This window comes from Eucalyptus grandis, chromosome 9 (assembly GCF_016545825.1).
Source record: "Eucalyptus grandis isolate ANBG69807.140 chromosome 9, ASM1654582v1, whole genome shotgun sequence".
Taxonomy (NCBI): domain Eukaryota; kingdom Viridiplantae; phylum Streptophyta; class Magnoliopsida; order Myrtales; family Myrtaceae; genus Eucalyptus; species Eucalyptus grandis.
Genome location: NC_052620.1, coordinates 26,982,473 through 27,041,371, shown reverse-complemented (window position 1 = coordinate 27,041,371; position 58,899 = coordinate 26,982,473). Strand labels below are relative to the sequence as shown.

The 58,899-nt window shown below is 41.4% G+C and overlaps 6 protein-coding genes, 2 long non-coding RNA genes and 1 pseudogene across 12 annotated transcripts; 3 read left to right on the top strand and 6 right to left on the bottom strand.

Annotated features, from left to right (window-relative positions):
* Positions 1-251: 251 nt before the first annotated feature.
* LOC104431136 (eukaryotic translation initiation factor 3 subunit C-like) lies at positions 252-3,170 on the top strand. The gene is given in 2 exon segments (XM_039302497.1): positions 252-2,340; positions 2,343-3,170. Coding segments are annotated over 2 exon segments (2,658 nt in total). The 3' UTR covers positions 2,912-3,170.
* A 3,909-nt stretch (positions 3,171-7,079) lies between these two features.
* On the top strand, positions 7,080-9,013 carry LOC120288059. Of its 2 annotated transcripts, none has more exons than XR_005546303.1 (4): positions 7,080-7,319; positions 7,416-7,579; positions 7,934-8,025; positions 8,969-9,013. It is a non-coding gene; the product is annotated as an uncharacterized LOC120288059 (long non-coding RNA). The 2 variants fall into 2 exon arrangements; XR_005546304.1 differs by lacking the exon at positions 8,969-9,013 and adding an exon at positions 8,739-8,862.
* Positions 9,014-10,036: 1,023 nt separating this feature from the next.
* Positions 10,037-11,260, top strand: LOC104428861. Of its 3 annotated transcripts, XR_005546301.1 has the most exons (5): positions 10,037-10,064; positions 10,148-10,234; positions 10,327-10,379; positions 10,513-10,598; positions 10,672-10,748. It is a non-coding gene; the product is annotated as an uncharacterized LOC104428861 (long non-coding RNA). The 3 variants fall into 3 exon arrangements; XR_005546302.1 differs by lacking the exon at positions 10,672-10,748 and adding an exon at positions 11,041-11,260 and having other exon boundaries at positions 10,045-10,234; XR_005546300.1 differs by having other exon boundaries at positions 10,045-10,234.
* Positions 11,261-13,626: 2,366 nt separating this feature from the next.
* Positions 13,627-16,884, bottom strand: LOC104420567 (annotated as a pseudogene).
* Positions 16,885-18,822: 1,938 nt separating this feature from the next.
* LOC104418918 (probable amidase At4g34880) lies at positions 18,823-21,506 on the bottom strand. Its single transcript, XM_018863101.2, has 5 exons — positions 20,847-21,506; positions 20,294-20,508; positions 19,968-20,207; positions 19,683-19,872; positions 18,823-19,433 (listed from the first exon to the last, which is right to left on the bottom strand). Exons 1-5 carry the CDS (start codon positions 21,399-21,401, stop codon positions 19,077-19,079), a joined length of 1,557 nt encoding a protein of 518 aa, XP_018718646.2. The 5' UTR covers positions 21,402-21,506; the 3' UTR covers positions 18,823-19,076.
* Positions 21,507-26,332: 4,826 nt separating this feature from the next.
* Positions 26,333-32,072, bottom strand: LOC104431569 (probable amidase At4g34880). Its single transcript, XM_039302010.1, has 7 exons — positions 31,868-32,072; positions 31,152-31,724; positions 30,621-30,835; positions 30,295-30,534; positions 30,001-30,193; positions 29,549-29,704; positions 26,333-26,672 (listed from the first exon to the last, which is right to left on the bottom strand). The coding sequence occupies exons 2-7, from the start codon at positions 31,698-31,700 to the stop codon at positions 26,463-26,465; spliced, it is 1,563 nt and encodes a 520-aa protein (XP_039157944.1). The 5' UTR covers positions 31,701-31,724; positions 31,868-32,072; the 3' UTR covers positions 26,333-26,462.
* Positions 32,073-33,163: 1,091 nt separating this feature from the next.
* On the bottom strand, positions 33,164-37,747 carry LOC108953906 (probable amidase At4g34880). Its single transcript, XM_018862943.2, has 6 exons — positions 37,644-37,747; positions 36,220-36,807; positions 34,750-34,964; positions 34,338-34,574; positions 33,979-34,177; positions 33,164-33,844 (listed from the first exon to the last, which is right to left on the bottom strand). Exons 2-6 carry the CDS (start codon positions 36,745-36,747, stop codon positions 33,443-33,445), a joined length of 1,581 nt encoding a protein of 526 aa, XP_018718488.2. The 5' UTR covers positions 36,748-36,807; positions 37,644-37,747; the 3' UTR covers positions 33,164-33,442.
* On the bottom strand, positions 37,644-42,018 carry LOC104420566 (probable amidase At4g34880). Of its 2 annotated transcripts, XR_005546590.1 has the most exons (6): positions 41,246-42,018; positions 39,606-39,820; positions 39,238-39,477; positions 38,880-39,078; positions 38,246-38,704; positions 37,644-37,747 (listed from the first exon to the last, which is right to left on the bottom strand). XR_005546590.1 is itself a non-coding variant. In XM_018862944.2 (5 exons), exons 1-5 carry the CDS (start codon positions 41,765-41,767, stop codon positions 38,321-38,323), a joined length of 1,560 nt encoding a protein of 519 aa, XP_018718489.2. In that variant the 5' UTR covers positions 41,768-42,018; the 3' UTR covers positions 38,091-38,320. The 2 variants fall into 2 exon arrangements, 1 of the variants encoding a protein (XP_018718489.2); XM_018862944.2 differs by lacking the exon at positions 37,644-37,747 and having other exon boundaries at positions 38,091-38,704.
* A 775-nt stretch (positions 42,019-42,793) lies between these two features.
* On the bottom strand, positions 42,794-45,998 carry LOC104420565 (eukaryotic translation initiation factor 4B3). The gene is made up of 2 exons (XM_018862946.2): positions 44,604-45,998; positions 42,794-43,225 (listed from the first exon to the last, which is right to left on the bottom strand). The coding sequence occupies exons 1-2, from the start codon at positions 45,899-45,901 to the stop codon at positions 43,165-43,167; spliced, it is 1,359 nt and encodes a 452-aa protein (XP_018718491.2). The 5' UTR covers positions 45,902-45,998; the 3' UTR covers positions 42,794-43,164.
* Between the last annotated feature and the right edge of the window lie 12,901 nt (positions 45,999-58,899).

The following is a 58,899-nucleotide window of genomic DNA, read 5'->3' as shown; positions in this document are numbered from 1 at the left end:
CACTATGACAATTACAACAGGGGTTATCACTCTAAGTGCAATTACAAGTGCAAATGCCCGAAGTTTCCGGCATGCTATTTGTATGTTGGCAATTGTCATCGACAAGAAGTTACATCTTCCAACATCATTGGATGCTTAACCGTCACTCGATATTTTTGCTTCTCTTCGACATCCAGATCTATGCGTTCTCCTCTTTTGCCCCCAACACTTGGTCAAATTTTAATATAGCTAACTCTTTATATGCTATGTCGATGAGTCATGATGATTGCTGCACATATTCCGATGGTCAGCATCGGGTTGTTAAGTCTGCGAAGGACAAGCGTTTTGAGGAAATGTCTGCCACTGTTGACCAGATGAAGAATGGTATGAAGATTAATGATTGGGTCAGTTTGCAGGAGAGCTTCGACAAGATTAATAAGCAGCTCGAGAAAGTCATGAGGGTCACTGAGTCTCAGAAGGTTCCCGCTCTTTACATTAAAGCCCTTGTGATGTTGGAAGACTTCTTGAGTCAGGCTTTGGCCAATAAGGATGCTAAGAAGAAGATGAGTAGCAGCAATGCCAAGGCCTTGAATTCAATGAAGCAGAAGCTCAAGAAGAATAATAAGCAGTATGAGGAGTTGATTAATAAGTACAGAGAGCATCCTGAAAGTGAGGAAGAGGTGGAAGTGGATGAGGAATCAGAGGAAGAAGAATCAGAAAATTCAGAAATTGAGGACCCTACCAAGATTGAAGCTTCTGATGAGGATGATGATGATGAGGATGATGCAGCTGGGGATAGTCTCGATGATGGTTGGGAGAAGAAGATGAGCCGAAAAGACAAGCTAATGGATAAGCAATTTAGGAATCCTAGTGAGATTACATGGGAAACTGTTAACAAGAAGTTTAAAGAGGTTGTGGCTGCTCGTGGGAGGAAGGGGACTGGTCGGTTTGAGCAGGTTGAACAGCTCACTTTTTTGACTAAGGTAGCTAAGACCCCTGCCCAGAAGCTTGAGATTCTTTTCAGTGTTGTATCTGCTCAGTTTGATGTTAATCCGGGTCTCACTGGTCATATGCCAATCAATGTGTGGAAGAAGTGTGTGCAGAATATGCTTGTTATCCTTGACATTCTTGTGCAGTATCCCAACATAGTAGTTAGTGACTCAGTGGAGCCTGATGAGAATGAGTCTGAGAAAGGTCCGGACTATAACGGGACAATTAGGATTTGGGGAAATTTGGTAGCCTTCCTAGAGAGGATAGATTCCGAGTTTTTCAAGAGCTTGCAGTGCATTGACCCCCACACACGTGAATATGTCGAAAGGCTTAGGGATGAGCCCATGTTTTTAGTCCTTGCTCAAAATGTTCAAGACTACTTGGAACGTGTTGGAGATTTTAAAGCTGCTTCAAAGGTGGCTTTACGGCGGGTGGAGCTTGTATATTATAAGCCTCAGGGTGTCTATGATGCTATGAGGAAATTGGCTGAACAGACTGAAGATGATGGTGATGAGACAGGGGAAGAGCCTAAGGTTGAGGAGAGCAGGGGCCCAACTGCATTTGTTGTTACTCCTGAGCTTGTGCAGAGGAAACCAACTTTTCCCGAGAATAGCAGGACACTGATGGATATTCTGGTATCCCTTATATACAAGTATGGAGATGAGCGAACTAAGGCCCGGGCAATGCTTTGTGACATCTATCACCATGCTCTCTTGGACGAGTTCTCAACTTCCCGTGACCTGTTGTTGATGAGTCACCTGCAGGATAGCATCCAGCATATGGACATTTCGACCCAGATACTTTTTAACAGGGCTATGGCACAGCTTGGTCTGTGTGCATTTCGTGTCGGCCTTATAGCTGAAGCACATGGTTGCCTTTCTGAATTATATTCAGGTGGAAGGGTAAAGGAATTACTCGCACAAGGTGTTTCTCAAAGTAGGTACCATGAGAAGACCCCAGAGCAGGAGAGAATGGAAAGGAGACGTCAAATGCCTTATCACATGCACATAAACCTTGAGCTTCTGGAAGCTGTTCATCTAATTTGTGCCATGCTTTTAGAAGTCCCCAATATGGCTGCAAACACCCTCGATGTTAAGCGCAAAGTCATAAGTAAGAACTTCCGGCGGTTGCTCGAGGTGAGTGAGAGGCACACATTCACTGGACCCCCGGAAAATGTGAGGGACCATGTAATGGCAGCCACAAGGGCCCTAAACAAGGGAGACTATCAGAAGGCCTTTGATGTTCTCCAGTCTCTTGACATCTGGAAACTCCTCAGGAACAAGGACTCTGTCCTGGAGATGCTCAAGGCTAAGATTAAGGAAGAGGCTCTGAGGACCTATCTCTTTACCTATTCATCATCCTATCATTCATTGAGCTTAATCATCTGACAAAAATGTTTGACCTCTCGGAGGCACAGATCCACAGCATTGTCAGCAATATGATGATCAATGAGGAGCTCCATGCTAGCTGGGACCAGCCAACCCAGTCGGTTATCTTCCATGACATTGAGCACACGAGGCTCCAGGCCCTAGCTTTCCATCTCACAGAGAAACTGGCAATTCTGGCAGAAAGTAATGAGAGGGCTGCAGAGGCTAGAATTGGTGGTGGCGGTTTGGATTTGCCAGTGAGAAGGAGAGATGGCCAGGACTATGCTTCGGGCTCAGCTGTTGGTGGTGGTAGGTGGCATGATGGCTCATCTTTTACACAGGGAAGGCAAGGAAGTGCTGGTGGTGGGAGGCAACAGACAACCGGCCAAGGCGGTGGAAGTGGCTATTCCAGGCAGTTCCGTGGCACAGGTGGATATTCTGGCGGCAACCGGTATCAGGATTCTGCTCATGGTGGATCGGGGAGGTCTGCTTTTCAGACTGGTTCTTCAGCAAGGGCATCTCATCTGGATGGTTCGGCTCGCATGGTAAGTCTTAACCGGGGACTTCGTGCATAAGAGGAGCTTACGTTTTTTTTTTTTTTTTTTTTGGTAGAAAGGGTAATATAGAGGAGCTTCCGTTGGTCACTGAAGACAAGGATATATTGGCAATTTGCGTTGATTGATACGTGCCCCTCTCGAGTGGAAATCACTTTTTTCTGCTTAAATGAGTTTTGACTCTGAAGACAGATTGTCTGAGTTTTTTGTGGGCGTATCCTCAGTGTGGAATGTTGTATCATTAATGTTATTACTTTATTTAGTACCCAAAAAAAAAAAACTTTGTCCCCTATAAATAGGGGCTCTTGCCCCCTTGAGTGCGTGTGTGTGTGTGGAGTGTGTACGTAAAGTGTGAGGGGTGTTGTGTACGTGAGTTGTGTGAGTGGGTGGGAGTAGGTGGCGTGAAGTGTAGAGTGAGAAAGAGTGAGTGGGTGTGTGCAAGAATTGTGTTTGTGTGAGGTGTGAGAGGTGTATGAGAGTGGTGTGTGTAAAGAGTTTACAATATTGCTTATATAAAATAAAGTGATTATTTTACTTGCACATCCACTTGATTTCTCAACAAGTGGTATCAGAGCAGGTCGTCGGAGGCCGTGCGAAGACAGTGGTCGGGGACCATTGTAAGTGAGCAAGGCGATCGGGGATCGTCGAGCCAAGGAGCAAAGAAGTGAAGGACGTCGGAGTTCCGCCAGTGCACAATCTGGGATTGTGAAGTCGGTTGGTCCGGGACCAGGCTTACTTGGTATAGTGCGGGGCATTATACTCAAGTCACCATGGTGGATTTCTCGAGTTCGGTGAACGGCATGGAGAAGCTCAACAACTTCAATTATAATAATTGGAGTACCCACATGCAGTATTATTTGCTTGGACAAGATTTATGGGATATTGTTGGCGGCAACAACACCACACCACCCACAAATGATAGTGATTTTAGAAAGTGGAACGTCAAGTCAGGTAAGGCTCTTTACGTTCTTGCCGTGACTGTTTATGATGAATTATTGCAACACATAAAAAGTGCGAAGACCCCGAAGGAGGCCTGGGATAACTTGGCAACGCTGTTTGCAAGGACAAACGATGCCAAGTTACAATGCCTGGAGAACGAGCTCCTCTCAATCTCACAACAAAGTATGACGGTAAGTCGATACTTTTCTAAAGTTAAATCTATCTGCGAAGAAATTTCAAAATTAGATCCTGAGAATGCCATCTCTGAGACAAGAATGAGAAGAATAATAATCCATGGGTTAAGACCGGAGTATAACGGTATTGTTATGGCCACTCGTGGATGGGCAAATGAGCCAACTCTAACAGAGTTGGAAAATATATTGGCCAATCAAGAGGCCTTAGATAAAAAAATCCCTAAGGTAGGATGAAAGTGCCCTCTTTAGTAATAAAAGAGGGTTCAAGGGCCAGAATAGAAATAGAGCAGGTGCAAGAGATGGCAAACCATGGAAAGATCATGGAGATTGGTGGAGGCAACCCAAAAAGAAGGGTTATCAGCCAGGGGGAGCTCGTCAAGATCGTGATGGTGACAACGACGAAGATAAGAGCAACAAAAGGCCTAGCAAACAGTGCTACGTTTGTGGCAAGGTAGGACATATTGCTAGATTCTATTGGTACAGGCGAGAAGAAGGAAATGTCGTCACTTCTTGCAAGAAGGAGATTGAAAGCGAAGAAGAATGGGACTTTCAAGTGCCTGTTGCAATGAAGGAACGAGAAGAGCTTGCAACAGCTTGTATAGTTGAGTTGGATAATTCGACAGGTTTCATCACAACCCCGAATAAGAGCAAGCCAAGGGAGAACTCGAAGAAGCAACTAACAATGCCAACAAGCAGTCGGGAAAAGAAATTGCATGAGATGCAAGATATGATAAAGAAGCTGAAAGTTGAGAAGACAAAGATGGAGAATATGTTGAAGAAAAGGGATGAGATGATAAGGCAGAAGGATGGAGAGCTCAAGGCAAAAGAAAGGGAGCTAGAGAAGTTCCGATGTGAATTCAAGAAGCTGCAGAAGTTTCAGGATCTCAAGCCCGCTATGATGTTCCCAATTGGTCATACTGAGAGAGATATCAAACACATGAAGGAGAAGAAGAAAGGTTTCTTTGAGGAAAGGAGGCCATCTAAACCCTACATCCCATGGTGCAAGGATAGGTGGAATAAGATCGAAGAGAAGAAGGATCAAGAGGTCTACATTGAAGTGCTTCGGATGGGATTGAATCGGTTGAAGCATGAAATGAAAGTCACAAATGAGAGGCTTGATCGAATGAGTTCTAGTCTCAAAATTCTTAGAGGAGATATGCTAAATATGAAGACTGAATTGAGTAAGAAGAAGGAAAAAGAGACTAAAGGGCAGAATGAATTGGTATTGCAAAAGTTCAGGGATGACAAAACTCCGTGGAAAGTTGTAGCAAGAGAAGCAATTGGAGATAAAGCCATAAAGCCATCCACATCTGAGGAAGCTTTACAATATGCTGAATGGAGGGAGACAGTTGAAGAGTCCAAAAGCAATATCAATACGGCTGCTATATCTAAATTAAGAGAGAGTAGTCGGTGAGGGGGAGTGTTGAGAAGATCACCGCCTCTCTCTCCTAGAACTCTCCAGATCTCTCTCTGTCTTTACTCGTCCGGATCTCTCTCCACTTTTCCAGATTTTTCTCTCTAGATAATGAGAAGAAATCGAATACAGAACAAGATCTTCAAGCAATCAATGAAAATACCTCGACTTCGTTATATTTCTTCTTCAGAACTTCGAGTTCTTCTTTACACAATCTTTCATCAACTCCAAAATACAGAGAACGAAGAAAAGGCTTCGATGAAGAATTGAGAGAGCTCAAGCAACTCGTAACTAACAATGAATTCAACCTACTCTCTCTCGTTCTCTATTTTCCTTTTATACTAACTCACTAGCTCAATGTTTTCGTTATCAAATTGTTACAACAGAAGATAAGCAAAGTACACGTGTATTTCTTCCGACGTGTAGCTTCTTTCGATTCACTTGACTCGCTTCGTGATTCGTTTTAATCTCATGGATCACCAGCTCCTGTTGCCACGGATTGCCAGCTCATGGATCAACTCCCGTTGTCACGGATCGCAGCTCATTAACTCTATTGGATCGCCAACTCACGACTTTCCTCTGTTTCAGCTTCCTCTGTTTCGATTTGCTTCTTCGAGTTTGGCTTTTCTACCGATGCTGACTTCTATGCACTTCCGATCTTGCAAAACTTGTTTAATTCTTCTAACATTCCCCTCAAATTGGGAATGGAGAGTGCACAAATTCCCAATTTGTTTCGCATATAAGAATGTGCTCGCTGGTCAATGGTTTGGTAAAGATATCTCGCTAATTGATAAGAACTGGGAATGTAGCTAACATGCAATGAACCCGAGGAAACTTTTTCCGAACGAAGTGGAAATCTATTTCAATATGTTTGGTTCGAGCGTGTAAGATAGGATTTAGAGTAAGAGATATTGCAGACTTATTGTCACAAGTACAAATGAATAGGAGGCTTAAGAAAGCAGCCTATATCACGTAATACAAAACTGACCCAAGTAAGATCGGCAGTGGCTGAAGCAAGAGCACGGTATTCAGCTTCAGTAGATGATCTGCTCACAGTAGGTTGTTTCTTGGCTGCCCAGGATATAAGATTGGATCCAATATATATACATAACCCGGTAGTTGATCTTCCGGTTTCGAGGCAACCAGCCCAATCGAATCGAGTACCCATACAGATGCATTGTACTGTGAGAGTGAAGAAATAAGCCAAGCTTTATAGTACCTTTTATATACCGTAAGACTCTTTTCAATTTATTGAAGTCAGCAATTGTAGGTTGCTGCATTCGTTGGCAGAGTATGTTTGTGGCATAAGCAATGTCTGGTCTAGTTAAGGTGAGATATTGCAAACCTCCAACTAGACTTCTGTACTCAGTAGGATTATGGAAAGGTAGAGAATCATTGATTAAAATGGGTGGTTTTAGTGAAAGAGGTGTTGAAAACGGTTTGGAGTGTAGCATATGAGCTCGAGTGAGAAGATCTAGAGCATATTTGGTTTGGCAAAGGAATAGATAATCGAGTTTCGTGTAGCTTCTATACCAAGAAAATAGTGAAGAGAACCTAGATCCTTCATATGAAAATGAGTATTCGGTGAAGTAATAAGACTCGAAATCATGTGAGGTGAGCTTCAAAGTGAGAATAATATCATCTACATACAGTAATAGGAGAATAGTGGCTGTATCAGTATGCAGGATGAATAGAGAAGGATCAGTAGAGCTACAGAAAAAACCATATTCAAGCAGAAAGCTGCTGAACCTATCAAACCAGGCTCGAGGAGCTTGTCGAAGTCCATAAAGAGATCTTCGAAGAAGACAAACATGATGAGGCTTTTGTGAATCTTTAAATCCTGGAGGTTGCTCCATGAACACTGTTTCACTTAAGTGTCCATGTAAGAAAGCATTTTTGACATCTAATTGATGGATGTTCCATTGTTTCATCATAGCTACTGATAGGATTATTCGAATTGTTGCCTGTTTTACTACAGGACTGAAGGTTTCTGTGAAATCAAGACCTTCTTCTTGATGAAAGCCTTTGGCAACCAGCCTAGCTTTGAGTCTATCCAAGCTTCCATCGGGTGCAAGTTTTGTCTTGAACACCCATTTGCACCCGATTACATTCATGTGATTAATGCGAGGAACTAATTCCCAGGTCTGATTCTGATGTAAGGCATCCATTTCTTCTAGCATAGCTTGGTACCAGCCTTGTCCGCTAAAGCAGACTTTATTGATTTTGGTTCAACAGAATCTTATACTCAACCCAGAGACAAGCATATTTAGGATTTGCTTTAATAATTCCAGATCGTAGTCTAGTTTGCATAGGATGTGTTGAAGATGTACCTTGTATATTTCCAAAGTGTCTATACCGATTTGAGATTGTCCCGTGATATCGTTGATGTTGAAACAGGTTCTCGATTTGTAGATATTTGTTCCTCTAAGGGTGGAGGCAACCGCTGTGATTCAATATTACTTTTGGAGATATTATTAACAGTACTCTGTATCTCAGGATCAAGTGACATTTGTATGTGGAATCGACCTTCAGAACTACTTGAAGTGAGCTCACCATTCTGTATTTCTGGAGCTACTTGGTTAAGTCTGGTATGCTGTAAATATACCTTTGATAGATTGTCTTGTGATTGAGGCTTCTTAGTAGAGTTGGAACTAGAAGGTAGGACTCCTTTTATCCACTGTCTGTATAGATCGATCCTTCGATATTCGGTACTAAGTGTATGAATAAAGGGAAAGACATTTTCATCAAAAATTACATGTCCGCGATGTAGATTCTTCCATTTGTAGGTAAGAGACATCTATATCCTTTGTGCTTCTCACTATAGCCAAGAAAGATACACGTGAGAGATCTTGGATCAAATTTATGCTTTGTATAGTGCCTGAGGCATGGATAACAAGCTGATCCAAAAACACGAAGATAATAGTAATCTGGTGTCTTATTGTAGAGCTGGTAATGAGGTGAATGCATATGTAGTTTTGCTGTGGGAAGAAGATTGATAACATAAACTGCTGTTTTGAATGCATCGACCCAATATTTCAGTGGTACTTTAGCATGATACATCATTGCTAATCCTAATTCGACCACATGTCTATGTTTTCTTTCGAGACACCATTTTGCTCAAGGCGTGTGAGGACAGGAGATGAATTGCTGAATTCCACACACGTAGATGAAGTTGGAGTTTATCACTAGTGAACTCACCACCTCCATCACTCTGGAAGATTTTTATCTTGTGACTAAGCTGATTTTCTACAAGTCTTTGAAACATAACGAATATCTCATATACTTCGATTTTGTCTCATAGGATATATCCAGCTGCACCGAGAAAAATCATCCACAAAAATGACATAGTAGGAGAATTTCTGAACAGATTGAATTGGTGAAGGTCCCCATACATCACAATGTATTCTTTCTAATGGAACTTTAGAAATATGGTCCGAGGAATGAAACGATAAAGCTGAACTTTTAGCAATTTGACAATCGCCACATATATTCGACTTTTGGAACTAAGCCGAATGAGATTTTGTTTTGCAGAATCTTCATTGTTTTAAGATTGGTGTGAGCAAGCCTTTGATGCCGATATCTTCGCTACTTCTGTTGAGTTTGTATGAAGAAAGCTTCGCAGCTTTAGGTTTCACCGGTAAAGTCCCTTGACTTTCCTTCCTAGCTTCACCGTTGTATGATTGTGATTGTCCTTTAGATATACCCCATGTTTGTCAAAAATAAAAGAACAAGGATAGTCATCGTCGGTTTCGATACGATAGAAGATTCTTGGTGATTGCGGGGACTATCAATACATCATTTAGAGGTAATTTGCTATTTCGTATTTAGTATTCCATTACCAATGCATGAGATTGATAAGTGAGATCCATCTCCTATCATGACAGTGTCATTACCACTATATGTATTGAAGTTTTGAATCATACCGGGTTCCGAGATAATGTGTGCCGTAGCCCCGTATCCGGATACCATTCGAGCCATAGGGTTCTTCAATGTGAACTGCTGCTAATGCAGTTGGTATTTCATCCACCTGGTATGAATTGTCGAATCTATACCAACATCTGAGTGCTGTGTGACCTGATTTCTTACAGATCTGGCATTGCAGAGGGCCATTATTGGTAGGCTTTGTATTCTGTGTTTGTCTATCACCATTTGAGCTTTGTGGTGGGTACGACCTAACACTTTGATACCTTTGTGTAGGATTTGAATAGGGTCGAAATCCTTGACCATAGCTGGACCAATTATCCTTATTAACCCGACCTTCTTGAGTTGAATACAGGTTATTCATTCTATGTTGTTGATTTCTTCCAGCTTCGCAGAATTATTTCCATATTCCCTTCTAATAAAAGGCTGACCTCTTCCATAGCTCACTTCTCCTCGAAAATTTTCTTTTTGATTTTCGGGATTGATTCTTTCGACTTGTTCCAGCTTTTCTTTGCCCATAATAGGCCAAGTTAGAATTATACTCATTCATAGAGTATGTTTGTAATCGGGTTTCAAACCTTTCAAGTTGGGAGATAACCTCATCATACTGGCCGAGGCTTAAGACAATACATGGTTGTTCGAAAGTTTCATATTCGGACCTAGCCCTTCCAAAGTATTCCAAACATTCTTGTAATATCATCAACAGGTTTTCCAATTGCATTCAATTGGTCACAAATGTTTTTGAACTCTCGAAGATATTCGCTTAGTGATCTGTTTCTTTTCTTGCAGACTTGAAGTTTTCCCCTTAACTCAAACTCCTTTGCAATAGATTTCTGTGTAAATCTATTTATGAGAGCCTGCCAAACTTCAAGTGAGGTATCTAAGCCAATTATTAGACTTAGAATATTTTCGATACCGCACCGCTTATCCGAGGATGATATAAGCTGATCGGTTTTTATCCAATCCAGATGATCAGGATTCATTATCTCTCCTGCCTCAGTTTGTATCATTCGACTTGGAGGTAATGTTTCACCATTAATAAAGCCAATTAGATCTTGGCTTTTCAGAAATCTATTAAAGGCGAGCTTGCCACAACAGAAAGTTTTCTTCATTCAACTTGATAGTAACGAAGTTACCTATATTCACATGAACAGGAAAAGTATACTTCTGCACTCTAGTGGCCATTCTTCTATGTTTCAAAGACTTTGAAGATTTGAAGATAATCCAGTAAACTTTGAAGGTAAGCTATCTAAGAACTACTAAGATCTTTATCAAATCATGCAGTAAGAACTCATCAGAACTATCATACCCAGGTGATGGGCTCTGATACCATGAGAAGAAATCGAATACAGAACAAGATCTTCAAGCAATCAATGAAAATACCTCGGACTTCGTTATATTTCTTCTTGAACTTCGAGTTCTTCTTTACACAATCTTTCATCAACTCCAAAATACAGAGAACGAAGAAAAAGGCTTCTGATGAAGAATTGAGAGAGCTCAGCAACTCAGAACTAACAATGAATTCAACCTACTCTCTCTCGTTCTCTATTTTCCTTTTATACTAACTCACTAGCTCAACTGTTTTCTGTTATCAAATTGTTACAACAGAAGATAAGCGGTACACGTGTATTTCTTCGACCGTGTAGCTTCTTTCGATTCACTTGACTCGCTTCGTGATTCAGTTTTAATCTCATGGATCACCAGCTCCTGTTGCCACGGATTGCCAGCTCATGGATCAACTCCTGTTGTCACGGATCGCCAGCTCATTAACTCTATTGGATCGCCAACTCACGACTTTCCTCTGTTTCAGCTTCCTCTGTTTCAGTTGCTTCTTCAGGTTTGGCTTTTCTACTGATGCTGACTTCTATGCACTTCTGATCTTGCAAAACTTGTTTAATTCTTCTAACAGATAATTCTTCAGCTTCAGCCGCAATTGTTGACCCAACAAGTTGCAATAAAATAATAATAAGTAGAAGAGATATTGGGAGAGGAGAGTCGGTGGACTTTGTCCCCTATAAATAGGGGCTCTTGCCCCCTTGAGTGTGTGTGTGTGTGTGGAGTGTGTACATAAAGTGTGAGGGGTGTTGTGTACGTGAGTTGTGTGAGTGGGTGGGAGTAGGTGGCGTGAAGTGTAGAGTGAGAAAGAGTGAGTGGGTGTGTGCAAGAATTGTGTTTGTGTGAGGTGTGAGAGGTGTATGAGAGTGGTGTGTGTAAAGAGTTTACAATATTACTTATATAAAATAAAGTGATTATTTTACTTGCACATCCACTTGATTTCTCAACACTTTCGATGTCTTGTATATTGCTTGGCCATCGATGTCAACGTTGCATAATTGTCAATGTTTCCATAACTTGAATTATTTTCATTAACCTACCTCACAATATCGATCAAAATTCCATTGTTTGTCATAGACAAAGAGTCGGCTATTTTTTAGTGTAAACACCAGCAGAACGAACTTAATTAAGGATAAAAAGGAAAAAACCGAGATCCGCTCATCAGAATTAGGAGGGGATATGTCATTCCTCATTTAGGGAGGGAAAAAGCTAACTTACACGAAGAAAGAGGTGGCTGTGATTATGGTGACCCGCATGAATTCATTGGTTATCAGCATAAACCTTGCGACTTCTAATGGTGTCTTTCCCAATGGGCGTTGCTAAATGATGACATGGTTCGGTCACACTACTCAAGACCCTCCTGCCAAAGGCAACGGTCCTCCTTCTGCGTGCACGTCAAGATGCAAGAATATGGCTGAATAATGGAGGTAAGAAAAGCAACAAAATGTGAAACACGCGTGCCCTTTCAATAAGAAAGGGAAAAGAAGCAAGATACTCAGACACATCATGGATTGGGAAAAGTGAGACAAGCACAAGTGCCTTGTAACTGTTGAAAATCATCAAAACTTGGTTGACTTGTCACTGGGACATGGATGCAGACATAACATATTTTGAGACATTCCCCGGATATTTGCAGAAGGGCCTTGTTTTACACTGTCCCTGCCTAGGTCATCTGTAGCTAATGTATCCAGCATACTAGAATAATTAACCGTTAATATATCCAGAGTACCACTATATTGAAATAACGACTATAATTCCCCTCGTTACACTGAGATAAAGATCCACTTCTTCACATTCTAATCTCAATTGTCTCCCAAGTCAATTTACCATCGTTCTCTCAAAGATAAGAGATTTCTAGGACAAGAACTTATCTTAAAACCACAGTTCTCAATAAAGAATACACCAATTAAAAGATCATCGCTTAATATTGAATGCACATAACTTCCTAGATCACCAATATAAGAACTTATCCGGTTTCCATTAAATTCAATGGATCCCATATTCTCAACTTAAAGGATCATCACTTAAACTTTTCGCTTCTTAGATCAATGACTTAGTGACTTTCCTCGCATCATATCATTTCAAAGAAAACTATAACTAAAATTGACCATATCTACTAGTTCCACAAAATTTTTAAGTAAGATCATATGTTTTTATTTAGAAGTTCACAAGCTGCGATTATGAAATTCACACATATTACTTCAATCTATGAAAAGTAAATTATGTCTCGCTTAACAATTTGATTTTACAATCTTAACATACCGAGATCGCCACGAAATGTATTAATATATTAATATGAAATTCCCGACCAAAAATTCTTCTGTTCTTTCACGACTTCCCCGCAGAAAGGAGGAGCTGATTTTGTCACTCTTATATTAAATTAAAATGGGCTTAGGCTTTTCATTCTTTTCTTTGGCCCAATTGTTACACGTTTGATGTAGTTGAATTTACATTCAATAAACTCCAATCTGAAAGTTAATTTTCCAATTAAAAAACATATTTTATCCTAAGAATTAAAAAAACAAACGCGATGATAATTGCGAGATCCTAAGTCCATTATATGTTACGACGTTAGTCTGCAGTGAAGAATCATCCTCTGTCGAAGTGTTCTCAGATCGCAAGTGTATAGACAAGACACTCTTGCTTATCCAACTCTGAGATTTGGATACACGGCCTGCGATTTCTCCAGCGACGATAGAGGATTTCAAAGTTGAAATATGAGCGAACTTTGGCAGATGATGGAACCATCAGTTTCAGTGGCTAAAGACGCAGCAAACATTTTCCATTGAAGGAGAACTGCTTGTATCCCCGACTCAATCCTCCGGTGCATGCTTGAATTGCAGAATTCATCACATTCACATTAAATTCAAACAGAGAAGCTACTACACACGCGAGAGTGGGGACTGAGATACATATTTTGATTAATTCGAAAATCATAGCGATCCCTGCATGAACGAAGGCGGCCTCCTGATCTTGGTGGCTTGCTCAAAGCCGAAAGCGATCTCAATGAGCGTGGGCTCAGAGCCTTCCAAGCCCCCGAAGCAAATCCCAAGGGCACTCCATCCTCGTCATATCCAGCAGGCACGCTCATTCCTGGGAAGCCTCCGATCGCAAGAACCCGCCTGATTAGATGACGAGGAGTCACCACTGCATCCAACTTGTTCTGCCTCATCAGCTTCTCAAACCCGTCTCGGCTCAATCTGTCCATGATTCGATTTCATGGCCCCATCGATCCCTTTCCTGGCTTGCACTGCAAGGAACAAATCCTGGCCAAACTCGTCATTCTTCTCCTGCAAGTACGGCCAGTTTGGTGACTAAAACTTAAAAGAGTTAAACAGGGTAGCATGGTTGATCGGAAAACTGCAAGGTTCGCATCTCCCCGCTCACATGGACTACTTGCCCGTATTTTATGCACCATGTTCGATGATATCTATGCATGTAAGCTGCGGATGGTGTAAAAACGAGCGATTATTCAGCGTATCCCTAGTAAGAATCTCTGCCCTCTTGCTTGCTTCTGCTTCATGTTCCCCAAACATTCTGTGATTTTAGTATCTCGATTAAAAGATGGTGAAATGAATTGATTTCCGATAGGTCTACCTCACCACGTGCTTGTGCTTGTTGTTGAATTCAATTACATCTGCCAGGGATCGGACTGGTGAGGCAACCAAATCTTGAAGGTAAGTATTCAGGTCTAGCTTGAACTCGGCCGATATCACCACACGCTCACCCCAATCATAGTAGATTCCATCGATGTTGGCCAGTTCCAAGCGGTCCAACAATACTGCACCTTGTTTCCTATTTATTAAAGGAATGAAAATATATGCGTATAATATCTGTTATAATGATTGATAGGAAAAGGAGATAAATAATCATTGAACTTTGGTCAAATGTGTAATGTGGTTCATGAACTTCTAATTTGTTCAATATGGTCCCTAGACTTTGGTACATGTTCGATTTAGTCCATAAATTATGTATATATTCAATATTATCTCTTAACTTGAATTAATGGAAGTACAATATTGAATTTTTCCATGTAGTTCAAGGACTATATTGAACAAATTAAAAGTTTGAGGACCACATTGCACATTAAGCTAGAGTTGAGGGATTACATTAAATAAATTAGAAATTCAGGACTATATTGAACATTTAGCTAAAATTTAAGAACCATTTATGTCATTATCCCATCATTGACTCCATATTAAGGAACTCATGGGTACTAATATCACTCTCAACTACCTCAAGATGTTAAGATGGCTCTCAAATGCGTTGGTGACCAGAGATCCAGAGCGGAAGTGGTAAGGGCTTCTCAAGATTCCAAGTCTCTTGCCTTCGAGCCTGTTGGGTTTGAGAAATTGCCCGTAGGCCCCTCTCGGGATGTACTTCGATGCTTCTCTCATAGCTTCAGCATCGGAAGGATCAAATCCTACGATGTCATCGAGGACACTGACGGCATCTGCAACAGCCCTACACATTGGCCTGAGAGATCCCACATGCAGCGGTTTACATGTTTGCAGTAATTTCTGTGAATATAAATGAGTGTCGCTGTATTTCGCCACAACTTCCCCAACGGTGTTCTGTCTGGGAGTGAGCGGGATGACCGCACTTCGGCTCGCCAAGCCAACGGTGGGTTTGATGCCCACCACTGAGTTAGAACTGGAGGGACACAAGATTGAGCCGTCCGTCTCGGTTCCTAGCGACACCGCCCCCATATTTGCTGCCATGCATACGGCCGACCCGCTGCTTGACCCGACATGGATCCGCTGATAGATTGTATGGATTCTGTTCATTAATGTCATGCGTCAGGGAAATAGATCCAACGGAGGCTTTCCTTAATCCTTATATTATTATGTCGAGTCTTGCCTCTTCTAGGACAAACAGCTCAAGCCCAGCACAATTCGAATCTTTTCACGAAATGCAAATAAGTATGGAGGTTCGCTTAAATTAATAGCCTCACACGAAAGCATTTGAATTGTTAAACCTTGCAAAGATAGACCAGAATAGAAAAGTGGATCGGTTGTTTGGCTGACCTTTCCCTGGCCGCTCCTTGCACACCATCCATTGTCCACCAGAAAAGCAATAGTGAGCCCACTCGCTCAAGCTCGCCTTCCCAGGCAACACGGCTCCGGCGCTCCTCAGCCGAGCCACCACACCAGCATCCCAAGGCACAATCGAGCCGAGAAGCGTGAACGAGCCCGCCGTGGTGTTCATCTTGTCTTTGGTGGCTATGTTATCCTTGAGCAGTACAGGGATCCAGTGCAAGATGGAGAGCAAGCCATATGGCTTCGCCTTACGCTCTCGCTCCGCTCTATTGGCTTGGTGCAGTGCATCCAGGTTAACTTCAATGACCCCTCTGAGGAGCAGGTTGAGCCTCCGAATTCGGTAGAGGTAGAACTTAGTCAGCTGCCTCGAGGTGAGCTTGTTTTGCCTAAAAGCAAGTTGGAGATCGCATGCGCTCGCTTCTTCGAGAGAGAGAGCGTTCAAGCCAGAGCGGCAGTTGGGCGCTCCACTAATTCAGTGGCTATGAGAATAAGGAGCCCTCGTGATTGGTAAAAGGCAAGGGGAAGTTCTGTAGCCATAGTTTAAATGCTCTTGGAGGTTTGGGTAAAGTTGAAGAGTAACTTGGGGCAGAGCTTGCAGTATAGGATAGCAAGGAAAAAGGAGTGGCTAGTATCTACATCTCAATTCAAATAGGACATAAATGTTCAAACCTAATATGATAAAGAATTGAACCTCCATGAAATCTAAATAGATCTATGTAACATTGCTACATGAGGCTATCGAGTTATTTAGTGAGGCTGTCATTCTAAATTTGTTCAATAATCTCCTGGGAATATTCCAGGCTTGGCCAGTCTTGTATTCTTTCAATTTTATACTTTTTTGACTGGGGAAAATGATGCCTTACAATGTACATGTTGATTTCTACTATTGCCTTTGGTCTAGAGAGGAAATCGGTAAGCACATTTCTTTTTGTCCACAATGTGTTTGGTTTCAAAAGAATACCAACCATTCGACCCATCGAAGCAGCTAGAGATGAGGAATCTGTTTCTGATTAAATTTGGCCATCTGCGAAAAAGATGCCATATTAGATGGCCAATAAGATGGAACTTAATTTTTTTTTTATTCCATTGTGCGATGGCATACCTACTACAACTGACCTGGTTTTCCCTAATTCGAAGCATAGATCTCCACATTGGTATTAGGCTCGAGTAACCACCATAAATTGATTTTCGGCTTTTCTCAAGTGTGTAATACTCTTTCTCTTTGAGTTTGTAAACTCATTTCTTGAAAGTGAAATTAATTAGTTATGTTATGAGTTAACAATGAGCATATTCTTTGTATAAATTGGATCAAGTATTTACTACTATTTGCGCATTGAATGTGAAAATGTTATCATTTGATTTTAGTCTAAACGGATTGCCTGCAAAAGAATTTGCAAAACCTTATGGGAAAGAATTATAATAAGTTCTTGATTTTAACTATGCTTTATGAAAGGTTATATATTGATTCATGAATTGGTTTACGAAATTGAGTTTGAAATAGTTTGGGAAACGTATTGTAATATTTAAAAATGTGATTTAATAAAGATTAATCAATATACTTGATCATTGATATTTGAATTATGATGGTGAAAAGTTGTGATTTGATTATTAAACCTAAATTATGAGACGGTTTCTAATTTTGGTTGTGGATTACTAGAGATTGAGTTTGATGATTTATGCTCCATGTCTTTGTGAACCCATTGAGGGGTATGTGGATATGTATACTCATAGTGGTCTAGGATATCCTTATGGCCAAGCCACCGACTTAATAGATGGAAACCTAACTAAGGGGGAAATTTTGGTCGTCTTATTACGAGTGTTATGCGTGATTATAGCTAGATACTTGAACATGAGTTTGGCCAATGTAATAGACTATTGGCGTGTGTTATTATGAGATTGACCAATGAATTGGACCATTGGTGTTTGCTTTGTTATCATCTTGAGTATTTTAAATATTGCATTTTGGCCTTGAAGGTTAGCTAAATTTTGAGTTTGGTGAAAGTGAGTTATGTTTGTGTTTTAGATGTGCATAATAATTGCTCAATCTACTTAGAAAAAAGTGTATCATTCAATAAGCTGTGGTAGCTTATTTCTTTCTTCTTATCATGTTTTTCAAGTGCTTTAGTTAGTATTGATAAAGCGAAAGCATTATCATAGGAACTATTGGAAGCTAGACATTTAGGGTATAATTTGCAATTGTGTCCTTTGAAGAAAGGACAACTATGTTACTCTCTCATCCATATAGAATTTGGGGTGTGACACTTCGTATGCTTCGTTGATGAGTCATGATGCTTACTGCACATCTTTCGACTTGGTAAATTGTCCAAAAATTCCTAAACGTAATGCACTTTTTAAATTCAGTCATAAACATTTCAATTTTGCTAATTGAATCCTAAATCTTTTCACTTTTTGCCCATTGAGTCCATTCGGCCAATCTTGGTTGGAATTCGTTGAAGTGGATACTGACCATTATACATGGTACGACCGATACTGACGTAGATAATATTAAAATATTTTTTCCGAATTCTAATGCCTTTTTTATTTATATTTTATTTTTTATTTTTTTCTTTTTCCTCTACCAGCCACCGTTGAACCTCATTGATGGCCGGAAGAGGTTGTTGGCCTCAAGTGACGGCTACCCCCTCGTCGAGGTAGGCAACAAGGTTTGATGGAGGGAAAAGAAAGAAAAAAAAAAGAGAAGAGGAAAAAAAGTAAATAAAAATAACTAAAAATCGAAAAATATTAAAATATTAAAAATTGTTCACATTAGCGCCACGGTCGTTCACATGGTTGCTGCCAGCATCTATGTCAACGATTTCAAGCCAAAAAAGACATATTGGACTAGGTAAAAAGTGAAAATGTTTAGGATTCACCTGACAAGAATGAAACGTTTAGAACTGAATTGACAAAAGTATAATAAGTTTAGAATATTTTGGACAATTTTTTCTCTTTTGATTGCATGTGTATTGCGTTGTTGTCAATGACCGTATTGCATAGCTGTCGATGTCCACGTCACATAATTGTCAATGTTCCCATAACTTGAATTATTTTAATTGACGTGCTCCACATCTTGTTTTGGCAGAGAAGTTGTGATGAAGGCTTCGATGGTTGCATGTATGGATGAAAGAATAGGAATGAGTGAACACCGCAATATAAATCCTTATTGTTCGACAATCTCACTTCTTAATCTTTAAAACCTTTCATTCCCCGCCGGTCGATATGAGCGTGGCTGCTTATTCCTTTGCTGCTTCATCGCTTCGATCTATCCAATAACAGAGAAGCTACCGCACGTGCAGGAGCTCGGACCGAGATACAAATACATTGACTCGATAATCACAGGCGAGTCACCGCAGGAACGTAGGAGGCCTCCTGATCTTGGTGGCTTGCTCGAACCCATAAGCGATTTCAATGAGTGTAGGCTCAGAGCCTCTCAAGCCTCCGAAGCAAATCCCAAAGGGCACTCCATCCTCGTCATATCCAGCAGGAACGTTTATTCCTGGGAAGCCCCCGATCGCAAGAACCGTTGACACTATATTTTCAGGAGTCACCAATGCGTCCAACTTGTTCTGTCTCATCAGCTTCTCAAACCCGTCTCGGCTCCATCTGGTCATGTTTCGCCATGCTGATTTCACAGTCTTGTCGATCCCATTTGTGGCTTGCGCTTCGACGAACAAGTCCTGACCATACTCATCGATCTTTTCCTGCAAGAACAGCCATTTTTGTAACTAAAATGGAGTACTTAAGCGTAATTAATTCACATTGTTCTATGATATCTGTATTGTAAGTTGCAGATCGTGTAAAAACGAGAAATTATTCAGCGCTTCCCAGTGAGAGGTCTCTGCCCTCCCGCTTGATTCTGCTACATGTTCCCCGAACATCATGTGATTCTACATAATTTCGACTAGAACGAAGACGGTGATATAAATTGCTATGTGATAGTACTAACTCACCACATGCTTGTGCTTGTTGTTGAAGGCAATTACATCTGCAAGGGATCGGACTGGTGAGACAACCAAATCTTGAAGGTAAGTATTCAGGGCTAGCTTGAACTCGGCTGATATCGCTACTCTTTCACTACTGTAAGAGAAGAAATCGATGTAGGCTAATTCCAAGTGGTCCACCAATACTGCGCCTTGTTTCCTGTCCAAGAAAGGAATATATGCATATATTATATGTCAAAAGTAATTCATTCCAAACTTGAGGAACTAATGGGTATTAATATCTCTATTAACTACCTCAGGGTGTTAAAATGGCTTTCAAATGCTTTGGTGACCGGAGTTCCTGAGTAGAAGTCGAAGAAAGCTTTCACGACTCCGAGTCTCTTGCCTTTGAGCCCATCGGCTTTGAGAAATTGCTTGTAGCCCCCTCTCGGGATGTATTTGGACGCTTCTCTAGTGGCTTTAGCATCATAAGGATCGAATCCTACAATGACATCGAGGACATTGACGGCATCTGCGACAGTCCTACACATTGGCCTGCAAGATCCCACACACAGTGATTAATACGTCTGGAGTAATCTCCGTGAGTATAAAGAGTGTGGACGTATTTCACCTCGACTCACCCAACAGTGTCCTGTCTGGGAGTGATGGGGACAACCCCACCTCGGCTCGTCAAGCCGAGGGTGGGTTTGATGCCCACCAACGAGTTAAAACTGGATGGACACAAGATTGAGCCGTCCGTCTCTGTTCCCAATGACACCGCCCCCATATTCGCTGCCACGGATATGGCCGACCCGCTACTTGACCCACAAGTAGTAGCTGATAGATTGTATGGATTCTGTGTTCGTATGCATTAACTTTAGTCATCAGATAAATAGATTCAAAGGGGGTTTTCCTTCTATTATTTTGTGGAATCTGCCTCTTCTAGGACAAACAGCTCAGGTGCTTCAAAGGCAGATATCATGGCGCACTCTCTAGCGCATGTTTTTAAAATTTCCAGCATATTCTTGAAATGATTTATCCCTGTGGCACATGTGCTTTCCGAATATTTTTCACAAAATGCAACGCTAAGTATGCAGGTTCGATTAAATTAATAGCCTCACACTAAAGCATTTGAATTGTTAAACCTTGCGAAGATAGACCAGAATAGAAAAGTGGATCGCTTGTTTGGCTGACCTTTCCCTGGCCGCTCCTGGCACACCATCCACTGTTATTACCAGAAAAACGATAGTGAGCCCACTCGCTCATGCTCGCCTTCCCCAGCAACACGGCCCCAGCCCTCCTCAGCCGAGCCACCACACCAGCATCACGAGGCATGACAGAGCCAAGAAGTGCGAACGAGCCCGCCGTGGTGTTCATCTTGTCTTTGGTGGCTATATTATCCTTGAGCAGTATGGGGATCCCGTGCAAGGCAGATAGGGAGCCATATGGCTTCGCCTTACGCTCTCGGTCCGCTCTATTGGCTTGGCAAAGTGCATCTGGGTTCACCTCTATGACACCTCTGAGGAGCGGGTTGAGCCTCCGAATCCGGTTGAGGTAGAACTTAGTCAGCTGCCTCGAGGTGAGTTTGTTTTGCCCGAAAGCAAGTTGGAGATCGTGTGCGGTCGCTTCTTTGAGAGATACTGCTTGTGCTTGAGCTAGAGCGACTGTTTGGAGCACGAGTAATGAAATGGCTAAGAGAATACGAAGCACTCGTGATTGAAGAAAGGCAAGGGGAGGTTCGGTAGCCATAGTTTCACTGCTCTTCGAGGTTTGGGTAAGTTGTAGAGGAACGCACAGCAGAACTCAGAGCAGAGAAGGAGAACTACAAAAGAAGGGGCGAGTTTCCATATCCCAATCCAAGTAGTATATAATCAAGTACACACCATTGAGAACAAAAAAAAAAAAAAAAAGCACACACCATTAGACCACGTGCATTAGACCACGTGGTCTAATGGAGTAACATGCTTAGGGTATGGTTAGCAACTTGTCAAACGGTGATAATTTTTGTTCTTTTGTTCCCGAGAGTAGATTTAGAATAGAAATTCGTTTGATAAAGTTTTTGTTCTCAAGAATAAATATTTATTTTTTTTTCCCGAAAATAGATTTAGAACAGAATCAAGAAGTAAAAAAAAGTTGATTATTTATTTTCGGGAACAATTCTAGAATCAACCAATCTATTTTCTCTCTTTTCTTTTCTTTTTTCTTGTTCTTCTTCTCTCTTTCTTCTTCTTCAACTGCTGCCGCCGCCATCGTTGCCGTCCACCGCCGCTGCCGTTCGCTGCCCACGGCCAACAGTTGCCAACAACTGATTAGGTGAGGTTTGACGAGCTTGTTGGAGGCTCGCTAGACCAGGGTGAGGTTCGGCGAGCTCGCCGGTGGCCAGGTAGGCCTCACCCGAGCCTCCCCTGGCCACCGGCAAGCCTAGCTTGGTCAGGTGAGACTTGACCGACAAGGCATGACCTCGTCGAGGGCCGCCAACCTCAAGGGTCGGCAAAGCTCTAATGAGGTCATCGGCCCTTATCTGGCCGATCATCAGTCATCCCAAGGCTGGTGACCGGCAACCTTGAGGAAGAGAAAGAAGAGAAAGAAAGGAAAAAGTAATAAAATTATTTTAAAATTAAAAAATAATAATTTGAAGTAGAAATTTTGAGAATGGTGCCAAACGCAATTTTATTCCAGGAATTGAAATTTTGGACAATTATCAAACAGAATTATTACCAAATGCGCCCTTAGTGACATGAGCTTTAGGGAAGATGCCATTGGGCAAGTCTTGCACTCCGCAAGATTTAAGTAGACAAGAAAAAGTACATGAATAAAAAAATTTAAAAAAAAAAAAAAGACGAAAGGTGTTGGGATATCATGAGTGATAGCGGAACCATTGGTGTAAAAAGAAAGGAAAAAGAAAGGAAAGTTAATTGGTGAAAAAGATGGGCTTGAAGAAAAAATAAAATAAAAGGAGCGGACAGTGAGAACAGAGGATAGGAGGAAAAGGAATAGCCAAATCACTTACTTTTATATATATATATATAACAAGTTGTTGCTAAGTATGTTCCAGATTGCATCATTTAAGAGACAATCATGTTATTTTCGTATTCTTGTTGAAGTCGGAATGTGATATGAATCATCACATGACAAGAACTTGATGAAATTTATATATTATTCCATGTGAATGATATGAATCCTTATAGTTTGAGTCAACTTGGCTCATCATCTTTAGGATAGACGAATGCAACCAAAGATTGTTCCATGTGAATGGTGCGAATTCCTACAGTTTGAGTCAACTAGGTTTTAGGGTAAATGAGTGCAACCAAAGACTTTTATTTTAAAAGAGCAAATGGGATGCTCTTTTTGTTCCCATGACAGGAAAGGCATATTCTCTTTCCTTTTCAATAATGCATCAAGTGTGGAAACAAATAAATAGACATGGACCATTATTAACTACTCCTCTCCACTAAGGAAAGTGTTAGAAGATATGCTGGAGAATCCATTTTTTATTATGATTGTGCACTAAATTAATTGGGGATTAGATTGAGATAGAAATTGATTAGATTGAGATTAAGCTTGATTTGTAGAATATATCCTTGTCATTTATTGTGTACATCTTGTACAATATTTACATAGGCTTGATTTCCGGTCACCTTCTTCTTTATCTTTCTTGCTCTTTCTTGCTTTCTTTCATGATATGAGAGCTACCAAGCTCCTAATTTAACTTCCACTTTGATTGCCTACCACGGAACTCTGACTTGCAAAACAAAGTTATTCCTTCGCATGGGAATCAATTTTTTGAAAAGGAAGAAGAAAAAAGCGAAGATTTCTTTTACCACCATGAACAACTAAAGAGCTTGCCTTCTGCTTTTGACGACCAACCTACAGGAGAAGTCACGCTTGCTACCTCAGAAACTTAGGATCCGGCTGTGGAAATTTCCGCCACCCAACAATAGCCCACTCAAGCCCAATACATGCAATGGTAGCCCATCCAAGCTCAATCTAATCTGGGGTAGCCCATTCTGGGCCAGCCCATTGCGGGCCATCCTTACCAGTGAATACCTTATCCAGGGTACCTTAGATCATGCTAAAATCCATCATTGCTAGGAGTTCAGGGCTGCGAAAACAACGCCCATTTTGATTGGAGCCCACCAACCAGCAATGGGGCAAGCCCAGCCATCAAGTTGGATCAAGTTAAATGCGGAGCAGACAAGCAGGTCGGGCAAACCGAGTATGGGAACAAATACCTGCTCGAGATTTTTCAATGCGGGTCATTTAGCTAAGTCAAGCAATTTGGGTATAAGGACAAATTCCTACCCGAATTTTGTGCCCGGTTTTTTGCCTTTTCCAATTGTGGCCATCCGGAGCCTAGCGACCCCCTATACGTGTTGACTGCCAAAGGACCAAAATTGTGACTCATTAGTTTGCAATTGACCGAGCCAGAAAACTATTCTAGTGGTCGCAAGACTTTTGGCGAGCCCTCATGACGAAGGACAAAAATGGTTTTCTAGGCAAAGATGTCCAGATGCCCTTCAATGAGCACTTGGCCCAACACTAGAAAAAGTGTAATTAACTCGTTCGAACATGGATTGGTAACTACATATCACCAGAAGTCACAACTGGTCTCCCACCAATGGAGGACTTGAAGAGCATGTGGGAATACATCAAACAAATGTACAGAAAATTAGATCAAGCGAAAATTCTCTCTCATGTAAGAATTCAGTGAACTCAAGCATCATTTAATTTAAGATGTCAAAAATAAGCCTTTACTTTATTCATATTATTAGTTTAAGTGCATCAAGAAAAATTATAGATAGGTAAGCAACGCATTCATTTGATATGATAATTTCAAAATATGGATGAAGACAAAGTTCATTTAGGACAAATAATCTGACACTCCCCATCACTATTGCTAACAGCATTCATTTAGGGTATGCTTGAGCAAACCCAGCTTGCAATAGTCATTACGCCACTCTGAGATGGATTCAAGTCATTTCATCGGGATTGCTGCAAGCAGCACTTATCATGTTTCATCACCTGATGTGTACTTTCGACGCTCGTTCTTATCCTTGTACTTTTCCCTTGGATTGAAATAGCCAAGTTAACTTGCAGCCATGTCACCAGAAATACCAAATTCTAAATCGCTATTGATTGACAGTCTCGCCTCTTAATCTTCGAAATTTTTATTCCCTGCCAGCCGGCATGAATTTGACTGCTTATTTCTTCGTTGCTTCATCACTTTTGGATCTAATCCAGTAATAGAGAAGCACCACACACGCAATACTCCGGACCGAGATACAGGTATATTAACTGAAAAATCTTCGCGGTCGCTGCATGAACGAAGGAGGCCTCCTATGATCTTGGTGGCTTTGCTCGAACCCGTAAGCGATTTCAATGAGGACAGGCTCAGAGCCTCTCAAGCCTCCGAAGCAAATCCTGAAGGGCACTCCTTTCTCGTCGTACCCAGCAGGCACGCTTATTCCTGGGAAGCCTCCGATCGCAAGAACCCGGCTGCCCAAATGCCTCCGAAGCAAATCCTGAAGGGCACTCCTTTCTCGTCGTACCCAGCGGGCACGCTTATTCCTGGGAAGCCTCCGATCGCAAGAACCCGGCTGCCCCAATTAAGAGGAGTCACAAATGCATCCAACTTATTCTGCCTCATCAGCTTCTCAAACCCGTCTCGGCTCAATCTGTCCATGTTTCGCCATGCTGATTTCACGGCCTTGTTGATACCATTCGTGGCTTGCGCTGTGAGGAACAAGTTCTGGCCGTACTGGTCGATCTTTTCCTGCAAGAACAGCCATTTTGGTGACTAAAACGTAGAACTTAGTCAGCTGCCTTGAGGTGAGTTTGTTTCGCCTGAAAGGAGTTGGAGATCGTGTGCGCTCGCTTCTTCGAGAGAGAGCGCTCGAGCTAGAGCGACGGTTCGGAACTTGCTAAGTCAGTGGCTAATGGCTATGAGAATAAGGAGCACTCGTGATTAAAAGAAGGCAAGTGGAGGTTCTGTAGCCATAGTTCAACTGCTGTTGGAGGTCTGGGTAAAGTTGAAGAGTAACTCGGGGCAGAGCTCGCATTATAGGATAGCAAGGAAGAACGAAGGGCCAGTATCTACATCTCAATTCAAATAGGACATAAATGTTCAAACCTAACTGGGCGATGCATCATGTAGGACGTCATTCCGCGTGAACGGCACGAATCCTTCTAATAAACCGAGTGCATCCGAAAATTCTGACTATAAAAGAGCAAAGGGTACGCTTTCTTTACCGCATAACTGGAGGATTTGATGGAGGGCATAAACAAATGACATGGATATGAATCGCCATTGACTCCTCTTCATTAAGGGAACAAGACGACACCCAAGAAGACGACTCTCCATCTAAATGTCTTGCGATCGCTTCACTGTCTGACTGCGTAAGTCAGTATTTTAAATCATGCCTTTCACTAAGTCCGTTATGGTACGTGATTATGTTAGTCTTCAGTGAAGAATCATCCTCGGATGAAGTGTTCTCAAATCGCAAGTGTAAGAGACACTCTTGCTCATCCAACTCTGAGATTTGGATACACGGTCTGCGATTTAGCCAGCCATGATAGAGGATTTTAAAGTTGAAACACGAGCGAACTTCGGCAGAGGATGGCACCATCAGTTTCAGTGGCTAAAGACGCAGCAAACATCTTCCCTTGAAGGAGAATTTTGCTTGTATCGCCGAATCAATCCTCTAGTGCATGCTTGAATTGCAGAATTCATCACATTCACACTAATTCAAACAGAGAAGCTACCACACATGCAAGAGTCGGGACTGAGATACATATTTATCAACTTGAATATCATCGCGATCCCTGCATGAACGAAGGTGGCCTCCTGATCTTGGTGGCTTGCTCGAACCCATAAGCGATTTCAATGAGGGTAGGCTCAGAGCCTCTCAAGCCCCCGAAGCAAATCCCAAAGGGCACTCCTTCCTGGTCATACCCAGCGGGCACGTTTATTCCTGGGAATCCTCCGATCGCAAGAACCTGGCTGATTAGATGACGAGGAGTTGTCGCGACCAATTTTTTTTCGAGGTGGTGAACCACCTAGGGTTTGGCTAATGGATTATTAAGCCTAGACTTAATTCGGGCTCTCCCATACCACCGGTCGCGACTTAAGTTCAAGTTCTTAACATGTAATTGATTTTCAATTAGAGTCGCCACTAATCTATTTTTGGTGGGTCGATTAGAAACCCAAGTAAAGTAACGGAAGTTTCACTTTACTCCTACGAACTGCAGACAGAGATTATGGGGCGGGGACTTGGTTACACTAGATTTCTCTAATGCCCTTTCGTTACCACTTCTTTTTAATTTTCAAAAAATATTTTTGCAGGTAGTTCGGATTGATTTTAAATCTATTTCCTAACATGTGAGGTGATCATGCGGGTACACAAACCACCAATTTAACATCCAAGAAAGCAATGAAATAATAAATAAAAAAAAATGCGGGGACTTACCTTATAAAGAAAAAAGCATCTGCGTGGTTAGATTAAAAATTCACATCATCAACCTTAGATATGATTTCTAATTAACACGCAATTTCTTTTCTTTTTTTTCACTTAATTAATGAGAATCATGCAATAAGCAATGCAATATTAACTAAATGACCTAATTCTAATGTCATGCAATTTCTAATTAAATGGATCTAATAACAATTCCTAAATGACGTGCATTTCATGGATCTAATTCTATATGACGTGCACGTGATTTCTTATTTTCTTAAAAGAATGCATTTTATCCTAAATAATAAAACTAATTTAACCTATGACATTTTTTTGTATTTTTCATGAAATTCGAAATTTGGTGAAATGTAAAAATTACCTAATTAGATTAAGATCCTATTTAATTTATATTAGGAATTAGGTTGAGCCATATCATAATTTAAACTAAAATATGATCTTAACCTAAATAATCCTAAAATGCAATATATCTAAAAATGCCTAAACTTATAATAACTAAAAAAAATGATCTAAATTAAACTAAGTGCCATTTAACCCTATTATGCAATGACATGTAAAATATGCCCTAATTCTACATGACCAGTGTATGATGATTTTTTATTGTGTTTTTGTTTTCTTTCTTCTTTTTTTTTTAAATTTCGAAATTAATAATTGCCAAGTAATTAAGCATGCAATTAAAATCTAGCAACCTAAATTGATTTATTTGAATTTGGATTTTTTTGATTTTTTCTCAAATTTGAAATAAAATTCCTATTCTAAACATGTAAACCCTAAGACATGCAATATTCTAACTCAAATATATCTCGAGATAAACAAGGCAATTAAAACGAGACAATTCATTCCAAATCATCAAAAATCGCACATCATTCGGATCGAGAGATAATATTTCGCTAATAAAATCGATAAATTGATCTTAAGCCTTAAAGATCAAATTATCAATTTTACTCCCACTGATTAATTATTTCATCTAAGTTCTATAGATGAAATAAAAAATCACGGCGTGGTTGCGAATCAGTGACATATTGAGATTTCCAATTATGCATAGAGAAATATTTCAAACAAAGAAACCAAGATATAAAATAAGATAAGATAAAATAATTCAGCCTAATAAAATAAAGCAAATCTACCTAATTCGATTTTTTTCTTTTTTAATAAAAGAAAATCTTGACCACCGGTTTGGGACTCCGGCGAAGGGTTCCGGCGAGGAGAGCTCGTCGGCTAGGGTTCCGGCGAGGGCAAACCGGTGGTGGAAGAGCTCTGGCAACAAGAGGAACGGCGGAGACCGGCGTGGGGGACTCGCGGATCACTGCCAATTGCGAACAGCAAGTGCTGTGCAGAGGGTTCGGCTCCGAGCGGCGTCGGGGAACTCGTGGAGGCGCGGTGGTGGCCGGCAGGTTTCGGGGTCGCTGGCGTCGCGGGAGGAAGTCGTGCACGGCGGTCGTCGGCGCTGGGTCGCAGCGAGGGAGCCGGAGGCGCTACAGCAGAGGATGGAACGGCTCGGCAGGGGCGGCTCGGCGTCGTCTCGGGCTCGGGCGGAGCGGCGGTGCTGCTCGTGGAGGCGGTGGAGCGTCAGCAGGGGAGCTTGGGAGGCGCGGCGGCGTGGGCGCGGGGCTTCGGCTTCGGGTGGCGACGGAGCAACACGGTGGCGGTGCAGAGGGGTAGGCGCGGGAGTGGCGGCTTCTGGCGTCGTGGTGCGAGCGCGACCTGCACCGGCGGAGGGACCAGCGAGGAAGAAGAACAGTGTTTTCTTCCTTCTGTTTTTTCCTTTCTTCTCTCCTCTGCTGGCCGCACGCCTCCCTCACATCTCCCTCTCTCCTGTCTCTTCCTCTCTGCTGCTCTGTACCCTCTGCAGAAGCAAAACTTTTGTGTTTTCTTTGACCAAAAGAAAATCCCCAAAAAAATAAAAACAAAAGTAAAACCCCCTCTCGTGCGGCCGTGTATTCGATGAGTGGCCCCCCTTTTTTCTTCTCCGTACGTGGCTCTTATATAGGTGAATAACTTTGATTTTCGTGAATTATTTCACTTCCCTTCTCAGCTCACGCACGAAATCTCCTTTGATTATGAAATATTTCTTGTCTTGAGACATAGAATATATCGCTCAAAATATCCCCACGTGTGATATTCTTCTTGATATTTCGTGCTTAAACTTCCAATCTTCTGTAATATATCGCCTAATGTGAACATATGAAATAATTACTGAATATTGGAAGAATAATATGAATCTATTCGAAAATACCGAATTGTCAACTCATAAAGGTGAAGCTCATCCGCCGCTGATCAAATGCAAAAGTGATAAAAGAATAATGTAAAATGCTTCTAAATTATATGTTATGCAATTAATTTTTTTTTTAGGGATAAAATTAACCTTTAATTTTCTATGCACTAAATAAATAAGCGGTCCGCCAAAATTTAGGTGTCAACAGGAGTCACCAATGCATCCAACTGGTTCTGCTTCATCAGCTTCTCAAGCCCGTCTCGGCTCAATCTGTCCATGTTTCGCCATGCTGATTTCACAGCCTCGTCGATCCCATTTGTGGCTTGCGCTGTGAGGAACAAATCCTGTCCAAACTCATTGATCTTCTCCTGCAAGTACAGCCATTTTGGTGACTAAAATTTGGAGTTAAACAGGGTAGGGTTGGTTAATCGCAACCAAAGAGCTGTAAGGTTCGCATCTCCCCGCTCGCATGGACTACTTGCCCGTATTTTATGCACTGTTTTCAATGATATCTATGCATATAAGCTGCAGATGGTTTAAAAACGAGAGATAATGCCCTCTTGCCTGTTTCTGCTATATGTTCCCTAAACATTCTGTGATTTTTGTTACTTTGAGTCGATTAAAAGATGGCGATATAAATTCCTATGCGATAGTTCTAACTCACCACGTGCTTGTGCTTGTTGTTGAATTCAATGACATCTGTGAGGGATCGGACTGGTGAGATGACCAAATCTTGAAGGTAAGTATTCAGGGCTAGCTTGAACTCCGCTGACATCGCTGCATCTTCACCACTATCATAAAAAATTTCATCGATGTTGGCTAGTTCCAAGTGGTCCAACAATACTGCACCCTGTTTCCTGTCCATTAAAGGAATGAAAATATATGCGTATAATATATGTTATATTAACTGATTCCAAACTTAAGGGAAGTAATGGGTTCTAACATCGCTATGAACTACCTCAGTGTGTTAAGATGGCTCTCAAATGCTTTGGCGACCTGAGATCCAGAGCGAGAGTAGTAAAGTTTTCTAACGATTCCAAGTCTCTTGCCTCTGAGCCCATCGGCTTTAAGAAATTGGTTGTAGCCCCCTCTCGGGATGTACTTTGATGCTTCTCTCGTAGCTTCGGCATCATAAGGATCAAATCCTACAATGACATCGAGGACATTGACGGCATCTGCAACTGTCCTGCATATTGGCCTAACAAATCCCACAAATGGCGGTTTACATGTTTGCAGTAATTTCCGTGAATATAAAGAGCGTCGCTGTATTTCACCATGACTTACCCAACAGTGTCTTGTCTGGGAGCGAGTGGGACCACCCCACTTCGGCTCGTCAAGCCAACGGTGGGTTTGACGCCCACCACTGAGTTAGAACTGGAGGGACCCAAGATTGAGCCGTCCGTCTCTGTTCCCAACGACACCGCCCCCATGTTCGCTGCCACGGATATGGCCGACCCACTACTTGACCCCCAAGGATCCGCTGATAGATTGTATGGATTCTGAATTCATATGTATTAATATCATGCATCAGGTGAACAGATCCAAAGGAGGCTTTCCTTACATTATCACGTCGAATCTGCTTCTTCTAGGACAAACAGCTCAAGTGCTTTATAAGCAGCTATCATGGCGCATTCACTAGCGGCATGATTTCAATATTTCCAACAGACTCTTGTAATGATTTATCCCTACGGCACATGTGCCACTTTCTGAATGTTTTTTTACAAAATGCAACTCCAAGTAAAGCGGTTCGATTTGAATTGTTAAACCTTGCAAAGATAGACCAGAAAAGAAAAGTGCATCGATTGTTTTGCTGACCTTTCCCTGACCGCTCCTGGCACACCATCCACTGTGTCCACCAGAAAAACGATAGTGAGCCCACTCGCTTAAGCTCGCCTTTCCCAACAACACAGTTCCAGCGCTCCTCAGCCGAGCCACCACACCAGCATCACGAGGCACAACCGACCCGAGAAGTGCGAATGAGCCCGCCGTGGTGTTCATCTTGTCTTTGGTGGCTATGTTATCCTTGAGCAGTATAGGGATCCCGTGCAAGACAGGGAGCAAGCCATGTGGCTTCGCCTTACGCTCTCGGTCCGCTCTATCAGCTTGGCGCAGTGCATCTGGGTTCACCTCTGTGACCCCTCTGAGGAGCGGGTTGAGCCTCCGAATCCGGTAGAGGTAGAACTTAGTCAGCTGCCTCGAGGTGAGCTTGTCTTGCCTGAAAGCGAGTTGGAGATCGCGTGCGCTCGCTTCCTCGAGAGAGAGCGCTCGAGCTAGAGCGACGGTTCGGCGCTCGACCAATTCAGTCGCTATGAGAATAAGAAGCACCCGTGATTGGTAAAAGGCAAGTGGAGGCTCGGTGGCCATAGTTCAGCTGCTCATCGAGGTCGTCTGGGAGAGTGGCAGAGCAAAGTCAGAGCAGAATTTGCAGCAGAGCAGGAGAACAAGGAAGGGGAGGGGCCAGCAAGAGGACATAAATGTTCATACCTACTACCTAACAGAGGCGTGAAATTTCAAAAGTTCAGAGTTCATACCTTACGGAGTGATACATCACGAAGGACGTCGTTCCGGACGTCGTTCCGCGCGATTGGTTCGAATCCAGAGATTCGAGTTAACTTCATCCGCCGTTTCTAAAAGTGAAGGAGTGCATCCAAAGATTTTAGGGTAAAAGAAGCAAAGGGGTGACGCTCTCTTTACCGCATTATTCGAGGATTTTAGACTGTACTGTGCACCGATGGCATCTGTCAGTCACCCACAACGACAAAGATTTAGCTATTAACGTCGCTCTTTTGATATAATATAGAACGTATTTTAAATTATAATTTTCGCTATCGTGACTTATTGTATATTGCAAAATTTCGAGCCAAATATAAAATTCTGCATGAACATTAGGGTGCTTAGCAATTCTGATCTGCAAGCGTTATTGGTCGAGTTAAGATAGTTTAATCTGCAATTGGAATTTTGATTGACATTTACTTTGATTTAAACACATATCAAAGACCCCTTCCATCTTTTCTATAAATAGATGGGGAGGGAGTGACCTGGTGTCCAATGAGGTCGGTTTTTCATTTGCCCTGGCATGATTCAAAGGCAGTGTTGGTGAAGACTTGATTTTTTTTTTTTTTTTTTTTCCGTTTTGGTCTGATTTTGTTGGTGTCGATTGGATGAATCCAGAACTTAACACGACAATGAACAAACTCAATTAAGCAAGAAAAGAAAAGCCGAGAACCACTCATCAGAATCAGGAGAGGATCTGTAATTCCTCGTATAGGGAAAAGCAAGAGGGTAAATCATGGGAAGAAAGAGGTAGCCGTGATTATGGCGTTCAATATGAATTCATTGGTTATCAGCACCAAACTTGGAACTTCTATTGGTATCTTTCCAACTTAGCGTTACTACCACATGAAGATCACATAATCCACTCCGCGATTCAAGACCTGCCAAAGGCAACGGGGCTGCTTCTGCGTGCACGTCAAGATGCAAGAATGGCCGGATAGTGGAGGTAAGAAAACATAATAAAATGGGAAACGCGTGTGCACTTTCAAGAAGAAAGGGAAAAGAAGCAAGATGATCAAGCACATCATGATCGCCAAGCAGAAGTGAAATATCGACCATGAAAAGTGAGGTAAGCATATATAACCACTAAAATCATCAAAGAAGTCCATTTTTTTTCACTGTAATATTGTTAGAATATAAGGGTAAAATAGTATGCAGGCATAAGAGATTCTGCAATGAGTCCCAGATATTTGTAGAAGGGCCTTGTTTTTCACTGTCAAAGCGTAGATTATATGTAGCTAATGTATCAAGCATTGGCTAACTACAAACATGTGTCCTGAAAAACAAAAATTATGATTAGCAAATCAAATAACTAGAGCTTATTTACATTGCAATTGTTATTAGTCAAATATCCTCAAGAAATAGATGTTGCAGACCAAGCTCTATGGAACAGTCAGACCAAATGATAGATAATACGGACCTTGTATCTCTACACTAGTTACAGACATCTTAACTAGTCTCACAATTTTGACTCATTTCATAGGAAATAATGGAACTAAACCACAACATGAAGACTACACCTGGAAAAGAGATGAAGCGGAAAACTCATGTGTTCACATGGTTCCATAGCTTTGCTCATAATACGGATAGTGAAATTCAGTAGAAAATGAAAGAGGAGGTTTACGCATCCTCGTGGCTAGTTCAAAAGAATAAGCTATCTCAATCAACTTGGCTTCTGATCCCTTCAATCCCCCAAAGCAAATCCCAAATGGCATTCCATTGTCATCGTAGCCAGCAGGAACAGTCAGCACTGGATAGCCTCCAAATGCCGGAATTGTGGCAGCATTTGAACCTAGTGTCACCATAGCGTCCAACTCATTTTCCTTCATTAGTTTTTCAAATCCCTCTTCGGACAACTTTGTCATCCTATGTTGTGCCTTGACAACATCGTCGTCAAGTATGCTAGTCATCTGTGCTGCAATTAACCCATCCTGATTATACTTTTCCATCTTCTCCTGCAGAAGGTCAATGAAACAGAAGGAAATCCATCAATCCTTTCTAGTCAAAACTGGTGAGATTCATCTAGTGTGGAAGAGAGTTCAGAGAAAATCTAAGACCTCCATTGCCGTTGCCACAATCTAATACATACCAAATCTGGATTGTTGGAGTTGAAGGCAATAACTTCTGCTAGTGACTTCACCGGAGAGTTGCTCAATCCTCCTAAGTATTCATTTATGTAATGCTTGAACTGAGCTCGCAGGACAGTCATTTCACCATTCCGAGATGGTTTCAGGATGATGTCAATGTTTTCAATCTCCAAATTATCCACTAATGTTGCACCCTTGCTCCTTCAATTTACCAAAAGCAAAAAAATGATCAACATAACATAAATAACAGTTTGGATTACAACCACTTCAATATGAACCATCCTGAGTAAAGATACTGGTGCAGTAGGTCCTAATGCAGAACAGGTAGTGGTCTCCATTGCTAATTTCACTTTTTGCTCACCCGAAAGTCATAAGATGTTGATCAAAAATCGAAGCAGCAGTGGATCCCTTATAGTCTGAAAAAGGATGTCTTACTATGCCCAATCTTTTTCCGTTAAGACCATCTTCCCTAAGAAACTGCTTGTAGCTGCCCATTGGTATGAATTTGGCTGCTTCCTCTGTAGCTTCATCCCTTGGATCAAATCCAACTATCGCATCAAGCACATGGACTGCATCAGACACAGTTCTGCTCATGGGCCTGTACCACAAGGAAATAAAAATTACAAGGCAACATATATGTGTGTGTACATATATATATATATATATATATACACATTCATCCATATGCGAGCATGGATTAAGCAGACAGTACAGAACTTAAACAACCAGACTACAGGATCATGGAGCCATGGTCCCAGACTGCAAAACTTTACCCGATTGAGTCTTGGCTTGGTGAAATCAACATAACGCCTGCCCGACTAGTGAGTCCAACCGTGGGCTTGAAACCGACAACTGAATTGTGATCAGCTGGGCAGATGATGGAACTATCAGTTTCAGTCCCTAATGACACAGTAACCATGTTTGCAGCCACTGCTATTGCTGAGCCAGTGCTGGAACCACATGGGTTTACTGACTTCACATAAGGATTCTGAGTATGTGCAAAGTAAAAGTGAGAAAAATTAGTAAATAAAACTCTTACTTTGGACATTGTGGTCAAAGAACAGTATGCCCCTTTAAAGGACCTATCAGGAAGCAGGGCTTCCGTAGAGAACCAAGGTTAATGGATAAAAGTATCTTTTTCAAGCCGACATAGTCAAAGATCACAGGGAAAGCATGTAGTATTGTGCAGTGGGGGCACTTCCAAAGCGTATACCATAATTTGTGTATTTTGCTGGGAAGAATTGTTTCGACAATTTTTCTTTGGAGATTGTACCCACCATCAACCACATTAATGACACTATAAGATATCTGCGTAGTTTCCAACAAAAAGAAAATGAATTATGAAACCTCAAGCTGAAGGAAAGGAAGAAACCTAAACATTGAAACAACATACAAAAATTATTTGTGTGAAAGATCCAAAATATTACAAATCATATCATATAAATGTCATAGAGAATTTGTTAATGAATGATTGTCCTGTTACTGGTTAAGAGGATATATACATGGTTAACGAAGCAATTATACGCTCTTATAGATGTGGGACATATCATGGATTATTTTCCTTTTACAATATATGAAGCACAAACAATTATGAAGAGAAAATAATGCATAGATTCCACAACTCCAGATCAAGAACTTAGAATAAGAGGTAAATTTGTGGTGGTCACACAACTTGTGACAAATAACATGAAATGGTGACCCAAAAAAAACAGAAAAACAAGTACGACATCACCAAATCAAATCACAGATCATTGTGCTTAAGATTTTCTACATGTTTGCATCGATATTTCAATGGAACACAAGGAAAAATACTAACAATATCAACAAACTATGTATGCAAATTTCTTCTGTTCTACAATGAACCCTTGAAAGGACTTGACAAGAAGTAGGCCTTCACCTGAAAGCCCCCACATGACCTTATTCATCAAATCATTTCCCATGAGAAGTGGTAAGTAGCGAAGGCATATATTTCCCCGTTCTTGACAGGGAACACACCATGAAACTGAACATCTATGACAACCTAAATGACTACACGAACAGCTGGCAAGATCAACATCAGTCATTCACTGGTCCCTACATCTTACCATCAAAGTAGGAATAAATCATCAAATCAAATCGTCCGACACATGTTCGGATTGCACGATTCATTACAAGCACCTTAAATTTCGCAGCAATCAAAACATTGTCAAAACTCAATATTGCATGGTTGCGGGAAGACGAGCGATATACACGTATACACTCACCACGCCCTGTCCACCTCGAGCGCACCAGCCCCTGGGCATCTGCGGGGACCGGAGCGAGTACCACTCGCTCATGCTCGCCTTGCCCAGAATCACCGCCCCGGCGCTCCTCAGCCTCTCCACCACGAAGGCGTCCCTCGGGACGCGGGCCCCCAGCAGCGCGTACGATCCGGCGGTGGTGTTCATCTTGTCGTCGGTCCCGATGCTGTCCTTGAGCAGGACGGGGATCCCGTGCAGATCCCCCAGGGTCCCGTTGCCGCCGGCGGCCGCTGCCCGCAGCCGGTCGGCCTCGTCGGCCTGGGCGAGGGCGTCGGGGTTGACCTCCAGGACGCAGCGGAGGGAGGGGTTCAGGGTCTGGATTCGGTCCAGGTAGAAGTCGACGAGCTGGCGGGAGGTGAGCCTGTTCTGGGCGAAGGCGAGGTGGATGGACTCGATGGTGGCCTCGTGGAAGGTGAACTCAGAAGCAGCGACGGCGGTCGTCAGGAAGGAGAGGGAGAGGAGAGCGAGGGAGAGCGAGAAGAGGGAAGTCATCGTCGCCGTCGCCGTCGCCGTCGCCGTCGTGGAGTGGTGATCGGTGTCCGGAGTTCGAGCCTGCGGTCAACGCTGAAACTTGAAGAGAGAGAAAGAGAGAGTGTCTGCAACTCCAAGAGAGTCTGCAACTCCAAGCAAGTGATGAAGAAGTTCCCTCCATAATATTTTTTTTAAAAAAAGAAGATATGTGTTATTAAACATGGGGACTCAATAATAAAGTCGAGAGTAGTCACTAAGTTATTAAACTTAGCGTGAAAGAAATCTGTTGACGCTGGCTACAGATGGAAGCATCGCAAAAATTCATGCTTTGGAGCAAGTTAAATCACAGCTTTTCTGGGTCTTGGTTGACTTAATATTTTGATTAGAAACATAATTCCATATTTTCGATAATTTAACTTATATCCTCTTGTGCTCCGAGGCTCTTTTAGTCAAATATTTCATGAACTTTTTTCTATCTTAGGGGTAACTTTATTCGATGTGCATTATCGGGACCTCATGCAAGAGCACGATTATTTGGAATTAATCAGGCTTACAAATTTAGACACTTCACGTTATAAGGAAAAAAAAAAGTAAGCTTATAACAATTCATGACAATGCACAGCCATTATTTCAACCGTTTTATTTATGATTTTACTCATTATTTTCGTCAACTTTGAGAAAATAAATTTAAGGTGGGCTAGTAGCCGTTGGTGTCAATCAGATGAGTCCAGAACTTAGCTCAACAGTGAACAGACTTAATTTAGCAAGAACAAGAAAAGCCGAGAACCACTCATCAGAATCAGGAGAGGATCTGCAATTCCTAATTTAGGAAAAGGCAAAAGGCTAAAAATCACACCAAGAAAGAGGTGCCATGATTATGGTGACCGATATGAATTCATTGGTTTATCAGCACCAACCTTGGAACTTCTATTGGTATCTTTCCAGGTCAGCGTTCCTGCATGATGATCGTATGCTCTGCTCCGCTATTCAAGACCTCCGGCCAAAGGCAATGCGGCTGCTTCTATATGCAGGTCAAGATGCAAGAATGGCTCAACAATGGAGGTAAGAGAACATAACAAAATGTGAAATCACGCGTGCACTTTCGACAAGAAAGAGAAAAAGCAAGATATCAGGCACATCATGATCGCTAGGCAGAAGTTAATTATGGGTTGTGAAAAGTGAGATGAGCACAAGCAAAATTGGGACTGCTAAAATGTAAAAATCTTCAAAGTTTGGTTGAATTTTTACTATAACATGAATGCAGACATAACAAATTCTGAAAATTCACAGCCTAGATTATCCGGAGCTAATATATCAAGCATGGGCTAACTAAAACATGTGTCCCGACCAAAATAAAATTATCATTCGCAACTCGATGAACTAGAGCTTATTTACATTGCAGTAGTTATTTGTCAAATATACACAAGAAACAGATGTTACAGACAGCTCTAAGGAACAGTCAGACTAGATAGCAAATAATACGAACCTTGTATCTCTTAACTAGTTACAGACATCTTACCTAGCCTCACAACTTTCGACGCATTCTCATCGGAAATGAAGTGGAAAACTCGTGTATGCGCACGGTGCCATTGCTTTACTCATAATACTGATTGTGAAATTCAAAAGAAAATGAAAGAGGAGGTTTACGAATCCTCGTGGCTTGTTCAAAAGAATAGGCAATCTCAATCAACTTGGCTTCCGATCCCTTCAATCCCCCAAAGCAAATTCCATATGGCATTCCATTGTCGTCATATCCAGCGGGAACAGTAAGCGCTGGATAGCCTCCAATTGCCAGAATTGTGGCAGCATCTGCACCTAGTGTCACCATAGCATCCAACTCGTTTTCCTTCATTAGTTTTTCAAATCCCTCTTCGGACAACTTTTTCATCATACGTTCTGTCTTGACAACTTCCTCATCAAGTATGTTTGTCATCTGTGCTGCAATTAACCCATCCTGACCATACTCTTCCATCTTCTCCTGCAGTATTTGAGGCTTGAGTTAGTGAGTATTAATCAGAAGGTCAATGAAACAGAAGGAAATCCATCAATCTTTTTTCTGGCCGAGACTGGTGAGCTACATCTTGTTACGTAGTGGAAGAGAGTTCAGAGAGAATCTAAGACCTCCATTACTGTTGCTACGATCCAATACTTACCAAATCAGGATTGTTGGAGTTGAAGGCAATAACTTCTGCTAGTGACTTCACCAGGGAGTCGCTCAATCCTCCTAAGTATTCATTTAGAGTATGCTTGAACTCAGCTAGCAGTAGAGCCATTTCACCACTCTGAGATGGATTCAGGATGATGTCAATGTTTTCAATATCCAAATTATCCACTATAGTTGCACCATTGTTCCTTCAATTTACCAAAAGAAACAACATGATCAAAATAACATAAATAACAGTTTTGATTATAATTACTTCAATATCAACTATTCTAAGTAAAGACACTGGTGCAGTGGTCCCTGATTCAGAACACATAGTGGTCCGCATCGCTAATTCACTTTATTCTCACCTCAAAGTTAGAAGATGCTGATCAAAAGTCGAAGCAGCAGTGGCTCCCTTAAAAGAGTCTGAAAAGGGTTTTCTTACTATGCCCAATCTTTTTCCCTTAAGACCATCTTCCCTAAGAAACTGCTTGTAACCACCCATTGGTATGAATTTGGCTGCTTCCCCTGTAGCTTCATCCCTTGGATCAAATCCAACTACTGCATCAAGTACATGGATTGCATCTGACACAGTTCTGCTTATGGGCCTGACTTAACATTGAATAAATAGACATTATAGAACTTAAGCAACCAAACTATAGGATCATGGATGAGTGACAAGTAAAATACAGGCAGGCCATTGGTACCACTGTCCCAGACTGCAAAACATTATTACCCAATTGAGTCTTGGCGTGGTGAAAGTGGAATAACGCCTGCCCGACTAGTGACTCCAACCGTGGGCTTGAAACCAACAACCGAATTATGATCAGCTGGGCAGATGATGGAACCATCAGTTTCAGTCCCTAATGACACAGCAACCATGTTTGCAGCCACTGCTATTGCTGAGCCACTGCTGGAGCCACATGGGTTGCCCGACTTCACATAAGGATTCTGAATATGTGCAAAAGTAAGAGTGAGAAGAATTAGTGGATAAAAACTCTTACTCTGGACATAGGGGTCAAAGAACAGTATGAAGGACCTACTGAGAAGCAGACCTTCAACATATTCATCATATCATTTTTCATGAGAAGCACGCAACATAGAGAAGCAAGGTTAAATAAAAAAATATATATCTTTTCCACGCTGACACAGTCAAAATCACAGGGGCAGCATGTAGTGTCGTGCAGTGGGGGCAAGTTACCCACTGGACTTCCAAAGTCTATAATATAATTGAGTATTTTGCAGGGGAGAATTGTATGGACAAGTACACTTCAGAGATTGACCCCACTGTCAGCCATATAAATGACACTATAATATATCTGCAAAGCTGTCAAGAAAGAAAAAAGAATTTGAAAACTTCAAACTGAAAGAAAGGAAGAAGTTTAAACATTGAACAACATACAAAACTTATGTGTGTGAAAGATCCAAACTAGAAATTCAAATCGTATGGTATAAACACCGCGATGAATTAGTTAATGAATGATCCTGTTACTTTTAAGAGGATGCACAAATGGTTAACCAAGCATTTATATAATTTTCCAGATAGGGAAATGTCATGGATTATCAGTTTTGTAATATATGAAGGACAAACAAGAATGAAGAGAAAAATAATATGCATGAATTTCAAAACTCCAGATCAAGAACTTATAATAAGAGGTAAATGTTGTGTTTTTCACACAACTTGTGACGAATAACGTGAAACTATTACCCAAAAGAACAGAAAAAAGCAATTTGACATCACCAAATCAAATGACAGATCATCATGCTTAAGATTTTCTACATATATTCTACAGGAACAATAGAAAAAACACTAACAAGATCATTATAACTATATGCGCATATCTCCTGTGTTCTCCAATGAACCCACTGAGAAAATGTCCAGGACCTGTCCCTGAGATCACTATACTCTTTAGAAGGACTTAATGAGAAGCAGGTCTTCACCTGAAAAGCCCACACGACCTTATTCATCAAATCATTTCCCATGAGAAGTACAAAGTAGAAAGGGCAATTATTCCCAGTTCTTGCCGGGGAACACATCCTGAAACCGAACATCCATGACAAACTAAGTGACTACCTGAACAAGTATGCGTACTTTCATATACACACGCTCACCCAGATGCCGCAGCTACGAGCGCATTTATCCTCCAAATGTCTAACATCTATGTGGCCTGTCCTAATCACAGCTCGCAGTGTCAACATTAGTTATTCACTGGTCCCTGCATCTTCCATCGAGGGAGGATTCAATCATGAAATCAAATCTTTCAGACGCATACTCGGACTGCCCGATTCATCACAAGCACGTTAAATTCGAAACAATCACGACATCGTCAAAACTTAAAACGCGTGGTTGCGAAATGAGAAGCAATATACACTTACCAAGCCCTGTCCACCTCGAGCGCACCAGCCATCGGGAATCTCCGAGGACCGGAGCCAGTACCACTCGCTCATACTCGCCTTGCCCAGAATCACAGCCCCGGCGCTCCGCAACCTCTCCACCACGAAGGCGTCCCTCGCGACGCGAGCCCCCAGCAGCGCGTACGACCCGGCGCTGGTGTTCATCTTGTCGTCGGTCCCGATGCTGTCCTTGAGCAGGACGGGGATCCCGTGCAAAACCCCCAGGGTCCCGTTGCCGCCGGCGGCCGCCGCCCGCAGCCGGTCGGCCTCGTCGGCCTGATGGAGGGCGTCGGGGTTGACCTCCAGGACGCAGCGGAGGGAGGGGTTCAGGGTCTGGATTCGGTCCAGGTAGAAGTCGACGAGCTGGCGGGAGGTGAGCCTGTTCTGGGCGAAGGCGAGGTGGATGGACTCGATGGTGGCCTCGTGGAAGGTGAACTCGGAAGCGGCGACGGCGGTCGTCAGGAAGGAGAGGAGAGCGAGTGAGAGTGAGAAGAGGGAAGTCATGGGTGTCGCCGCCGCCGCCGTCGTCGTTATGGAATGGAGATCGGTGTTGGAAGTTCGTGTCTGGGGTCAACGTTGAGACTTGCAGAGAGAGAGAGAGAGATCGTAACAGCAAGTGGCAAGTGCAGTGCAAGAACTGGAAGAAGTTCCCTCCATAATATTTGATTTTTTTTTTTATTTGAAAATCTGACAAAGCAAGTGAGAAGATTTTGCTTGTTGAAAGAGAGAGGGAGAGAGAGAGAGACGATGGTGGACTCAACTGAGCTGACTTCTCAAGTAACAGAAAATTTGAGCTACTAATATCGACGATGCTATTCATTTGTCTTTTTTTATCATATGAATCTTCTGTAGATTAACAAAATGGAGTCAGGGTTCTCAAGTTCATATCATATGTGAATCTGAAATCACTGAACTTAGTGCGGAAGAAAATTGCTGATGTTGGTTACCAGTGAAAGCATGACAAAATCAATTTTGTGCTCTTGGTTTATTTAATTTTTATTTAGGAAGATGTTTTCATACTTTGATAATTTTATCTTAGATTAAAGGTTCATATGTTGAAAACATGACAATTTTATTTATTGTAAAACAAGAGCACAGAAACTCCTAGCCTCGAAACGAAATCAGCCAAAAACAGAACAAGAAAGGGAAGTGTCAAGCGAGAGGGTGACATCTAAGAGTCAAGCAAGAGGGTGACTGAGGCGTGTGAACATCAGCCAGCGTAAGAGGGGAGAAGAATTTGACTAGGTCTTGTGCAGGATTTTGACTTGTGCAAGATTAGGGTGCGCGAGTCGCTTAGCATGAGTAAAACTAAGGGCTTGTCAAGGATTATGACTTTCCATGAATTTGTAAGAAATTTAAAAAAGATCGGTTTGGTCTAAGTGGACAATTCCACGCATGAAATCGGGAACTGAACTGATACCTACAGAAATTGCCCAAAATCGGAAGCTTTGATCAGGCGATTTCTTTTGCTCACCCTTAGTAAAAACCCATCAATCAGCGCAGAGATAAGTCAATAGCACATGTCGAGTCTCAGTGTATAAATTGAAAACAGTTAAAGAGAAGTTAACAGCACCAAAAGACATATACCACTTATTTGGTCACTGTCTTAAGTTATGGTCTATCTCATCACTGTCGTCGCAGTGTCGGAACAACTACATTGCAGCCACAAAAATTAACTATAAGGTCCATATGACATACATCCGCTGCCACCAAACGTGTAGTAACAAGCGAAATCCACCAAAAGAATTCTCCACATAACTGATGGACATCAAAAATCACAACCAACACAGAGATGCAAATAAAAAAGCTTAAGTCAACCAGATCAAAACTGCCAATCCGCTATAAAGCAAGTGCTCTTCCTCTTCCTCTCGAGCTGTCATTATGTGAAACTTCTCCGCCATTTAGTTTCCTTCGACTCCAATGTCATCTCCAATGTCATCTCCAATGTCGTCATTCTCAACGCTGCAAGATAATGAATTCACGTGGGTTTATAGGCTTTTACAGACGCACCACATGATGAAAGAATCGGACACCTCTTATTGTCTGCCATGATATCCATAACTTTTTACCAATGAAACAAAAGTACTTCTATACGAATAGAGAAACACCACTTTCGAATTAAGAGATCCGCAGCTTTACAATAACCAACTAGTTGCTTTGCCTGTCTGACTTCCTGGATTATATACTCTATGCATGTTAACTTAATACTGTTACAAGGCTCCTAGTAATTTCCACTGGGAATTTTCCAGATGAAAAGGGCTGCATTATACTCAAAATCATGTATGAATGCACCAAAACTAACTAACAAATGTGACAAAACAACGGACAAAAAGTACAAATAAACAATATCAGTTGCATCTTATACTATAGCGCCTCACACCAACACAAAGAGGCATTCAAAAAGACAAGTTAGCATTTCAAGTCAAAACATAGACCATGCATTAAGGGGAATAAACAAAAGTTAAAGAGCTAGCACGCAAAGTTATCAAACAAATTCACAAGATCCACATTAAATGGAAGAGAACGATAAGGGAATTGCAAATTTGTTCAAAGAAGCAAAAAATAACTGCTGACGTATTTGCAAAACATTTGTGCCTTTTGTAGAGGCAGATGCTAAAGACAATAAGTCATCATGAATGAAGCTCTCATATTCTTCAGAGTTTCCCCAAGACGGCAAGAAGCTTGAAACAAATTAAGTTTAAATCCAAGAGAAACAAAGGTAAAGAAAAAAGAAAAGGAAAAGATTTTCTGCTATAAAACTCCCAAGAAATGGCACTTCTTTTCCATCGGTGAAATTGCCACACCTGTAAAAATCATTGAACACCTTCTATCGTATGGAAGGTACGTATTACACAAGCAAGCTAACAAGCTTTGCCTATTGACTAACATCAACCATCCCTTCATGTTTGGTAACCCACTGCTTCTTTCTTACCTGGCACAGCCAATGGAACCAAGCCATAATCAAAAGAACCACGCTCTCTGACTTCCTTTTGAATGTCTAAAACTATACCATCTAGAGTTCATACGAGCACCCTTTAATAGTTACATCAGCAAGACATGTCATCACCATATTTCTACGAAAGTGTATTATCTCATTGTCTTCATATTCAAGGGTTATGAAGAACACTACCTCCAAAAAGACACCATTGATAGGCCATCAAAAGGTAGAATACCCCTAATGAAATATAATGATATAGACAATCTAAATCCTATGTATCAGCTCGAACACTTTTCCGATAAGTACTTATCCACTAAATCACACAACAACAACGTCAATGCAAGAATGTCAATTTCCTCTTTAAAACAAATAAAGGTTACTCAAACAAGAAACTGAACCAACCTTGGGGAAGGTGCCACGGTGACCTCATTGGAATCATTCTTCTTCCACCTCCCCTCGGTCTTGTCCTCTTGTAAATTGGCCCTTCCATTTCCACTCCCAAAGCTCCTCCTCCCAAAATACCCATCTCCCTTATCCCCTGTCTCCACTTCTTTAATCTTCATTGTATCCAACTTCTCATCAATCTCCTTCCAGTCCTGCCCCTTTCCCTTCAACACCTCCTCTCTCGGCCTCGCCTCTCCAAAGGGGCTCGATGCTTTCGGCTTTGACACTGCACCGGAACCTGACCCTGCCCCATCACTAACAGCCACCGTCCTGGGCTGTAAATTCAGCCTGGGCCTTGAACTCCCAAAACTACCCTCGTCTTCCTTCCTCTTGCCCCATTTATCAGCATCTGCGCCGCTGCCAAAACCACCCTCGTCTTCCTTCCTCTTGCTCCATTTATCAGCATCTGTGCCGCTGCCAAAACCACCCTCGTCTTCCTTCCTCTTGCTCCATTTATCAGCATCTGTGCCGCTGCCAAAACTACCCTCATCTTCCTTCCTTCTGCCCCATCTATCAGCATCTGCGCCCCCGCCATTAGAACCCTCAAAACCCCCTCTGCTAAACGCTCTCCTCTCTCTGCCCACTTCACCGCCGAACCGCCGTGGCTCAGAACTCTTATTCGACACCCAACTATCCGATTCATCAGCTTTCGACTGCGAACTGAAGAACGCCCCCCTCTCTCTTTTCTCAAAACCATTTCCCGCCGTCGATTTCTTCATACTAGACCAGTCATCGACCTCATCAGCCCGCGAGGTCAAAGACTCCCTGCTCTCGTCCCTACCGAACCCTCCTTGCCTCCCCGAATCGTCCGAAACCCTAGACGAGCCCCACCGCGAGTTCGAGGAGTCCTCCCCGGAATTGTTCGATCCATAGCGTCCAGTGCCGTACGATTTGAAGCCCCCGCCGAGACGGCTCCGGTCCAGCTCCTCCGCGGACCGCTCGCGCGGGCCGGTGGGCAGCATCAGGAGATCCTCGCGCGTGAGGCCCTTGGACGGTTCATATTTGGGAACAGCGCGCTTTGTGTGGAACTCGGCCAGCGGGATGGCCTGGCCCTTCTTTTTCTTAGGCTTGGTGGCCGCGGCGGAGAGGGAGGGGAAGTCGGCAAGCGGCGCCGCCGCCGCCGCCGCCGCCGCCACCGCGGGGCCGCCGCTGGCGGCGTCAGATTTCTGCTGCTGGAGGAGCTCGTCCTCGTGCTCCTCGGAGTCGAGGGCCCACGCGCCGGGCTTGGCGCCCCAGGGGGAGACGATTGCCGCCATGGTTTTCGTGATGACTGCTGCTGCGAAGCTTTCTCTCTCTTCTGCGTGCTCGGTTTCTCTCTCTAGAAGAAAAAGGGTTTCTCTCTTCTTATGTAACAGAAGATTGCGTTCGTTGGCAGCGAAGGGCGAGGATAGGGCTTCTAAAAACGGCGATGGGCCATGTCGTTTGACGACTGGGACTATCCGACGGTGGGGAGCGGCTCGGTCAGATTCTGTCGGCTAGATTTTGTCGGATCGGATTGTACAGACGGTCAACATTCGGCGATGATCTCGAAAGCGGAGAAGTGAGGTTGAAAACTAGATTTGAGTCTTGTTCTTGATTAGGAATGTTAATTTGGCTTTTCTTCTTTATTTTCAATTTTTTTTTGTTGAAATTTTAATAATGAATTGTATTTTTCAATTACAATTATTATCATTTGTGACTTCGCAAGAGAGGAAATAGATTTTTGGCTGTTTCAATTTGGGACAATGGAACGTGAATTAATTGAAATAATTGTTGTTGCATACGAGACGTTATATAAATAGTAAGTATCACTGACACACTTAAACCATTTCTAAAAAAAAAATTGTCTTAACTGGATTTATTTTGAAAATTTTCGAATATTTTGGCTGTTTCAATTTGGGACAATGGAACGTGAATTAATTGAAATAATTGTTGTTGCATACGAGACGTTATATAAATAGTAAGTATCACTGACACACTTAAACCATTTCTAAAAAAAAAAATTGTCTTAACTGGATTTATTTTGAAAATTTTCGAATAAAATCCTGAAACAAAACTATTTTCTTTTAAAGATAATGTTGTTTCAAATATAACCCTCAAGTAATTCGTATGATCTCAAAAATGCATCCTCCGCTTTCCAATCGGCTAAGGCCAAACACGTGCTTCCCACACGGCGCTTTTCCAAGCCATGATCAAAGACATTTTTTTTCCCTTTTTCTCTCTATTTTCTTTTTCTTTTTTATATGTTTCTTTTCTTCTTTTCTTTATTTTTATTGGCTGGTCAATGAGTTGAGGATGCATTTAGGCTAAATTGGTAACTTCATAATCTTACATGAGATGAGATTAACTTTGGAACTTTTTTGAAACAAGGGCCCCTCTTGAGAGGCCCTATCTGAAATTTCTCCTTTTTATGCTTCCATCAATTACGGGAAATTATGGACAAATAAATTGCAAGCGTGATTCCTTTAATTCCACGAATCAGTCAATGCTTATCGATTGGTCGGCGGTCTATTATTATAATTTTATTACTTTTTTTTTAATTGATTGCATTCAACTCAAATTTGTGGACAGAATTTGTGCTTGTGAAAAAGCATTAGATTAGGTGCATTATGATAAAGATGCATTGATGCTGGGAGCGTGTTACATGCATGCAATGATTTTAAATTATATGAAAGACGAAAGTTTTATTTGGTGTCTAAAGTCGAAAGATTGATGCCCACGAACATATTCATCCACAAACTACTTTTCAAGAAACCCTAGCGATGAGCTCATATCATTCTTTAAAGCAATACTGAGATTTGTATGGTTTATATAAAAACTATTTCCTAGGTTTCTCTCTAAACTAGATAAGATATAAAAAGAAAGCAAGACATTCCGAGAATCCAAGTTGGCCTCAAAAAGAAAATCACTTTGCCCGCCTTTGGCTGCTGGAGAATGATTGGAATAAAATGGAATGGGATAAAATAACAAATGTGGAGGATTTATTATGTGATATGTCTCGGTTAGTTGGTGGCCGGATATAACAAAGGACATGAGCATATCCTTGTAAGGCTTGTTGGAAAACCCATCGTCGGACTTGATTAAAAGTGGCAAGTCAATTGCCTCGATAGGAGGACAGAGGAGAGGCGCATTCCGACTAAAACATGAATACTTCTCTCCCCGAAATGCGAATCCATTTCTTTCATAGCCTTAATCCATGAATTCCAAAGCGCAAAGAGAGCGAGCACCGCCCATGGTGGTCATCGGTGGCATCTATTGTAGCGGTGATCCGAGGCCACCACACGATAGAGAAAAGGTTTGGCCATGGGGAATGAGAAAGAACTAGAGACCGAGAGCGAGAGGTGAAGGCCACTCAGGCGACCACTACACGGCAGTCGTCGTGTCCGCGGGGTGCGACCAGCAATGGCTTGTTGCCTAACCACCACGACTACAGCGGGTCCGCTGCAGTTAGATCCGGAACTGACCACCATACGTCGAGCTGGTCGACCTCCATTGATGGAGCTCGCCTCCCGCCATTGGGGTGGGACACCTCACTTGAGGATACGAGAAGCACGAGCACCTTCATTAATGGAGCTAGCTTGGCACGGAGGTTTTTGCAGTTGTTCGTAAAATTCAAAAATTTTAATTTAGTTGGGAACTTCAAGTCATCACTGCTGGCGTATTATTTTTGCTAAAATGGTGTGCCCGGTCCAACAGAAAACACGCGATATTAAAATCCTGAAGACCAAAGAAGCCGGTTTGAGAAAGTTCAATGACAAAATTTGACAGCAACAAAAATTTCAAGAACTCGGTGCAAATCAAAAAAGCGCACGCAAGAACAAGAAAATGGAGATTAACAACATTTACAGTCTCATTTTATTACTAGAGAGAATTTAAAGATAACGTCAGGTAAAGCCTCAACGAAATCACCATGCTCCAACCCTAGCTTAAGCCATCATATTACTCCATATATCCACGACACCGCAGCCATCCTCCCAAGCTTGGATATCCTGCCCGACCTTCTCTACCGGATCGATCATGTCCATCCTCCCCACCACCTGTCCGAACACTATTTGCCACCCATTCAAGGCTCTTCTCCTTGCATATGAAGACTTGGCACCAGTTAGTCCTCTTAAGTTCATTAGAATAAGTTCTATTTTATCAAAAAAAACTTACATATTGTTTTGTTTGTTCACTACTTTATATATGTATACGTAATCAATATAAAAGGTGGTTCTGATAAACCTGGAAAGAATATAAACCAATGATAGTAATTTTTACTAACAGGATCAAAAACTGGTTTTCTTTAACAGGAGAGAGGAATTTTCTACATTTCTTTCTTGTGTCAAAGAAAAGACTATGAAGGAGGCAAATAATCCTTTATTTTATATTCTCCACTTACTTATCTTATCTTAGTATCCAATCGCCTTGGAACGTTGATGCAAGCCAAGGGTAGGCTTTCTCAAACAATAGGATCAGGAGAGTGACTCGCGCACAGGAAAACAGAGCGAACAGAAATTTCAGCACTGCGCAAGCTTAGGAGAACAGTCGTATCTTTGTCAATACAGATCGGATCGACCTGATTCCAAAGCCAAATGAACAAAGACTTCTGGATCTACAATTTCTCTGTTTTGGGTTTTCTGAAATAAGCACTGTAGGATGGTCGAAATTGGGTTGGAAATAACGAACAGAATATGAAAAGATAGAAACTTCGTTGGTTGCTCTTCTAGGCCTCCAAGGAAGTTGAGGGGGCACCGATTCTTCTAGATCGATGACTGCAACTCTTCAAGGATGCAGATTTCAAAAGCTCCGACTCTTCAAGGACGGAGTGAAAACTCTTCTAGGTTTTCAAAGGGATGAACTCTACAAGGTTCACAATACTTGCTTCAAAGCAAAGTTTTTTTCATTCATCAAAAGTCGTTTGCCTTCTACAAGAAATTGGGCTTATATCATCAAAGAAATAAAGATAGAGCGTTGAAACAAGGAGAAATAAAAGAGCATTGAAACTAGGAGATATCGTAAATGGCATGGAAACTATAAACTAGTAAAAGCGTCACGCGAGCTTCCAAGGTGTCTTTCAAGCTTCCGGGATGGACTCAAGATGTCGATACAGCTTCTCGGTTTCGTCGAGCTTGAATGCGGGCCGATCTTTTTGGTCGAGAGAGCTGGTCTTTAATGCGGGCTGCATCATCCATGAACCCGAATCATCGGTGAAATGCTGACCCCTGTAGTGAGGGTCTTCCTGTCGGTCGCTTGGCACATGAACCCGGATCATCGCTGGAATGTTGATCCGCTATAGTGGAGGGTCTTCCTGTGCGGTTGATGCCCGTCTTGTCTATGCAAAGTGAAGTTCACAACGGCACGGGTGGTGTCTGCCAAGAGCTTCACGATCCAGCTGGTCAGCTCTCTACCAATCGAGATGTCTAAGAAGACTCTAAGATGCTATGGTTAGGTTTGAGGAATGTTTTAGGGAAATGCAAAAGTCTTGGGCTAAGGATTTTCCAAAATGCAAGTGAATATTTAAAAGTTATATCTTAAAAACATGTTGAAAAGCAAACCATTTGCTATAAAAAAAAAAAAAAATTGCAGCGACTTTCAATAATTTATATATATATGTATCAAACTATTTGCAAACCGAACTAAGTCACCTCTCTCAAAGTCATTGCATTTCTTCAACCCCATTTCCAAAATTAAACTAAACATACCTTCCTTTGTTTTCTTTCTCAGAATTTGCAACCTACGCTTCTAGAAGAGAAAGTGATTGAATGTACCAATTGAAGATGGATGATTTTTAGGTAAATTTCATTAAAACGATGGACTGATCGAATCTTCCATGTTGATCATAGCCATGTGTCTTTCACTTTCTTTAACGGTTTTTCTATCTCGAGCGGGAATGGAGTTTAATGTAATCATTTGGTTGGTTTATGATCGGCTCATGTTCATCTTGATGTTTTGCATGATTCTGGTGAAGTTTTTGGTCCATTTCCATTTCCTCCAAGGCTTTTTGTTTTTTTATCTGTTCGGTGAGTCATTGAGGGCTGTTCTGATTTTTCTATGGTTTGGTTCCATTTTGGCTAATGGTTTTGTATTTGATAGCAATAGTCTATCATTGAGGGCTGTTCTGATTGTTGTATGGTTTGGTTCCATTGAGCGCTATTCGGATGGTTTGGTTCCATCTTGGCTAATGGTTTTGTATTTGATAGCAATGGTCGATCATTGGGGGCTATTCTCATTGTGCTATAGTTTGGTTCCATTTTGGCTAATGGTTTTGTATTTGATTTTGGTTGAGATTTTTTAAATTTTTATTTGGCTAATGCTCGAAAACATTTCGAAATTATAAAAGTTGAGCGAAGGTAAAATTGAAAGACAAAAAATATATATATTTTTATTCCAAACTCCCTCTGAACCTGCTCTAGAGGTAATTGCTTTAGAGTTTTGCCAAAGAAGATCTGGAAACTTAAAGGCTACGTTTGGTCGACTGGATAAAAATCAGGATAGGATATATTTTATCATATCCCGTGTTTGGTAGTTGTTTAGAATAGGATAAGGTCGGATATAGACGGAATATAAACCGGATAAAAAAATCTGAGGGGGTGGGATAAGGTCGGATAGGATTTCTTTTATCCGAAACATAAAACCATATGCTTTTTACGAAAGCCTTCTTCTTCCGCCAAGGTAAGACCCCCGTCCACCGTGATCGCCCGCTGGTCGCCCTCCCGATTGATTCCCCATGTTTTCCTTGCTTCGATTGCGCCATGGCCGCCGAGGCCGGTGCTCCAATCATCCCCATCACGCCGCCAGGTCCGGGCGGTCACGGCCCGTTTCGACATGGCAAGATGGGGAAAGTACGTGAAGGAATGGGCTTGCGGCGGCCAAGTAAAAAGAATTGTTGTGTCATCCCCTACTTTATGCCGCTTCGGAGATTTACCTTCTGTGCATTTCGTCTTAAAAAACCAGTCTTCATCATCAGGTTCACCAAATCCGTGATCCAAAGGAAGGGGCACCAATGCTCTATCAGAGTTTCATACATGGATTCAAGTTCTGATAGTTCATTTCTGGCCGATAGAGGGACAGTCTGAATAGATGTATCCAATTGAGGATAGGCTCTGGCTTCACCAATATAGCCTCCTTCGCATTAGCCAAAGGAATGTTTATTTGACAAGGCACGTCAGCTAGCAAAATCGTGGAACTCTATAATCATGAGTAGATAAAGAGGCAAATTGGGCCATAGATACATTGCGATTGCATATATTACTCATGCATTGATTGTAAAGAGAGATCCATTCATTTTAATGCACATGTGGAAGCGAATAATAAATCCCTAAACAGCGAATAATAAATCCCTAAACAACAATAAGATGAGATAGAAAAGTACAAATTTTTCAAACCACGACACGTATATATATACAAAGCCATGTCATATACAATCTCAAAAATCTGTTCTTCCGGATGTAGTGCACTCGGGTTGTCCAACAAGGTGCTGCTGCTCGTTTCAATCGGATTTTGAGAATATTGCCTATGATGTCAAAATAATAGATACATCAAATCTAATCAGCAGGACCAAACCAGCACCAATGCAAACCTTGCTTCATCATGCTCTTTGTAATTGAACTTTCCTCCCCTTGCTCAGAGGAGTCTTTACTCACTGGAGGGAGTCTGAATCAAAAACTTTTCTCTTCCTCACTCTAGAGTCTGGAGGGGAGTCTAAATCAAAAGCTTTTCTCTTTCTCACTCTTGTAAGTGGTTTCTCATGAAATGGTCTGTTTACCTTATTATCATTATTTAAATCTGTAATTCACCAAATAACAGATTTGATAGGATATGAAGATATCTAACTTTAAATTTGTAGTTTATCAAACAGTTGATGAGATATGAAAAAATCCATAAATTTCTTATCATATTCTATCATATCCAATTTTATCTTTGTTTAAAAATCCAAACAATCAAACACAGCCAAAAGGGTTTGGTAATACTGAACTAAACGCACTCGAGAGGGTTTATATAGAAATAAGGATGGGTTGGATGTGATTGGGCTGCAGCACCTGGTGGGATCTGCGCCCCTAAAAGATTAACTCAGGTTGGGTTAATCCTTACCAGGGTTAAGGCGTATAACCGGAGGTCAAGCAGCGTCGGGCAGATGCTCGTTTTGTTGAGATATTCAATGTTTTCTTGAGGATTCACTGATTGGGTGTACGTAAACATAGCACATGTCGTTCTCCAGTTGTCTCAAGTCTTCTGTGCCCTTGATTTTTTCTCTCTTTCGCTACTGTCTTTGATAAGACCAGTAAAAATCAGAAACATTTATGGATTTACAAAAATGTAAAAACACCATGAAGTAAAATTCACACATTATAAGACGAGAAGAAGATATATAAAGATCAGCATGTCAAAACGGAAATCGAACATCTCAACGAAAGTGCTTTATCAAAAAGGCACAAAAAGACCGCCCAAGAGACCACCGATAGTTCTGACTTCGGATAAGAAGTGGAAGAGCCAACGAGAATCTACGGATCTGTTAGTCTAAGGAGAAAATTCAAGATTTATAAAATATTTTTTGAAAAATTGGCCATATCACTTAAAAGATCAATGAAGATAAAAAGTTTTGTTAGTGATAATAATTTATGACTTATTTATTTTCGTGAATAATAAAAATATTTTTTTATTCATTTTAGTAAATAATAATAAAATCATTTTTAAAAAATACTTTTTAAATCATGAATTTTTCTTAAAATAAACGCACCTTAAACTTTGATTATCCCTTCTTCGAATGTTTCACCGCGAGTTAACTTCGTGAACACCGTTTCCAATCCTCGGTCCTTCACCGTTAACCCAGCAGAAATTTTTGGTTCTCTTGGCCCCCAATGTTCAGAAAATATTAAAATGACAAAAAGACAAGAAGATCCACTTTGCTTCGTTTATCATCGTTCTTAACTTCTCGTCTTAATCCATATCAACAGCGACCGGCTCAAAATGAAAACGCGAGAGAGAACAGATACCACATGACCCCTTCGTTGACAATTTTTACACGCAGAGTTAGAAAAAGAACAAAAAACTGCACCGGAGATGTCCAAAGAGTAGAGGGGAACATGTCTCGGTGCGATGTTTCAAATGTATCCAGCCAACGAATGGGCTGGAAGAGATTGGAATAACAGTTGGGGTCTGTACATCATGATCTATATATCTATTTAGCCTCTCATGCCTAGAAGATGAAAGGAGTTACAACTGAAGATTCTAATTGGAGCTATCCTTTAGTAGTATACATATGTTCCTTTCACAATAATCCCTCGGCCTGTAACAAGCCCGGATAGACGAGCCCGATCACCTGTTTCAACGAGTTCAATGAAGCTTTTAGAAATGCGTGTTCCTCAGCCACTGCACAGAAGATCGGAGACGAAGATGGTTAAAAATTCTTCTATAAGCAATGATCTTGGAAGTATTTAAAACTTAATGGAAGTCGTGGCCATCTTTTACCTCTCACAAACGACTTGAGCACTTTAGAGAAATCCTCCACTCGCCCTAGCACCGGCCTTATACCGCATATGTGCAAAACGCATAGCTCCAAATACAAGGCCATCTCTAATATCTGCAGCAATAGCTCACAGACGGTCTGGATTTCAGGCTGCATTTGCCTTGTTTTATTGGCATTCCCCAGCTCCGAGATGATTGAAAGTGCTTGATCCTGGACTTCTAAGTAGTTGCAAGTCAAGATGCTAGAATGGCTGAACAATAAAGGTGAGAGAACGTAACAAAATGCGAAACACGCATGCACTTCCGATAAGAAAGGACACCCAGACCCCTAAAGTGCTAAAAGTTGGCACAAATGGACAGTTAAGTGCCAAAGTTACAAAAGTGACATTTAAGTACCACTGATAAGAAAATCCGGCCAAAACGCTAACATGATAATTTTCCGGCAAGCTGCACGCAAAACGACGTCATTTTGCATGCTAACGAGGCTAAACAATGTCACAACGATATCATTTTGGTATAATTCGAATTTTAGTATAATAATTAATTACATTAAATTTTACATAAATAAATAATTAAGGGCATGCATGTTTGTGTTTATTTTTTTTTTTGTTCATTAACAAATTTTCTGTTTTTTTGTTCCCGGGAACAAAAAAAGAACAGAAACGGGTTTGTTTGCGTTTTTGTTCAAAACCTATTTTTTTGTTCGAGAACAAAATTAGAATAGAAATAAGAAACAAAAAAAAAGTTATTTTTTTATTCTAGAAACACTTTTGAAGAACAGAAAAGTTGTTTCTCTCTCATCTCTTTTCTTCTCTTTTTTTTCTTCTTTTTTTCTTCTTTTTTCTTTGGCCGGTCACGAGTCTCGACCATGGCCGGCGACCGGCCATCAAGGGCGGCGACCTCGCCGAAGGGTCGCCGAGGGCCAGCAAGCCTCGCCATGGCTAGGCGAGGCTGCCGGCCAAAAGAAGAAAAAAAGAAAAAAGAAAGAAAAATATTAAAAAATTAAAAAAATATATAAATTTACCAAACGTGTTTCTATTCATTATTTATTTCCGAAACAAGTTTACCAAATACATCTTTTCGGTCAAAAATTGTTCTCCGGAACATAAATAGTTTTTTTTTCTGTTCCCCAAAACAATTTTTGAACAGAAACATAAACAAACGCGCCCTAATTAATTTTAAAAAGGGGGAGGAGGAGGGAGGCAGCCAAGGGCTTAGCCCTCGTCATCACCACCTCCCCTCCGTCACCGGGAAGACGGGAAGGCGGGAAAGTGGGAAGGTGGGGGAGTGTCAACCAGGGCCGCCGAGCCCTAGCCAGGGACCGAGGCCGCCGAGCCCTTGCCTGGGGGCCGGCGGCCCCGGCCGATCGATGGTGAGTCCGCATACCCTTGCCCTCCCAGATCCAGCAAGGGTCGCCAGCTCTCGCCAGCTAACCCAAGGGCCACCACCCGCTAGGGGTTGCCCCAACGGGCGGCGGCCCCCAGCAAGCGGCAGCCCTTGGGTCGGCCTCGCCCTCGCCAAATCGAGGGCACGCAAGCCCTCACCGCCCGGTCTGTTGGGGCCGTCGGCCCTTGGCCAAGGCTTGGCGGCCAAGGGCCACCGGCTCCAACCGACACTCCCCCACCTTCCCAGCGACGAAGGAGAGGCAGTGGCAGCGAGGGCTGAGCCCTCAACCGCTAACTGCCTTCCTTCTCCTCCTCCCTCTTTTTTTAATTAATTAATTATTTATTTATTTATGTTAAATTAAATTAAATTAAATTATTATATTAAAATTTGAATTATACCAAAACACATTGTTTTTGCATGTAGTTTGCTAAGTCAACCTTCTGTCGAATCACGTAAGCAAAAAAATTAATAAAAAAATGCCACGTAAAATTTCTGGCAAGATTTGCCAGATGTGGTACTCAAGTGTTCCATTTTTCATAAAAAGTGACACTCAAGTACCATTTTCGTAAGTTTTGGCACTTGTCCCTTTGTACCAACTTTTGGCACTTGAAGGGTTCTTTTACCAATAAGAAAGGGAAAAGAAGCAAGATAATCAGGCATATCATGATCACTAGGCAGGAGTGAAATATGGCCTGTGAAAAGTGAGAGATGAGCACATGTAAATTGGATGAAAAACCATTAAAGTTTGGTTGCATCTCTACTATAACATGAATACAGACATAACAAATTCTGAAACGTTTCCAGGATAACTGTAGAAGGGCCTTGTTTTACCCTTCACAGCCTAGATCATTTGGAGCTAATATATCGAGCATGGGCTAACTAAAACATATGTCGCGACCCAAAAAAAAAAATTGATTTAGCAACGATGAACTAGAACTTATTTATATAACAGTAATTATTTGTCAATTATACACGGGAATCGGACGATATTGACAAAGCTCTAAGGAACAGTCATGCCATACAGTAGATAATACAAACCCCGTATCTCTTAACTAGTTAGAGACATCTCAGTCGCAATTTTGACTCATCCTTATCGGAAATGAAAGTGGAAAATTCATGTATCCATATGGTACCATTCTTTACTCATCGTGAAATTCAAAAGAAAATGAAAAAGGAGGTTTACGAATCCTCATGGCTTGTTCAAAAGAATAGGCAATCTCAATCAACTTGGCTTCCGATCCCTTCAATCCCCCAAAGCGAATCCCATATAGCATTCCGTTGTCGTTATATCCAGCGGGAACAAGTGCTGGAAAGCAGCAGCATTTGCACCTAGTGTCACCATATCGTGCAACTCGTTTTCCTTCATTAGTTTTTCAATTCCCTCTTCTTCCTTCATTAGTTTTTCAGTTCCCTCTTCTGACAATTTTTTCATCACCTAGACAACTTCTTCGTCATGTATGTTTGTCGCTGCTATTAACCCATCCTCATTATAGCCTTCCATCTTCTCCTGCAGCATTTGAGGTGAATAGATTTGAGTCTTGTTCCGAATTAGAAATGTTAACTTGACTTTTCTTCTTTATTTTTTTTTATTTTTTTGTGTGTCAAGGCCTTGTTTTATCCTGTCATAGCCTAGATCATCTCGAGCTAATATATCGAGCATGGGCTAACTAAAACATGTGTCCCAACAAAAAAAATAAAAATATATATATATATATATATATATATATATGATTTAACAAGTCGATGAACTAAAGCTTATTATTTATGTTGCAGTAGTTATTTTTCAAATATACACAAGAATTAGACAATACAACAACAATAGTCATACCAGATAGTAGATAACACAAATCCCATTTCTCTTAACTAATTACAGACATCTTACCCAATGTCACAATTTTGACTCATCCTTATCGGAAATGAAGTGGAAAACTCATGTATCCACATTGTACTCATTAGTTTTTCAAATCCCTCTTCCGACAACTTTTTCATCGTACATTTTACTTCACAGAAATTTTAATAATTAATTGTATTTTCAATTACAACTTTGCAGAAGAGGAGGAATTGCATTATTGGCCATTTCGCTTTGGGACCAAGGGTTAATTGAAATTATTTTTGCGAAACATTGCAAAGTTGCATGAACACACTAAGACCATTTTTTTTAAAATGGTTTTATATTAACTGGAGATATTTTTTGAAAATTTTCAAATAAAACCCTAAAGCTGAACTATTTTCTTTTAAAGATATTGTTTCAAATATGTTTCAAAACGAATTCTCAGTTTTCCAATTGGCCAATCAGGCAGGGGCAAACATGCAATTCTCACATGACACTTTTCTTCAAGACAGGCGGGGGCAAACATGCAATTCTCACATGACACTTTTCTTCAAAGACAGTTTTGCTTTTGCCTAATTGATTGCATTCGACTCGAATTTGTCAATAGAATTTGTGCTTCGAAAAAGCATTAGGCGACACGCATTACGATAAAGATGCATAGATGCTATGAAAGACAAAAGTTTTATTCGGTACCTAACTCAAAATCTCAATAGACCATATTTATCCACAAAATGTTTTTTAAGAAAGCCTAACAATGAGCTCGTACTATTCTCTAAAGCAATACTAAGATTTGTATGGTTTATTTAAAAACTATTTTCTTAGATTTTTCTTCGAACTAGATAAAGTATATTTAAAATGAAATAAAAAAGCGAGCGGGGTAAAGTGGAAAGACAAAAAAATATTATATTTGTATTCCAAAACCCCTTCGAACTTGAGGTAATTTGTCAAAAGTTATTTATATTTGTCAAAAGAGGTTTTAGGAATCAAAAGGATTTTCTCTATGTTGGATCAAAGCACTCAAGGGGAGTTTATATAGAAATGAAGATGGGGTGAATGTGGTTGGACTGCACCATGTGGAGAGATCTAGGCCCTTGAAAGATTAACTCAGGTTAGGTTAATCCTTACCAGGGGTCAAGGCGTGGTATCGGATGTCAAGCAGCGTCGGGCATATACTCGTTTGGTTGAGATATTCAATGTTTTCTGGAGGATTCGATAATTGGGTGTCCGTAAACATAACACATTGTCGGTCATGCTTCAGTTGTCTCAAGTCTTCAATGCCCTTGATTTTTTCTCTCTTTCACTACTTTCTTTGATAAGACTGGTAAAAATCAGAAGAATTTATGGATTTACAAATAAATAAAAATTCGATGAAGTAGAATTCACGCATCATAAGACGAGAAGAAGCATATACAAAGATCAGCATGTCAAAATGGAAATCGAACATCTCAACAGAGCACTCTATCAAAAAGGCAAAATCTGTTCAAAAAAAAAAAAGGCAAAAAACGATCACCCAAGAGCCCACCATTAGTTCCGACTCCCGACAAGAAATGGAAAAGCCGACGAGAATTTTAGTATCTATCCGTCTAATGGGAAGATTCAAGATTTATAAAA

What these genes read in the sequence shown, in the direction of transcription:
- LOC108953906 (XM_018862943.2), bottom strand. Translation starts at nt 36,747, where the DNA reads ATGACTTCCCTCTTCTCGCTCTCCCTCGCTCTCCTCTCCCTCTCCTTC. An exon ending in CAACATCTTATGACTTTCGG is followed by an intron (nt 34,178 to 34,337) that starts GTGAGCAAAAAG and finishes GGTAAATTGAAG; the next exon opens with GAGCAAGGGTGCAACATTAG. An exon ending in ACTCCAACAATCCAGATTTG is followed by an intron (nt 33,845 to 33,978) that starts GTATGTATTAGA and finishes GACCTTCTGCAG; the next exon opens with GAGAAGATGGAAAAGTATAA.
- LOC104420566 (XM_018862944.2), bottom strand. Translation starts at nt 41,767, where the DNA reads ATGACTTCCCTCTTCTCACTCTCACTCGCTCTCCTCTCCTTCCTGACG. An exon ending in CTCGAGGTGGACAGGGCTTG is followed by an intron (nt 39,821 to 41,245) that starts GTAAGTGTATAT and finishes GCACATATTCAG; the next exon opens with AATCCTTATGTGAAGTCGGG. An exon ending in CAGCATCTTCTAACTTTGAG is followed by an intron (nt 39,079 to 39,237) that starts GTGAGAATAAAG and finishes GGTAAATTGAAG; the next exon opens with GAACAATGGTGCAACTATAG.
- LOC104431569 (XM_039302010.1), bottom strand. Translation starts at nt 31,700, where the DNA reads ATGGCCACCGAGCCTCCACTTGCCTTTTACCAATCACGGGTGCTTCTT. An exon ending in CCAGGAGCGGTCAGGGAAAG is followed by an intron (nt 30,836 to 31,151) that starts GTCAGCAAAACA and finishes ATATGAATTCAG; the next exon opens with AATCCATACAATCTATCAGC. An exon ending in AGCCATCTTAACACACTGAG is followed by an intron (nt 30,194 to 30,294) that starts GTAGTTCATAGC and finishes TTTAATGGACAG; the next exon opens with GAAACAGGGTGCAGTATTGT.
- LOC104418918 (XM_018863101.2), bottom strand. Translation starts at nt 21,401, where the DNA reads ATGGCTACCGAACCTCCCCTTGCCTTTCTTCAATCACGAGTGCTTCGT. An exon ending in CCCAGACAGGACACTGTTGG is followed by an intron (nt 20,208 to 20,293) that starts GTGAGTCGAGGT and finishes GGGATCTTGCAG; the next exon opens with GCCAATGTGTAGGACTGTCG. An exon ending in ACAACAAGCACAAGCATGTG is followed by an intron (nt 19,434 to 19,682) that starts GTGAGTTAGTAC and finishes CTGTTCTTGCAG; the next exon opens with GAAAAGATCGATGAGTATGG.
- LOC104420565 (XM_018862946.2), bottom strand. Translation starts at nt 45,901, where the DNA reads ATGGCGGCAATCGTCTCCCCCTGGGGCGCCAAGCCCGGCGCGTGGGCC. An exon ending in ACCGTGGCACCTTCCCCAAG is followed by an intron (nt 43,226 to 44,603) that starts GTTGGTTCAGTT and finishes ATTATCTTGCAG; the next exon opens with CGTTGAGAATGACGACATTG.